Genomic DNA, 70,860 nt, shown 5'->3' on the forward strand with positions numbered 1-70,860 from the left:
TGCTCTTGGTTGCTGCATAGGGTTCAGGTAATCTTGTTATATCTCTAATATTGGAATGGTTGGTTTTTTGGGGGGTATGTTGCTATATTTGCTATTGTTTTCCTATGTTATTATGAACTGGCTTTTGTAGCGTTTGTTTGAAATGCACCCCTGTTTCTTTGCTGTAAGCCACTTTGAGCTTGGTTTTGTGTGTGTGGAAAAGCAGCATACAAATGAAATGAGTGAAATGAAATGATCAGTCGGGAATCAAACACAATCCATAATTGCTGCTCCAATGCAAACAACGCCTGCTGAGGATGTCTCCAAGTACACAGCACAACAGCAGGAAGGAGTGTGTTCTACACGTCAGTGTGAGCGATGCATTGAGCATCTCATCCACTAGGAATGTAGCCTTCAAACATCAGGTGAACTTGTTTCCTGACGCAGCTCGTAAAAGCCAAGCCCTAAGTTGTCCTTTCAATGTAAGGACTTTCAGCTGATGGAACATAGATGGAAGCTGCGGCTCCAAGACTTTGGCCACCTCATGAGAAGAGAAGACTCCCTGGAAAAGACCCTGATGTTGGGAAAGATGGAGGGCGCAAGGAGAAGGGGGGCGACAGAGGATGAGATGGTGGGACAGTGTTCTCGAAGCTACCAGCATGAGTTTGACCCAACTGCGGGAGGCAGTGGAAGACAGGAGGGCCTGGCGTGCTCTGGTCCAGGGGGTCACGAAGAGGCGGACACGACTAAATGACTAAACAACAACACAACAACGAAAGTGAAAGAGAGTCTACCACCTGAGGCTGTCAGTTCCACGGCTGAACAGCTCCTCAGAAAGTTCTTCCTAATGTTTAGTCAGAATCTCCTTCCTTGCCATTTGAATCCGTTGCTCCGAGTCCTCCCCTCCAGAGCAGCAGAAAGCAAGCTCACCCCATCTTCAGATATCTGAAGACGGCTATCTTGTGCTCTCTCAATCTTTTCTTCTACAGGCTAAGCATCCCAAACTCCCTCAAATGTTCCTCCTAAGGCTTAGTTTCCAGAACCTTGATCCTCTTTGTCAGCACCATTTCAGGCTTGCCAGCACCCTTCTTAAAGTGGGGGGCCCCAGAACTGGACACGGCAGGACGCTGCTTGCTGTTTTCTGCACCTTTCCCTTTTTGAGCTGAGCACAGCTCAGGGTGTGGCAAGAACAAAGGCTCAGAGCATAGCAGGCGGCCACGTGCAGGGAAATTGCTTGGATGCAATGGGGCAAATTCGGCCAATATTTGATAAAAGACCCAGTAGGGTGGGGTTATTAATAACAAAGGAGGAGAGAGAGGGGAAGGCTTCTGCCCCGACCAATCACAGGAAGCTTGGGATCCCTTTTTGGACACCATGGCAGGAAGCATTTGGAGTGAGGAGCAGGAAGAGGACACTGGGTCCCTGAAGGGCTCCTCCTGTGAAGTGATTTAGTCATGTGGGTGGCCAGCGTAGACTTGGCAGTGGGCCTCAGGCCTCACAGGGCAGGGTGCCAGCCAGGACTCCTGGGTTCTCAAGGAATCTGGTGGGGCTGGGTGGCTTACAGAGAGGGAGGGCCAGGCCAGCAGTCGGTCCTTCCCTGGGCAGGGAGAGGCACTGAAGTGAGTGGCGTCAGCACCTTGGCTTCCTAACGGTGCGGCTGAGTCATCCTGTGACCTCCGGATCGGGCCCTTTCCCTCTGAGCACCTAGCAACTGGCACACACAGAGGGCAGCGGTGTCGCAGAACCCCTTCACATGGCTGGCAAAAAGAAGATGGGGAGCTCAGGACCCCTCAGGAGACTGGATAACCCCCACTTGGGTTTGGCATGCAGATAGTTTGTGGCCCCCACCCTTTCCCTGCCCAGCTGTGGCACCCAACCCTCCTTTATTTATTCAGCGCAATTGCTTATTGTTTATGGTCCCGCAACCTCAAGGATGGGAAGCAATAAATGCCAGCCTTCTCCTCTGGCTGGGAAGGATCCTCTGCAGTGCTTGGCAGGCTGCCTGTCCCACAAAATGCAAGGGCCTTGTTGGGTCATGAGCCATGGTGAGTCTGGAAGCCTTCAGGTCAAATCCCACTCCCACCAGAAACTTAGTAGGGGTCCTGAGACACCCCACGCCCCCTCCCAACCTCAGTCGCCCTGTCTGCAGAGTGGGGATAATTCCACCAGCCTACCATATGGGATTGTTGTAAACATTAACTCTCTTTCTAAATTCCGATGCTAAACTCTTGTCAGTGATAATAACAAGGACAGGAGGCACAGCTGAGTTTTCCTCTGGGGGAAAAGTGGCTCCAGCAGAAGAGTGCGAGCATGGCAGGGCGAGGTGTCTCTGCTCATGCGCAGAGGGAGGTGGAGGTGGGGAGGAGGGTCTTTCCCGTCTCCCTGTAATCTCAGATATTCTGGCATTCCTACCTGGCAGAAAAGGTCCTTGGATTGGAGTGGTGCAAAGCCATTTCAGGCCTCCAGTGCGCCGCCCCCCCAGCTGGTGTTTCCATGGTCGGGCCTTGCAAAGAGCCCCCCCCCACCATACTCCATGCAACTGACCATAACTGCTCAAGATAGCCTTAAATAAACAATTTGGAGTCCAGTAAAACCTGTTCATAGTCTTATCTTGGGGGAGGAAGGAACTGCGCAATAGTGCTGCGTTCAGATTTCCAGCTGCCCTCTGCATCCTCTTAAGCGGCAGTGATAGTAAAAAAGGGATCTCAACCTTTCTATGTATTTGGTGGAGAAATAAACAAGCAAACACCAATCATCCGTCTGCAGCCTTCTTTGACTCAATCTTCAGAGAGAGACTGTGTGGCATGAACTTGAGGCCTCAATGGTGAATCGAAGTTTAAGGGGTAAGCTCCACAGAAGCACCAGCCCATAAACCAGGAGTAACCCGCTGGATCTTCTCTTCGACTCAGTGCGCTGGGTGTTCGGATGTGACACTAAGCCAAACTGTGTCTTAACTCCCAGTTGCACAGCAAGAGCTGGGGCAGAGCAAAATCGCCTTGAGTCCCGTAAGGGGAAAAGGCAGGATATAAACTGATTAATCAATTGATAATAAAGCAGCCACATATTTCTCACTGTGCCCCCAAGCACACGTGCTCATTCTCGCTAATTCATAGTTTGCCTGAGCATTACATGCAAATGAGACCAGTGTGTGGAGGATGGCCGGGAAGATCACTAGGGATCACTAGGGAAGGGAAACTGTCAATATTGTAAGGCCTTTATGCAAATCTATTGTGTAACCGCACTTGAAATACTGTGTACAGTTCTGGTTGCCAGGCCTCCGAAAGGAGTGTTTTAGGGACAGGTTGAGAAAAGGCATCCGGAAGGACGAAGGGGCTTGAGGAACACTCCTAAGAAGACAGGATACACCACTGGGGGCTTTCTTTTGCTTTGTGGGGAAAAGATGAGTAAGGGGAGATGTGACAGAGGTATGCAGAATTATGCAAGGCATCGAGAAAGGGGAGGGAGAGAAGCTTTCCTCTCTCTCAACGCAAGAACCCACCTGGGATCATCTTATGAAGCTGAATGGCAAAGGAGACTCAGGGCAGACTTTTCGTTGTAAGTTACAATAACGATTACAAAAATCGCAAGTGACACAAAGATGCCTTCGTGAAATCACAATGCTACTGCAGTATTCTACAGGATCCATTGCACTTGAAGAGGAAGGAGGTCCTTGTCCCCCAAATGCCACCACACTCCTAGGGAGCGGGGACAGCAGAAGCCCCCAAGTCCTGGCATCCTGCCAGCACCACTGATCTGACCTCCACCTTTCAGTTTCTGTACTTTCAAGACTACAGCTTTGGAGCCCCCCCCCCCCCACGAACTCCAAGTTGGGCAAAGGTTGTGGAGCTGCTCTGATGGAGGAGGAGAGGGGGGCCTAGGTGCAGTCTTGGCCAGGAGGTGTCTATTTGGGGCATTACTAAGAGGCAATCCAGTGACAAGGCAGAAACCCAAGGGGTGCTATTTATAGCCCTTGTTCTGTGGCTGCTCCTATTAGATAAACAGCTTCTTGGGTATGGTTGGTGCTCAGAGCCCTTTCACCTGGGCAGGTAGCACGCCCCACTTCAAGGCAGGCAAATGAGCCCAAATGGGCACTGCCTGACGTCAATCTGGATTTATCAGAAAGCGATACAGCGGAGATAAACACATGCTTGCTCCTGGCGCAAAGGCAAGCCGACACCCGGGGTCGTGCCCCAGAGCTTTGTACCCCACACAAGTCTTGTTTTCCCTCCATTGTTAACAGGGCACATATTTGCAACAACGACGTCTGGACTCACACACAGCCTTCTTTCGTTCTCTTTTCCCAGGACTACAGAAATGTAATCAGATAGGATTGTGACGCTGCCGAGATGCAGGCAACGGGCACCATTATTTTCATGCTTCACCCAACTACATTCACACCATTGAACAACCTCAGGAGGGGAGAGAGAGGGAGAGAGAAATAAGCCCATGGAACCACGTTTTACCCACCCACCCACAGCATTCTCACAGAACATGTACAGAGATAGGCAGTCTCTCTGTCTCTCTCTCATGCAGAAACACACACTTCAAGGGCCAAGTGGCGGGTTCTGGGGCTCAGATTGTTCTCCTCCAGCTTTCCATGGGGCAACTTTCCTAGGGAGACTTTCCTAGGCGCCTTGGAGGATGACAAACCGCAGTAACATTGGATCTGCACTCAGCAGCAAGGTCTCTCATTGGAACTGGCTCATGCTCACAAGTCCAGTTGTGTGCAGATACTGAAGAATCACTTGCACGGTGATTGTGGAAGGCGAACACGGAGGCCACAGGAGGTCTTGCAGACCAGAGGAGCATCAGAGCTGCAGCGAGGACCAGACTAGTCTGAGATGGAAGGCCAGATGTCCTCAACCTCCTGAAGCTAGGGAGGCCAAAGTGGGTCACCCAAAATTCATTGCTGGATTTCTCTGTCCATTGCATCAGCACAACTCAGGACTGCCTTTGTCATTTTCATTTAGCTTCTAGAATATGTCCTTTACACTTACACACACACACACACACACACACACACACACACACACCTTTTGCTGTAATATTTGCCACCTTGGACAGTTTGAATTTTAAACCCTTAGCAGCCCTTTTGCAAATTGTTCGATATTTCTTGCAAAGTAAACTTGCAGGGGGTGGAGTGGGGAGCAGTGTGTTACAAAATAATGATGATGATGATTTTTATTGTTTTATAAGTAAAATTTACAGTTGTTAGGATTATCATAAAATCTAAATGTCATCTCAAAACTCCCCCACCAAACTACCCCTCCCCCTTTGGCCCTGGTACAGCATTAGTACGTTAAAGGATGTTTAAAAATTCTCAAAATTCATCAGACTTGTTAAAAAGATTATCAAGGTTATCAGTGCTTTTTTTCTGGAAAAATGGGTGCTGGTACTCAGCGTGAAGTTGCTCCAGTAAGTGCCACACTTTTTAACAACAAGAAGAAGAGGGGGTGCCAGCGCTGCGTACCCTTGAGGACCCCCTGAAAAAAAGCACGGAGAGTTGTCAAAATTGATCAAAAGTATAAAAAAATACTGGGGAGGTATTATGAAGTATTTCGTGCATTCCACATTGCACCATATTGGGGTGTGGGGTGGTAATACCACCCTGGATGTTTAACTGTGATTCTTGCATCGCAGGGGGGGGGGGTTGCCTAGATGACTCCCTTGGGATTCCTTCCAGTCTATGATTCCATGCTGTTGGACAGCGGAACGGACTCCCCTGGAATATGGTGGACTCTCCTTCACTGGAGGTTTTTAAGCAGAGGTTGGCTGGCCATTCACCAGGGATGCTTCAGCTGAGATTTGTGGGTTGCACTAGATGACCCTTGGGGCCCCTTCCAAATCAGCTCCCCCCTCTCTCCCCCTTTTTCTCCTCCGCAGTCTCGCCATTGCCCTTTTTGCCTTTCCCTCATTCAATCCCTTCCTTACCTGCTCCAGGGAGGGGCCGGCCTGGCTCACAGCTTCCCCCCTGCAAATATTTGCCCAAGGTCCTTTGTCACAGTCGCTATTTACACTGGGCGGGCTGAGCACCACACTTGGAACATACCTGCCAAGAAGGACTGCCCTCCCTCCTTACCAGTGCCCTTTCCTTGCCAGCGGGTCAAATCCCCCCCATGCCCAACTGACCCACCACTTCCCAGGGTGTTTCCTCCATGAGACACCTCCTGCTGGACGCCTCTCCCTGAAGGTGACACATCCCTGCCCTTATCAGAAGAATTTTGAGGGATGGTGTGGCCAGCCACCTCCTCCGCCTCTTCCTCCTCCTCCTCCCCTCCCCGCTAGAAATCTCTCTCTGGAGCTTTGAGCTTCAATCCAGCTTTGGTGCTGATCCGAGGAAGGTGCGCTCCTTGACCTCTGCCTGGGAAACCCTCTGGCACCTGCCCTCCCCTTTGCCAGCGGCCCCTGGTGCCTCAACCCATGAGACCCAATGACTGGAGAATGGGGGTGAGCCTCTTCGCTCTCTGCCTCTGGACGGGGCTGATCATGGCCTCCTCCACAGAGGGTAAGTATTTGGGAGTGCAGGAGCCTTCGGGATGCGGTGGGTGTGGCGGGGTGGGAACTCTGCCGCTTGGGCAACCAGCTGTGTGGTGGGTGCATCTGGGGAAGGGGTGGAGTCACAGGAGAGTCGCCAGCCCCCTTGCCAGGGCTCAACGCATGCCAAGGCTCATGGCAGCCCAAGCCCAGAAGCTATTGCTCATCCACAAAATACCTAAATTAATTTTTTAAAAAGAGACTTCCCTGGAGCATGTGCAGAGTCCCATTCCCTCCTCACAGAGAAACTCAGTCAGACAAGTAACATCAGGGGAGCCAGATTGCTCTTGGATCAGACCAAAGTTCTCTCTAGTCCAGCATCCCATTCACCACAGTGGCTGACTAGATAGCCCAGTGAGAAGCCCACAAGCCAAGGCGGCCGCCCTCTCCTGCTGATTTTCTCCCCACTGATGATGAGCGTCCTGCGGCAGACCGCCTCTGATTCTCATACATGACCATTATGACTACTAGCTATGGAAAGCCATGATTTGTCCAACCCTCTTCCAAAGCCACCCACCTTCGTGGCTGTCACTACATCTTGTGGGAAGGAGTCCCATGGTTTAACCATGTGCTGTGTGAAGAAGGACTTTCTTTTCTTTCTCTCGCTCCTCAGCTTCACTTGATGGCCCCGGTTGGGTCCCAGGCAGCTTTCTGCCGATGGGTTTATGGAGCATTTCCCCTGATTTGTTTGCAGGGAGATTAGAAGGTTTTGGCTTTCTAACGATTATAAAACAAGCGTTATCACCCCAGACTTTCCAGGCCATTTCCCTGCCACTTTCTTTTTCTAAAAAAATAAATAATTGTTTATTTAGTTTTCAAAAGTTTACCATCAACAATATGTTTAATTTATCAGTTGACGCCCCATCCCCCCTCCATGATGTTCAATGTTCATCCTTTAATGCTGCATATTTTAACTTATAACCACTCCATTTTTACATCCCAAATTATTAGCCTTAATGTATTTCCGCTGTTGCTCATATTTCAAATCCTGCCCATGTTTCCATGCAATTTATTATAGTTCTTTAGATATTCTACAAAAGGTTTCCAATCCTCAAAAAAAGGTTTGGTCACATTTGTTCCCTGTCACTTTCCTTCTTGCAAACATTCCCATCTGCTGGGGAAGAGGGTTTTCTGCGCAGGAGCTATCAATGAACTGTAAAGATGCAAACTTGACTTGCTGGTGGACAGCTGAGGGATCGTCCGCACTTCCGCTTTTCCCACCACTTCCACCCCCCCCACCCCCTGGGGAAAAACTTGCTCTTTACTGCTCAGTTGGAACAAACATCCATCGGGTTTTCCTCAGATTGAAGTTTGTGCCGATTCAGCAGTAAGGAGAAGGAAATGGAAAACTGCTCAGACTCATTCCTAGAAAACATGAAAGAAGCAGAAAACCTCTCGGACCCGTGCTTTGTAGGCATGGGGCAGGTGTGGGCAAGCCCTGAGTTCTGCCTGAATGTGTGTGTGTGGGGGGGGAGGTCCCTGTGGGCCAAATGTGGGGGGGGGGTGGTGGCTGACAGTGCTGTGAGAGTGGGTGGGTGGAAACTAAGGTTCTCCCTCCCTGAGTCCATCCAGCCACAGCCACTGTCCTTCTGTTCTCTAAATGCCAATTTCCACCTGGTGGGCCTTCAAGTCCTGGAGTAACCACAGGAAAGAGCAAGAACTTCATTTGTTTATTTAAAGGTGGTTTCAGGTGATAAAAGACACGACGGGCGGCAGGGGACTCACGTTGCAGCGTCCATGCCCCCCTCCCCCCGCCTTTATAGGCAACGGGCAGGACCCAGACTGGGTGTTGTCACAAGTCACACCTTGTTTTATCCTCCACATATCTGACATGGAGGCAGAAAGAACGGCTGCAGGAGGCTGAAGGCTCAGGACCTCTCAGCCGGTGGCGGCGGAGGCGGCCAGGAAGCCGGGCTAGGGCCTGGGAGAGACCAGGATTCGAATCCCCACTCAGCCTTGTAGCCCACTGGGCGATCTTGGGCCAGCCAAGTTCCCTCACAGCCTAACCTGCGTCAGAGTGTGCCTGTAAGGCCAAAAGGAGAGGAGGGAGGTGTGGGGTCATCACCTTGAGCTCCTTAGAGAAAAGACAGGGTGTAAAGGCAATAACAACATGAAAATTTGCTGCTGCCCACCCCACTCTCCCTCCTCCCTGTCCCCCTTGTACCTTCGTCTGGGGCCTCCTCCTTCTCCTCCTCTGTCTTGGAAGAATCTGTGCCCGCCTGCACAGCCTCTTCCACCAGCGCCACAAATATGCCCCGAGTGGAGACGTGCAGGTCAAGGAAGTTTTCCTTCTGTTTTTTGGTCCCGTTCTCTGGTGTGGCCAGAGCACAGGAGCCAAAACAAGACACCCAGGATTGGAATTGGAAGCCAGTGAGGCTCCTGTCAGCCTGGGATGCCCTGCTTAACACGGGACAGTTGCATGGTATGAATTCGGGTTTTTCATGGATTGCTGTCTGTTCCGATTTAGAGCTAAAGAGTGGGTTTTCTCTGGGAAAGGAGCGGGGCCTGTGCTTGTTCTTAACGAGGTCTTTAATTATTGGATTTGTATCTGGCACTTCCTCTGGAAAGAGGCCAGGGTGGCAAGAGACAAGAGATCAAGCAGAATGAGAGCTCCAGGAGCCGCTTGGGTCTGGAGGCACATTCTCAGAAACAGGCAGGCAAGGCCATCGATTTCCACATTTGGTCTCCACGGGATATGTGACCAGAGTGTTCAGTTTCCCCCTGACAGACTTTAAACAGTAGCTGTAAAATGTCCATAGCTTCTTTTAGCTTGGCAATTCGAATAACAGAATTTTAGGATTGGAAGAGGTCATCTAGTGAAACCCTACAGTGGGAGACCTGCCATTCATGAGTCCTGCAGCAGTTGCTTTTTCCCTGACAAGGGGGCAGCCCCTTCTTTGCTTGATATCCCTCCAGTGACTGGGAGCCCACCATCACCACCTGAGGCACTCGATATTCCCCTGCCAAGCAGCTCATGTCATTGGGAAGCTCCTGCTCTTGCTCAGCCAGAATCTGCCATTTCCCTGCCAATTCCACCCACTGGTACTAGTCCTGCCCTTCTGGAATGGCAGAAAACACGAGTCTGCGCCATCTTTTCCATGGCACCCCTGTAAGCATTACGAGACTGCTGTCACCATGAGTCCCTTTCCCCTTCCCTTTGCCAGGGGCCAACCTAACCAGTTATTTCAGTCAATCCCTGTAGAATCATAAATGCATAGGCTTGGAAGGGATCCTGAGAGCCATCCAGTGCACCCCCTGCGATGCAGGAATCTTTTGCCCAACGTGGGGCTCAAACCCATAACCCTGAAATGAAGTCTCATGCACTACCGACTGAGCCATGGTCTTTGTTTCCATCCTGGTCACCTTCAACTTTGTCCTTCTTAAAAGGTGGCACCCAGAACCAGACACAGCCTGACAAGCATAGAATAGAGTGGATCTATTGCTTCTTGCGGTCTGGACTTGTTATGATATTGTGTGCGCCTGTTTATGTCGCCTTTGATTGTGTTAACTTTTTACGCAGCGGCTTCACGTTGCTGGCTTAGAGTTGGCTTGTGAGAAGCCAATGAGACACCTAGATCAGTGTTTCCCAACCGGTGTTCCGCGGCACACTAGTGTGCCGTGAGACCTTGCCTGGTGTGCCGTGGGAGGGAGGCGGGAGAGGCGGGGCGGCGGCGGCATCTCCTGCTGGATGCAAATCCAAACATGGCGGGCGCCTCCCTCGCTCCTTTGTAGGCGGACCATCGAGAGAGAAAGAAAAGGAGGCGAAAGAGCGAGAGAAGGCGCCTGCGCGGAAAGAGGAGCGAGCAGTGCGCCTGCGCGCCGCGGCGCCCAAGATCGCTTCTCCCCACCGCCCCTTGCTTCAAAAGAGGTCCGGGGACAGCGGGAAGCGCTTCGCGCTGTCCCCGGACCTCTTTTGAAGCAAGGGTTTGCGGGGAGATCGCTTCTCCCGCTGCTCCGAAGCGGGGCGGTGGGGCGGGAACCTCGCACCCCGCCGCCGGGCATCGGAACGAGGTCCTGGACCTCTTCTGAAGGCAGGCGGGGGCAAAAGTCTTTGCTCCCCCCGCCTGCCTTCCCGGGACAGCGGAGACTTCTCCGCTGCCCCGGGCGATCTTAAAATGCTGGCGGGCGGGAGCGAAGCGTTCGCTGCCGACCCCCAGCATTTTAAAATCTCCTCGGGGCAGCGGAGACTTCGCTCCTGCCCGCCAGCATTTTAAAATCGCCCCGGGACAGCAGGGGCTTTTAAAATGCTGGCGGTCGGCAGCAAAGCCCTCCTGTCCCCGGAGCTTACGGGGCGGGAGGTGGGAAGAAGGGCTTTTCTTCCCACCGCCAGCCTTCAGAACAGCCTTCTGAAGGCTGGCAGTGGGAAGAAAAGCCCTTGTCCCCCCCCCCCCCCCAGCCTTCAGAAGAGGTCGGGGGACAGACTGTCCCCGGACCTGGTCTGAAGGCGGTTTCCCTAGGAACGCATTAATTGATTTTCAATGCATTCCTATGGGAAACCGTGCATCGCAAGACAAAAAACTCGCAAGACGAAGAGACTTGCGGAACGAATTAATTTCGTCTTGCGAGGCACCACTGTACTTTTTATATAGTCAATATAGGCACAGAGTTAAATTTTTTAACATTTTCTAATGGTGGTGTGCCTCGAGATTTTTTTCATGAAACAAGTGTGCCTTTGCCCAAAAAAGGTTGGGAAACACTGACCTAGATCCCTTTCACCTGTTCTGCCGCCAGGCCAGGTCTACCCTCCATCCCATACTTGTGTCCTTGATTCAGAAGCGTTACTGCTTCTGTATGTGGAGGCAGAGCCAAGCCATCTTGGCTAGTAGCCATTGATAACCCTCTCCTTCATGAATTTGCCCTGTCCTCTTTGAAAGCCATCCAAGTTGGTGGCCATCCCAGCCTCCTGTGGGAGGGAGTTCCACAGTTTAACTCCGTGCTGTGTAAATAAATAAATAAAAAATTATCTGTCCTAAATCTTCCAACATTCAGCTTCTTTGGATGTCCCCAGGTTCAAGCATTAAGAGAGGTGGAGAAAAACTTCCCTCTGTCCAATTTCTCCATGCCACGCATGATTCGTACAAACTTCTATCATGTTGCCTCTTACTCAACTTTTCTAAACTAAAAACTCCCTTTCTTCATAGGGACTTTTCACTCCATCCCTTTGATTGTTTCAGTCGCCTTTGTCTGAACCTTTTCCAAATCTACCATATTACATTTGAGGTGATAAGAACTGTCCACAGTAGTCCAAAAGGGGTCAAATAATAAAAGAATTGGAGACTTGGATGGGACCTCGGGACTCGTTTAGTCCAACCGTCTGCAAGGCAGGAATCTCAGCTAAAGCATCCATGACAGATGGCCATCCAGCCTCTGCTTAAAAGCCTCTGAAGAAGGGGAGTCCACACCTCCCAATGGAGCCCGTTCCACAGCTGATGAGCTCTTACCAACAGATAGTTCTTCCTAATGTTTGATTGGAATCTCGTTTTTTGTAACTTTAATCCATTGATTTGGGTCCTCCCCTCTGCAGCAGAAAACAAGCTTTAGGTATTTGAAGATGGCTATCATATCTGCTTTCCAGACTAAACATACACAACTCGTCTTCTCCTTCTGTAGTGAGTAGCAGGAATCATTCTATGGGCTGTGCCTTCCAAAGGCTGTTTGGAGTGTCTTGGGGTCTGCTTCTGTTCTTCTCAAGTCTTCCCCTCTTGTTTATTGGAGCTTATTTTGAAATTGCTGGGATAAGTTACAAAGGCCGGAAACTTATGGTTTGAGTACTTCCTACTCCTTCTTCCCAGCTTGTCATCTCTAGGCTGCAATTCCCTTTCTCTACTGTCGTCTCCACGGAAGGTAGCAAGGGCATTAGCACAGTGTTTCCCAACCTTTTTTGGGCAAAGGCACACTTGTTTCATGAAAAAAATCTCGAGGCACACCACCATTAGAAAATGTTAAAAAATTTAACTCTGTGCCTATATTGACTATATAAAAAGTACAGTGGTGCCTCGCAAGACGAAATTAATTCGTTCCGCAAGTCTCTTCGTCTTGCGAGTTTTTCGTCTTGCGATGCACGGTTTCCCATAGGAATGCATTGAAAATCAATTAATGCGTTCCTAGGGAAACCGCCTTCAGACCAGGTCCGGGGACAGTCTGTCCCCCGACCTCTTCTGAAGGCTGGGGGGGGGGGAACAAGGGCTTTTCTTCCCACTGCCAGCCTTCAGAAGGCTGTTCTGAAGGCTGGCGGTGGGAAGAAAAGCCCTTCTTCCCACCTCCCGCCCCGCAAGCTCCGGGGACAGGAGGGCTTTGCTGCCGCCCGCCAGCATTTTAAAAGCCCCTGCTGTCCCGGGGCGATTTTAAAATGCTGGCGGGCAGGAGCGAAGTCTCCGCTGCCCCGAGGAGATTTTAAAATGCTGGGGGTCGGCAGCGAACGCTTCGCTCCCGCCCGCCAGCATTTTAAGATCGCCCGGGGCAGCGGAGAAGTCTCCGCTGTCCCGGGAAGGCAGGCGGGGGGAGCAAAGACTTTTGCCCCCGCCTGCCTTCAGAAGAGGTCCAGGACCTCGTTCCGATGCCCGGCGGCGGGGTGCGAGGTTCCCGCCCCACCGCCCCGCTTCGGAGCAGCGCTCCGAAGCGGGGCGGCTGGGGCAGGTGTTCCCGCCCCCCGCCCCGCTTCGGAGCAGCGTTCCGAAGCGGGGCGGCTGGGGCAGGTGTTCCCGCCCCCCCCGCCCCGCTCCGGAGCAGCGCTCCGAAGCGGGGCGGCGGGGGCAGGTGTTCCCGCCCCCCCGCCCCGCTTCGGAGCACCGGGAGAAGCGATCTCCCCGCAGCCCCTTGCTTCAAAAGAGGTCCGGGGGCAGCGCGAAGCGCTTCCCGCTGTCCCCGGACCTCTTTTGAAGCAAGGGGCGGTGGGGAGAAGCGATCTCGGGCGCCGCGGCGCGCAGGCGCACTGCTCGCTCCTCTTTCCGCGCAGGCGCCTTCTCTCGCTCTTTCGCCTCCTTTTCTTTCTCTCTCGATGGTCCGCCTACAAAGGAGCGAGGGAGGCGCCCGCCATGTTTGGATTTGCATCCAGCAGGAGATGCCGCCGCCGCCCCGCCTCTCCCGCCTCCCTCCCACGGCACACCAGGCAAGGTCTCACGGCACACTAGTGTGCCGCGGAACACCGGTTGGGAAACACTGCATTAGCATACTCATCCACGGTCAGTAGCCTTGGATCTGATGGGGTTAGATTAAGAATGGAAAAAGACTCCTACAAATCCATCTCCTCCTGTCTCTTTCTCCTCTGGTGGATGACAATAATCATTCTGTGCGCTGTAGCTTTCACGGCCACCTTCGTGTCTTCTGAGGTTGGCAACTGCTGTCCTAGCTCCTCTGGCCCAGAATCAGTGTCCAAGGTGAGAGCATAGAGGCGATTTTGCAACTCTAAGACCAAGAGTGGTTTGTGACTGCCCTACTTCTGTGCATCACATTCCTCCAGGGGTTAGACTCTTGCAATGGACAATCTTTTCCCACTTGGGGACACTGCATCTCTCTTGGTGCTCAATCTCAGTCAACTCAGATCTATCAAGTAACTCTGCATGTTGTTCTGTCGCTTGACGTGTGGCTGGGCGGGCCTCAAGTTGCTGCAACTTCTCTTCCAGCAAGACAACCAGCTTGCACTTGCTACAAGTGTACAGTTGCTTGTTCTCTGGCAGAATGACAAACATGGCACAGGTGTAACAGGTCACTGCAGCAGCTCCCTCACCCTCCATATCTCTGGTCCTCTGTACATTAAGAGACAGAACTCTGGGCCTCCCCCTTAACCTCCCCTGCTAAATGCCCTTGCAAACACCCCTGTTTGAGAGGTCTGGTCGCAAGCTCTGGTCCCAAGCTCCTAGGATCTGCACTGGGCTAACTTTGACTGCTGCTGGTCGCTAACTCCTACCTCAGCCTCCCTCCCTTGAGGTATAGTACACAAGAAGAGACCTCAAATGAGCCCACAGAGACATCTGGTTCTTCCACCAGTGAGCAGCCATCCACAAATAAGATGTCTTCTCAGTCAACATTGTCTGTCCCTTCCAGTAAGCTCACTACAGGGACTCCAAACACAACTGTTGAGACGGTGGGAAATTGCAGTTAAATATAACAAGCAAGCCTGGGCTACCTAATATTTAATACGACCACGGAATTGTATCCTTAGACTCATTTGGGTCATGCCCCATTACCTCTGAAGAAGGAGAATATGAAGCTTCTTTCTTCACTCGGTCTACTATGTGAGCTCAGGAACAAATGGAGGTCTGGCCTGGTGCTCCAGGCTCACACTGCGTCCTTATAAACATTTTTCTACATAGTGTAACTCAAGATGTTCTACCTGTGTTTACTTGTTGCTCCTTGGCTGAAGGCGTGAAGATGACCTTTGAAGTATTTCTAGGAAAGCTGTTTTAAAATTACTGTGGTCTGTTTATTAGAAAAGGGGTAGAAATGGCGCAGTGCTATAAGCAAACTAAATGAGATACTGACGTGGTATAGAAGCCTATATTCTGCTGCATGATTCTATGTTTTAAACTATGCTGGGGGCTATCTCTTACTGGGGAGTGTGTTGAGGCCTGCACGTTGGATATACTGATTTAGGCAATTCATGTATTAATTAATTAATTCACAAAGAGAAGTAATTGATAGAACTATTTTTCATCCACAGAGACAACACGTTCTTCATTTACACCCACCCATTCCTCAATTACCAACACACCCACTGACCATTTCTCGCATGCTACACCAAAAGATACTTCAACTGAGTCCCCTTTGATGCCTAGTTCTTCCACCACTGAGCAACCATCCAAAAAGGAGTTCTCACAGTCAAGCATGTCAGTTTCCTCCAGTGACTTGACTACAGAAACTCCAAAAACAACAAATAATACAACAACGGGTTCTTCACCTACGACTCCTTTTCCATCCAGTCATCAGCCTTCTCTAACAACCACACCCACCCTATCCTCAAGTAACAACACACACACTGACAATTTCTCGTATTCTACACCAAATGAGACTTCAGTTGAGCCCACAGTGATATCTGGTTCTTCCACCACTGAACAACCATCCACAAAAGAGCTGTCTTCTCAGAAAACATTCTCTGACTCCTCCAGTGAGGTGACTTCTGAAACTCCATCAACAACTAGTAAGACTACAATGCCTACCCCATCCACGACCCCATTTACATTCAGTCCTGAGACTTCAGAGACAACCGCATCCAGCCTATCCACAAGCACTTTCACACCCACTGAACACCTGAAGCAGACTACACCACAATGGACCTCATCTGACTACACCGTGGTGTCTAATTCGTTCACCACTGAACAACCATCCACAACAGAGGTGTCTTCTCACAAAACCTTCTCTGCCTCCTCCAGTGAAGTGACTTCAGAAACTACAGCAACAGCTAGTGAGACTACAACGCCTACCCCATCGATGAATCGTTCTAACTCAAGCCCTGAGACTTCAGAGACAACTGCACCCAGCCTATCATCAAGCAAAAACACACCCACTGAGCACCTGAAGCAGAGTACACAACATGGGACGTCATCTGAGCACACACTGGTGTCTAGTTCGATCACCACTGAACAAGCATCCTCAATAGAGGTGTCTTCTCACAAAACCTTCTCTGCCTCCTCCAGTGAGCATAGTATTGAAACTCCAGCAACAACTAGTGAAACTACAACACCTACTCCATCCACAACCCCTTTTACATCCAGTCCTGAGCCTTCAAAGACAATTGCACCCAGTCTATCCACAAGAACAAACACACCCACTGAACACCTGAAGCAGACTACACCACAGGGGACCTCCTCTGAGTACACAGTGGTGTCTAATTCTTCCACCACTGAACAACCATCCACAACAGAGGTGTCTTCTCACAAAACCTTCTCTGCCTCCTCCAGTGAAGTGACTTCTGAAACTACAGCAACAACTAATGAGACTACAACACCTACTCCATCCACGACCCCTTCTAAATCCAGTCCTGAGCTTTCAAAGACAACTGCACCCAGTCTATCCACAAGAACAGACACACCCACTGAACACATGAAGCAGACTACACCACACGGGATCTCCTCTGAGTCCACAGTGGTGTCTAATTCTTCCACCACTGAACAACCATCCACAACAGAGGTGTCTTCTCACAAAACCTTCTCTGCCTCCTCCAGTGAGCATAGTACTGAATCTCCAGCAACAACTAGTGAGACTACAATACCTACTCCATCCACGACCCCTTCTACATCCAGTCCTGAGCCTTCTGAGACAACTGCACCCAGTCTATCCACAAGAACAAACACACCCACTGAACACCTGAAGCAGACTACACCACATGGGACCTCCTCTGAGTACACAGTGGTGTCTCATTCTTCCACCACTGAAAAAGCATCCACAACAGAGTTGTCTTCTCACAAAACCTTCTCTGCCTCCTCCAGTGAAGTGACTTCTGAAACTACAGCAACAACTAATGAGACTACAACACCTACTCCATCCACGACCCCTTTTACATCCAGTCCTGAGCCTTCAGAGACAACTGCACCCAGTCTATCCACAAGAACAAACACACCCACTGAACACCTGAGGCAGACTACACCACATGGGACCTCCTCTGAGTCCACAGTGGTGTCTAATTCTTCCACCACTGAACAACCATCCACAACAGAAGTGTCTTCTCTCAAAACCTTCTCTGCCTCCTCCAGTGAAGTGACTTCTGAAACTACAGCAACAACTAATGAGACTACAACACCTACTCCATCCACGACCCCTTCTACATCCAGTCCTGAGCCTTCAGAGACAACTGCACCCAGTCTATCCACAAGAACAAACACACCCACTGAACACCTGAGGCAGACTACACCACATGGGACCTCCTCTGAGTCCACAGTGGTGTCTAATTCTTCCACCACTGAACAACCATCCACAACAGAAGTGTCTTCTCTCAAAACCTTCTCTGCCTCCTCCAGTGAAGTGACTTCTGAAACTACAGCAACAACTAATGAGACTACAACACCTACTCCATCCACGACCCCTTCTACATCCAGTCCTGAGCCTTCTGAGACAACTGCACCCAGCCTATCCACAAGAACAAACACACCCACTGAACACCTGAAGCAGACTACACCACATGGGACCTCCCCTGAGTACACAGTGGTGTCTCATTCTTCCACCACTGAACAAGCATCCACAACAGAGGTGTCTTCTCACAAAACCTTCTCTGCCTCCTCCAGTGAAGTGACTTCTGAAACTCCATCAACAACTAATGAGACTACAACACCTACTCCATCCACGACCCCTTTTACATCCAGTCCTTCAAAGACAACTGCACCCAGTCTATCCACAAGAACAAACACACCCACTGAACACCAGAGGCAGACTACACCACATGGGACCTCCTCTGAGTACACAGTGGTGTCTAATTCTTCCACCACTGAACAACCATCCACAACAGAGGTGTCTTCTCACAAAACATTCTCTGCCTCCTCCAGTGAGCATAGTACTGAAACCCCAGTAACAACTAGTGAGACTACAACACCTACTCCATCCACGACCCCTTTTACATCCAGTCCTTCAAAGACAACTGCACCCAGTCTATCCACAAGAACATACACACCCACTGAACACCTGAAGCTGACTACACCACATGGGACCTCCTCTGAGTACACAGTGGTGTCTAATTCTTCCACCACTGAACAACCATCCACAACAGAGGTGTCTTCTCACAAAACCTTCTCTGCCTCCTCCAGTGAAGTGACTTCTGAAACTCCAGCCACAGCTAGTGAGACCACAACACCTACTCCATCCAAGACCTCTTCTATATCCAGTCCTGAGCATTCAGAGATGACTGCACCCAGCCTGTCTTCAAGCACTAACACACCCACTGAGCATGTGAAGCAGACTACACCACAGGGGACCTCCTCTGAGTACACAGTGGTGTCTCATTCTTCCACCACTGAACAAGCATCCACAACAGAGGTGTCGTCTCACAAAACATTCTCTGCCTCCTCCAGTGAGCATAGTATTGAAACTCCAGCAACAACTAGTGAGACTACAACACCTACTCCATCCACGACCCCTTCTACATCCAGTCCTGAGCCTTTAAAGACAACTGCACCCAGCTTTTCCACAAGAACAAACACACCCACTGAGCACATGAAGCAGACTACACCACACGGGACCTCCTCTGAGTACACAGTGGTGTCTAATTCTTCCACCACTGAACAACCATCCACAACAGAAGTGTCTTCTCACAAAACCTTCTCTGCCTCCTCCAGTGAAGTGACTTCTGAAACTCCATCAACAACTAGTGAGACTACAACACCTACTCCATCCATGACCCCTTCTACATCCAGTCCTGAGCCTTCTGAGACAACTGCACCCAGCCTATCCACAAGAACAAACACACCCACTGAACACCTGAGGCAGACTACACCACACGGGACCTCCTCTGAGTACACAGTGGTGTCCAATTCTTCCACCACTGAACAACCATCCACAACAGAGGTGTCTTCTCACAAAACCTTCTCTGCATCCTCTATTGAGGTGACTTCTGAAACTCCAGCCACAGCTAGTGAGACCACAACACCTACTCCATCCAAGACCTCTTCTATATCCAGTCCTGAGCATTCAGAGATGACTGCACCCAGCCTGTCTTCAAGCACTAACACACCCACTGAGCATGTGAAGCAGACTACACCACAGGGGACCTCCTCTGAGTACACAGTGTTGTCTCATTCTTCCACCACTGAACAAGCATCCACAACAGAGGTGTCGTCTCACAAAACATTCTCTGCCTCCTCCAGTGAGCATAGTATTGAAACTCCAGCAACAACTAGTGAGACTACAACACCTACTCCATCCACGACCCCTTCTACATCCAGTCCTGAGCCTTTAAAGACAACTGCACCCAGCTTTTCCACAAGAACAAACACACCCACTGAGCACATGAAGCAGACTACACCACACGGGACCTCCTCTGAGTACACAGTGGTGTCTAATTCTTCCACCACTGAACAACCATCCACAACAGAGGTGTCTTCTCACAAAACATTCTCTGCCTCCTCCAGTGAACATAGTATTGAAACTCCAGCAACAACTAGTGAGACTACAACACCTACTCCATCCACGACCCCTTCTACATCCAGTCATGAGCCTTCAAAGACAACTGCACCCAGCCTATTCACAAGAACAAACACACCCACTGAACACCTGAAGCTGACTACACCACACGGGACCTCCTCTGAGTACACAGTGAGGTCTAATTCTTCCACCACTGAACAACCATCCACAACAGAAGTGTCTTCTCACAAAACCTTCTCTGCCTCCTCCAGTGAAGTGACTTCTGAAACTCCATCAACAACTAGTGAGACTACAACACCTACTCCATCCACGACCCCTTCTACATCCAGTTCTGAGCCTTCAGAGACAACTGCAACCAGCCTATCTTCAAGCCCAAACACACCCACTGAGCACATGAAGCAGAGTACACCACAGGGGACCTCACCTGAGTACACAGTGAGGTCTAGTTCTTCCACCATTGAACAACCATCCACAATAGAGATGTCTTCTCAAATGACATTCTCTGCATCCTCTATTGAGGTGACTTCTGAAACTCCAGCCACAGCTAGTGAGACCACAACACCTACTCCATCCAAGACCTCTTCTATATCCAGTCCTGAGCATTCAGAGATGACTGCACCCAGCCTGTCTTCAAGCACTAACACACCCACTGAGCATGTGAAGCAGACTACACCACAGGGGACCTCCTCTGAGTACACAGTGGTGTCTCATTCTTCCACCACTGAACAAGCATCCACAACAGAGGTGTCTTCTCACAAAACATTCTCTGCCTCCTACAGTGAACATAGTATTGAAACTCCAGCAACAACTAGTGAGACTACAACACCTACTCCATCCACAACCCCTTCTACATCCAGTCCTGAGCCTTCAAAGACAACTGCACCCATCCTATTCACAAGAACAAACACACCCACTGAACACCTGAGGCAGACTACACCACACAGGACCTCCTCTGAGTCCACAGTGGTGTCTAATTCTTCTACCACGGAACAAGCATCCACAACAGAGGTGTCTTCTCACAAAACATTCTCTGCCTCCTCCAGTGAACATAGTATTGAAACTACAGCAACAACTAATGAGACTACAACACCTACTCCATCCACAACACCTTCTACATCCAGTCCTGAGCCTTCAAAGACAACTGCACCCAACCTATTCACAAGAACAAACACACCCACTGAGCACATGAAGCAGAGTACACCACAGGGGACCTCACCTGAGTACACAGTGAGGTCTAGTTCTTCCACCACTGAACAACCATCCACAATAGAGATGTCTTCTCAAATGACATTCTCTGCATCCTCTATTGAGGTGACTTCTGAAACTCCAGCCACAGCTAGTGAGACCACAACACCTACTCCATCCAAGACCTCTTCTATATCCCGTCCTGAGCATTCAGAGATGACTGCACCCAGCCTGTCTTCAAGCACTAACACACCCACTGAGCATGTGAAGCAGACTACACCACAGGGGACCTCCTTTGAGTCCACAGTGGTGTCTCATTCTTCCACCACTGAACAAGCATCCACAACAGAGGTGTCGTCTCACAAAACATTCTCTGCCTCCTCCAGTGAGCATAGTATTGAAACTCCAGCAACAACTAGTGAGACTACAACACCTACTCCATCCACGACCCCTTCTACATCCAGTCCTGAGCCTTTAAAGACAACTGCACCCAGCCTATTCACAAGAACAAACACACCCACTGAACACCTGAAGCTGACTACATCACACGGGACCTCCTCTGAGTACACAGTGGTGTCTAATTCTTCCACCACTGAACAACCATCCACAACAGAAGTGTCTTCTCACAAAACCTTCTCTGCCTCCTCCAGTGAAGTGACTTCTGAAACTCCATCAACAACTAGTGAGACTACAACACCTGCTCCATCCACGACCCCTTCTACATCCAGTCCTGAGCCTTCAGAGATAACTGCACCCAGTCTATCCACAAGAACAAACACAGCCACTGAACACCTGAGGCAGACTACACCACATGGGACCTCCTCTGAGTACACAGTGGTGTCTAATTCTTCCACCACTGAACAACCATCCACAACAGAAGTGTCTTCTCACAAAACCTTCTCTGCCTCCTCCAGTGAAGTGACTTCTGAAACTACAGCAACAACTAATGAGACTACAACACCTACTCCATCCACGACCCCTTTTACATCCAGTCCTTCAAAGACAACTGCACCCAGTCTATCCACAAGAACAAACACACCCACTGAACACCTGAAGCAGACTACACCACATGGGACCTCCTCTGAGTACACAGTGGTGTCTAATTCTTCCACCACTGAACAACCATCCACAACAGAAGTGTCTTCTCACAAAACCTTCTCTGCCTCCTCCAGTGAAGTGACTTCTGAAACTACAGCAACAACTAATGAGACTACAACAACTACTCCATCCACAACCCCTTCTACATCCAGTCCTGAGCCTTCAAAGACAACTACACCCAGTCTATCCACAAGAACAAACACACCCACTGAACATCTGAGGCAGACTACACCACACAGGACCTCGTCTGAGTACACAGTGGTGTCTAATTCCAGCACCACTGAACCACCATCCACAAGAGAAGTGTCTTCTCACAAAACATTCTCTGCCTCCTCCAGTGAACATAGTATTGAAACTCCAGCAACAACTAGTGAGACTACAATACCTACTCCATCCACGACCCCTTCTACATCCAGTCCTGAGCCTTCAAAGACAACTGCACCCAGCCTATTCACAAGAACAAACACACCCACTGAGCACATGAAGCTGAGTACACCACAGGGGACCTCACCTGAGTACACAGTGAGGTCTAGTTCTTCCACCACTGAACAACCATCCACAATAGAGATGTCTTCTCAAATGACATTGTCTGCATCCTCTATTGAGGTGACTTCTGAAACTCCAGCCACAGCTAGTGAGACCACAACACCTACTCCATCCAAGACCTCTTCTATATCCCGTCCTGAGCATTCAGAGATGACTGCACCCAGCCTGTCTTCAAGCACTAACACACCCACTGAGCATGTGAAGCAGACTACACCACAGGGGACCTCCTCTGAGTACACAGTGGTGTCTCATTCTTCCACCACTGAACAAGGATCCACAACAGAGGTGTCGTCTCACAAAACATTCTCTGCCTCCTCCAGTGAGCATAGTATTGAAACTCCAGCAACAACTAGTGAGACTACAACACCTACTCCATCCACGACCCCTTCTACATCCAGTCCTGAGCCTTCAAAGACAACTGCACCCAGCCTATTCACAAGAACAAACACACCCACTGAACACCTGAAGCTTACTACACCACATGGGACCTCCCCTGAGTACACAGTGGTGTCTAATTCTTCCACCACTGAACAACCATCCACAACAGAGGTGTCTTCTCACAAAACCTTCTCTGCCTTCTCCAGTGAAATGACTTCTGAAACTCCATCAACAACTAATGAGACTACAACACCTACTCCATCCACAACCCCTTCTACATCCAGTCCTGAGCCTTCAAAGACAACTACACCCAGTCTATCCACAAGAACAAACACACCCACTGAACACCTGAAGCAGACTACCTCAGAAGGGACCTCCTCTGAGTACACAGTGGTGTCTCATTCTTCCACCACTGAACAAGCATCCACAACAGAGGTGTCGTCTCACAAAACATTCTCTGCCTCCTCCAGTGAGCATAGTATTGAAACTCCAGCAACAACTAGTGAGACTACAACACCTACTCCATCCACGACCCCTTCTACATCCAGTCCTGAGCCTTTAAAGACAACTGCACCCAGCTTTTCCACAAGAACAAACACACCCACTGAGCACATGAAGCAGACTACACCACAAGGGACCTCACCTGAGTACACAGTGGTGTCTAGTTCTTCCACCACTGAAGAACCATTCACAACAGAGGTGTCTTCTCAGATAACATTGTCAGTGATGTCTAGTTCTTCCACCACTGAACAACCATCCACAACAGAGGTGTCTTCTCACAAAACATTCTCTGCCTCCTCCCGTGAAGTGACTTCTGAAACTCCATCAACAACTAGTGAGACTACAACACCTACTCCATCCACGACCCCTTCTACATCCAGTCCTGAGCCTTCAGAGACAACTGCACCCAGTCTATCCACAAGAACAAACACACCCACTGAACACCTGAGGCAGACTACACCACATGGGACCTCCTCTGAGTCCACAGTGGTGTCTAATTCTTCCACCACTGAACAACCATCCACAACAGAAGTGTCTTCTCACAAAACCTTCTCTGCCTCCTCTAGTGAAGTGACTTCTGAAACTACAGCAACAACTAATGAGACTACAACACCCACTCCATCCACGACCCCTTTTACATCCAGTCCTTCAAAGACAAATGCACCCAGTCTATCCACAAGAACAAACACACCCACTGAACACCTGAAGCAGACTACACCACACGGGATCTCCTCTGAGTCCACAGTGGTGTCTAATTCTTCCACCACTGAACAACCATCCACAACAGAGGTGTCTTCTCACAAAACCTTCTCTGCCTCCTCCAGTGAAGTGACTTCTGAAACTCCATCAACAACTAATGAGACTACAACACCTACTCCATCCACAACCCCTTCTACATCCAGTCCTGAGCCTTCAAAGACAACTACACCCAGTCTATCCACAAGAACAAACACACCCACTGAACACCAGAGGCAGACTACACCACACAGGACCTTGTCTGAGTACACAGTGGTGTCTAATTCTACCACCACTGAACCACCATCCACAAGAGAAGTGTCTTCTCACAAAACATTCTCTGCCTCCTCCCGTGAACATAGTATTGAAACTCCAGCAACAACTAGTGAGACTACAATACCTACTCCATCCACGACCCCTTCTACATCCAGTCCTGAGCCTTCAAAGACAACTGCACCCAGCCTATCTTCAAGCCCAAACACACCCACTGAGCACATGAAGCTGAGTACACCACAGGGGACCTCCCCTGAGTACACAGTGAGGTCTAGTTCTTCCACCACTGAACAACCATCCACAATAGAGATGTCTTCTCAAATGACATTCTCTGCATCCTCTATTGAGGTGACTTCTGAAACTCCAGCCACAGCTAGTGAGACCACAACACCTACTCCATCCAAGACCTCTTCTATATCCAGTCCTGAGCATTCAGAGATGACTGCACCCAGCCTGTCTTCAAGCACTAACACACCCACTGAGCATGTGAAGCAGACTACACCACAGGAGACCTCCTCTGAGTACACAGTGTTGTCTCATTCTTCCACCACTAAACAACCATCCACAACAGAGGTATCTTCTCACAAAACCTTCTCTGCCTCCTCCAGTGAAGTGACTTCTGAAACTCCATCAACAACTAGTGAGACTACAACACCTACTCCATCCACGACCCCTTCTACATCCAGTCCTGAGCCTTCAGAGACAACTGCACCCAGTCTATCCACAAGAACAAACACACCCACTGAACACCTGAGGCAGACTACACCACATGGGACCTCCTCTGAGTCCACAGTGGTGTCTAATTCTTCCACCACTGAACAACGATCCACAACAGAAGTGTCTTCTCACAAAACCTTCTCTGCCTCCTCCAGTGAAGTGACTTCTGAAACTACAGCAACAACTAATGAGACTACAACACCCACTCCATCCACGACCCCTTTTACATCCAGTCCTTCAAAGACAAATGCACCCAGTCTATCCACAAGAACAAACACACCCACTGAACACCTGAAGCAGACTACACCACACGGGATCTCCTCTGAGTCCACAGTGGTGTCTAATTCTTCCACCACTGAACAACCATCCACAACAGAGGTGTCTTCTCACAAAACCTTCTCTGCCTCCTCCAGTGAAGTGACTTCTGAAACTCCATCAACAACTAATGAGACTACAACACCTACTCCATCCACAACCCCTTCTACATCCAGTCCTGAGCCTTCAAAGACAACTACACCCAGTCTATCCACAAGAACAAACACACCCACTGAACACCTGAGGCAGACTACACCACACAGGACCTCGTCTGAGTACACAGTGGTGTCTAATTCTACCACCACTGAACCACCATCCACAAGAGAAGTGTCTTCTCACAAAACATTCTCTGCCTCCTCCCGTGAACATAGTATTGAAACTCCAGCAACAACTAGTGAGACTACAATACCTACTCCATCCACGACCCCTTCTACATCCAGTCCTGAGCCTTCAAAGACAACTGCAACCAGCCTATTCACAAGAACAAACACACCCACTGAACACCTGAAGCTTACTACACCACATGGGACCTCCCCTGAGTACACAGTGAGGTCTAGTTCTTCCACCACTGAACAACCATCCACAATAGAGATGTCTTCTCAAATGACATTCTCTGCATCCTCTATTGAGGTGACTTCTGAAACTCCAGCCACAGCTAGTGAGACCACAACACCTACTCCATCCAAGACCTCTTCTATATCCAGTCCTGAGCATTCAGAGATGACTGCACCCAGCCTGTCTTCAAGCACTAACACACCCACTGAGCATGTGAAGCAGACTACACCACAGGGGACCTCCTCTGAGTACACAGTGGTGTCTCATTCTTCCACCACTGAACAAGCATCCACAACAGAGGTGTCGTCTCACAAAACATTCTCTGCCTCCTCCAGTGAGCATAGTATTGAAACTCCAGCAACAACTAGTGAGACTACAACACCTACTCCATCCACGACCCCTTCTACATCCAGTCCTGAGCCTTCAAAGACAACTGCACCCAGCCTATTCACAAGAACAAACACACCCACTGAACACCTGAAGCAGACTACCTCAGAAGGGACCTCCCCTGAGTACACAGTGGTGTCTAATTCTTCCACCACTGAACAACCATCCACAACAGAGGTATCTTCTCACAAAACCTTCTCTGCCTCCTCCAGTGAAGTGACTTCTGAAACTCCATCAACAACTAATGAGACTACAACACCTACTCCATCCACAACCCCTTCTACATCCAGTCCTGAGCCTTCAAAGACAACTACACCCAGTCTATCCACAAGAACAAACACACCCACTGAACACCTGAAGCAGACTACCTCAGAAGGGACCTCCTCTGAGTACACAGTGGTGTCTAATTCTTCCACCACTGAACAAGCATCCACAACAGAGGTGTCGTCTCACAAAACATTCTCTGCCTCCTCCAGTGAGCATAGTATTGAAACTCCAGCAACAACTAGTGAGACTACAACACCTACTCCATCCACGACCCCTTCTACATCCAGTCCTGAGCCTTTAAAGACAACTGCACCCAGCTTTTCCACAAGAACAAACACACCCACTGAGCACATGAAGCAGACTACACCACAAGGGACCTCACCTGAGTACACAGTGATGTCTAGTTCTTCCACCACTGAAGAACCATTCACAACAGAGGTGTCTTCTCAGATAACATTGTCAGTGATGTCTAGTTCTTCCACCACTGAACAACCATCCACAACAGAGGTGTCTTCTCACAAAACATTCTCTGCCTCCTCCCGTGAAGTGACTTCTGAAACTCCATCAACAACTAGTGAGACTACAACACCTACTCCATCCACGACCCCTTCTACATCCAGTCCTGAGCCTTCAGAGACAACTGCACCCAGTCTATCCACAAGAACAAACACACCCACTGAACACCTGAGGCAGACTACACCACATGGGACCTCCTCTGAGTCCACAGTGGTGTCTAATTCTTCCACCACTGAACAACCATCCACAACAGAAGTGTCTTCTCACAAAACCTTCTCTGCCTCCTCCAGTGAAGTGACTTCTGAAACTACAGCAACAACTAATGAGACTACAACACCCACTCCATCCACGACCCCTTTTACATCCAGTCCTTCAAAGACAAATGCACCAAGTCTATCCACAAGAACAAACACACCCAGTGAACACCTGAAGCAGACTACACCACACGGGATCTCCTCTGAGTCCACAGTGGTGTCTAATTCTTCCACCACTGAACAAGCATCCACAACAGAGGTGTCTTCTCACAAAACCTTCTCTGCCTCCTCCAGTGAAGTGACTTCTGAAACTCCATCAACAACTAATGAGACTACAACACCTACTCCATCCACAACCCCTTCTACATCCAGTCCTGAGCCTTCAAAGACAACTGCACCCAGCTTTTCCACAAGAACAAACACACCCACTGAGCACATGAAGCAGACTACACCACAAGGGACCTCACCTGAGTACACAGTGATGTCTAGTTCTTCCACCACTGAAGAACCATTCACAACAGAGGTGTCTTCTCAGATATCATTGTCAGTGATGTCTAGTTCTTCCACCACTGAACAACCATCCACAACAGAGGTGTCTTCTCACAAAACATTCTCTGCCTCCTCCCGTGAAGTGACTTCTGAAACTCCAGCAACAACTAGTGAGACTATAACACCTACTCCATCCACGACCCCTTCTACATCCAGTCCTGAGCCTTCAAAGACAACTGCACCCAGCTTTTCCACAAGAACTAACACACCCACTGAACCCCTGAAGCACACTACACCACACGGGACCTCCTCTGAGTACACAGTGGTGTCCAGTTCTTCCACCACTGAACAACCATCCACAAAACACCTGTTTTCTCAGTCTACACTTTCATTCTCCACCAGCAAGGCATCTTCTGTTTCCACCACTACTCATGGACGCACATCGACTAATTCACAGCTTACAACTTCATCTGGTAAGTATCTGTGTAATCATATGGAAATGATGTTTATCTCCCAGTACAGTATTCCAGTGCTTAAGAGTTTACACATGCTGCCCATACTGGGCCAACTACAACGTTATTGTATTGCTTTACAAGGCCTTTAACAACTTGAGTCTAGGATATCTTCAATACGGTTTGATGCGTTATATCCCTGTTAGATCACTCCCGACTTTGTGGGAGTGGCTCTTCGTGGTTCCCCATGACTCAGGGACACAGGTCACCCCCCCCCCCCATGAGCTGTGTGTTCAGAATTGTGGCCCAATTCTGTGGAACTCCCTTTTGGCTGAGACCTCTTCTTGACTGAACTTCAGGCACCCGTGAAAGCTTTGTTGTTTTCAGTAAGAAATTTAGGCAACACTTTTTGATTTTCTGATGAAATCTAATTGATTCTATCAATTGTATTTCTCTTGAACCTTCACTGGACACTTCTTAGAAATAATCGCTTTAAGCAGTATAGTATATTTATTGTTGGTTTCTGATATGAGGGCTCTTTTGTGGGCTTATTCTTGAATATTGTTAATGTTCTGTTCTCTTCCTCTTGCTCAGCTTCTTCCACCACAGTTGTGCCTCTCAGGTGTCTTAATGGAGGAGTGCTTGATGAAGGTCATTGTCACTGCCCGTCTCCCTATACTGGGCAGCGATGTGAAGAGGCAAAGAATGAAATCCAAGTGGGTAAGTCTGAGTATTATTAGTACACGGCTCCTGCCCTCTGGTTCTTCCTTTGAAAACAAAAGCTCAAGAATGTCTGGATATGTCTAGCAATTTTCTAGGTGGGCAACATTTGTGGCCCTGCTGATTCAAAGTGTGTGTTTCACATTGCTGGGAGTAATCTTGCTTCTTTGATGACCTGCGTGTTTCTCCGTTGAAGTCTTGAGACACGAGTGCCCAAGCCAGCCTTCCCTAACATTGTGCTCTCCAGACATGGCTGTCCTCCCATCTGCCTCAGTTAGAGTGGCCAATGGGCAGGGAGGATTTGAAGTTGTGGCCCGATCAAGACCTGAAGGGCACCAAGTTGGGGGACCCCTCTGACCTCAACTTGCTTGCACTGTCACTCTTGTGAAGGGTAGTTGGCCCATGAAGAGACTGAAAGTGTCTCTGAATACTGAGAAAGAAGTGAAAAATTCCAGCCACCCATCGACATGGCTTGATATAGAACGTTACCTTTTCTGGATGCAGATGACTTCGATACCAACCTTGTATAAAACTGGTTGTATCTTTAGGAGGCGTATATACAATCTACTCAGGCTTGTCCGCATGCCTAGGAAGCCTGGGTCTGTGTGGTTTTCCGCTTGTCCTGTGCTTAGTAGACATGGGTCTGAGCAGTTTTGCCTTTGCTACACTGTTTTCCCCTGGGAAACCTGCTCTTTGTGGAAAAACCAATTGCCATTTGTTCCTATTCAGCAAAAAACTGCTTTCCCCAGGAAAGTGCAGAGGCAAATGGAAGTGTGGATGAACCCTCAACTGGTTCTCAAGGAAAGATGGCCAACTTTCTTGCTTCAAAGTGGTGTGTTAGTTCTGTGGCATCACCCTGACACCTGCGGTTTAAAAAGCTTCTGACACCAGCAGGAGCAACAGCAGCTGGACAAGAATATCACCTGCCTCAGGGCCTGGAGAGTTCGTGTCAGAAAGAGTAGACTACACTGAGCTGATACGCGCACATTCCCATGTATTTCACACCCTGTACCAGCGCCCTTTCTCTGCACACTTTGGTGTGGATCCATAGGTGATTCATGTTGTTTCCATGATCTCTGCAATTCTCCTGTGACTCAATGGACACCTGAAGTGCTTATCCTCACATCTGAAACTGTGGCTGTACCTTCATGTTTAATGACTCCTGTGCTTTCTGATCACAGTGACTGTTGTGGCCACAATCAATGTCTCTGTAACAGTGAAGAATCAGACGTTCAGCCCAGAAATGGCGAATTCCAGCTCTTCTGTCTTCAAGACATTCGTGAAGATCTTTGAGGAACAGGTGAGGGGTGGCTGGGAGTGCACAGAGAGATGACACCCCCCAAAATACCCACACCCAAACCCGAACCCTTTGGCAACTTCTGAGTCCAGGCCCCATTCATACTCCATTCCTCAGTGGTGAAGTTCATTCACAGCAAGTCTGGAAACACAGTCAGGTTTCCCTCATTTGACATACCTGGATATCCAGCTTCAGAAATGGAGCCATCAGATGAGTATAGAAAGCTGTTTCTGTAATTTGTAGCTCAGAACTGATGGTTCAAACCCTAATACACACATCAGGAACCGTCTTCCTAATTGTCACTTTTGAAAGACCAATGTTAAAGTGGCAAAGGTAATCTTCCAGCCTCTATAATCATCCCATCCCTTTGGCCAGGCTGCCTGCTGGGAACTGGAGTCCAAGAACAGCTGGGGGAGGGCCCCCGACTAGCCATGCCCAGCACAGGAGATACCCCAAAGGTGTGTTGGAAGGGTGGAGGAGTTAAAGGAGCACAGCAGGATAGAGAGGCCCTACACAGCACACAGGAGGGACCCAGAATCGGCTGGGATGGGGGATTTAGTATTTCTCAGATCAACAAACTAGTATCTTGTACATGTAGAGTTTTTTGTTGCTGCTTCTGCCGTGGAAATTCCTGCATTGCAGGATTTGGACCCAATAATCCTCAGGTCCCTTCCAACTCCACAATTCTATGATTCTAGGACTGCTCACACACACCTCAAAGCCACGCTCTGTCTGAGTAGATACACAGGGCTGGTGATGCTTGCAGACAGCAGCTGCTCTGCTGCCAATGTGCAGAACCTGCTGGGGGTTGGTGCTTCCGACTGTTGCTGTCCATGCAGCTGAGATGAGACCTCTCTCTCCTTGCAGATGGACATCCTCTATGCGGACATTCCTGGGTACACAGGTGTAAAGGTGATTCGGCTGAGGTGAGTCGCAGAAGTGATACAGCTGGGGGCCAAGTATGGGAGGGAGGGTGCTGCTTGGTGCCATGCAATTTCCTGGGCCCCCTGCTGTGAGTGACCACGCCCCTTAAAGCGACAGCCCCCACTACCATCATTGACCTCACATCAGGCTGGCTGAGGGCACCTTTGGGGTTGTGGCTAAGTGATTTCTCTCTCTTCTTTCCTGCTGCCTCTTCTCAGCAATGGTAGTGTTATCGTGGACCACGAGGTGCTCCTGCAGCTTCACTTCTCAGACTTCAATGCTTCCTACGATGAATCCGTGAAGGACCTCACACAGACCTTGCAAAAGAATTGCACTTCCAATGACAAAGGTGGGGATGCGCCTGCCACTTCTCATGGGAAGGTCTGGCTGGCATGAGAAAGCAGAAGTCCTCCAATGGTTGTGATTCTGTCCCTCCTTATTTGGGAGTAAATTGCACCAGCATCACAAGTGCATGTACTCCTGAGTCAACATGCATAGGATGGGGTTACCAAGGTGGTAGCCAGGAGTTAAGCCTGGGGTTACCAGCCACACTGGGAGCCCAAAGGGAGGCTGTGAGGCGGCCGGTGAGCCACCTCTCTGCAGAATCTGAGCAGCTCCACTGTCCAAGAACACCCCAACTCCCTTGGTCCAAACAATGACGTTGTTTCACTAGGAACAGAGGTATCCCTTTGAGATTGAGCAAGACGAAACTGTACGAAAGCTTATTGTCCAAAATGGAATGAAAACAAGGTCTTCCCAGCCTGCCAATTTCACTCCAGAGAAAAACAGGAATCAAGAATAGAATGAGCTTCAGTAATGAGGCCACCTAGTGTTATCTATCCATGCTGAGGAGTGAGGGTGCAAACCCTTCTCTGTTATCCCAGCAGCAGTGCTGTAACATCAACTGACCCCAGCTGATTTTCCCATGCCGACATGGAGATGAATATCAGGTTGCTTCCTGTCAGAAGAGGTGTGCTTCCTTCAACCTTGGTGGCAGGGAGTCATGACAAGTGGGGGCGGGAGTTGAAGAAGAGGTCCCTCCCCATGGATGTCCCTCCCTGTGATTTCTTCCTTTCAGAAGCCTCACCTTTTCTTCCCCCCTCTGCTTTAGATAAGCTGTGCTTTACTGAAGGAGCATCTCATGTGACCGCAGTGCCCCTGAGTCCTAAAGGTGAGGATTGGTGTGTGAGAGGGGATTAGTGTGTGGGATATAAATATATATATATATATGATGATGATGAGATGCGGGTGGCGCTGTGGGTTAAACCACAGAGCCTAGGACTTGCTGATCAGAAGGTTGGCGGTTTGAATCCCTGCAACAGGGTGAGCTGCTGTTGTTCGGTCCCAGCTCCTGCCAACATAGCAGTCCGAAAGCAGTCAACGTGCAAGTAGATAAATAGGTACCACTCTGGTGGGAAGGTAAAGGGCGTTTCCGTGCGCTGCTCTGGTTCTCCAGAAGTGGCTTAGTCCTGCTGGCCACATGACCCGGAAGCTGTACGCCGGCTCCCTCAGCCAGTAAAGCGAGATGAGCTCCGCAACCCCAGAGTCGGCCACGACTGGATCTAATGGTCAGGGGTCCCTTTACCTTTACCTTTTGATGATGATGATGATGATGATCCAGCAGCCAAGATCCTCTTTTGTTCTCCTAGTCCCATGCATGTGGTGTTGTGAGACATTTGCATTTTTCCTTTGCTGACCCTACTCTCTCCTTTTCCATTCCTAGATCTGTCGGATGAATGCAAGAATGCCTCAGTGGTGGCGCACAACCTCCAGCCATATTATGTGGCACGGATCATCAACAACACACTTCATTGTGTCTCTAATTGCAGTGCTTGGAACCCCCACCCATTCCACTGTGTGAATGGAAAGTGCCACATCACCTCTGAGGGGCCCAAATGCCGGTGAGTAGCATGCCGGGGATGAAGGAGGGAGAGGAGACATGCGGTCAACTCTTCCCCGTAGGCGGGTCCAATAAGAACTATCTGTGGTGAATAGTTATATGCATTTTTATAAAATAGTCCAATACAATTTGTTTCCTTTGCGTTCTAGGGAGATGCCAAGCACAACAAGTGAAACATCCATTTCTACAAATTTGAAAACAACACCATCTACTTATGCAACTACAACACCTTCTGCTTATACTACTACGAAAATATCCACCACTTCTGAAACTACAACCACAAGGAGTGAGACTACAACACCTACTCCATCCAGAACCACATCTGAGACAACTGCACCCAGCCTATCCACAAGAACAAACACACCCACTGAGCATGAGAAGCAGAGTACACCACAAGGGACCTCATCTGAATACACAGGGAAGTCTATTTCCTCCGCCACTGAGCAACCACCCACAACACAGCTGCTTTCTCAGTCAACATTCTCTACCTCCTCTGTTGAGGTGACCTCTGAAACTCCAACCACAACTAATGAGACTACAACACCTACTCCATCCAGAACCACTTATATATCCAGTGTGGAGCCTTCTGAGACAACTGCACCCAGCCTATCTTCAAGACCAAACACACCCACTGAGCACATGAAGCAGACTACACCACAAGGGACCTCATCTGAGTACACAGTGATGTCTAGTTCTTCCACCACTGAACAACCATCCACAACAGAGATGTCTTCTCAGTTAACATTCTCTGCCTCCCCCAGTGAGGTGACTACTGCAACTACTACTACAAGAAGTGAGACTACAACACCTACTCCATCCAGAACCACTTCTATATCCAGTCTAGAGCCTTCTGAGACAACTGGACCCAGCCTATCCACAAGCACAAACACACCCACTGAGCATGTGAAGCAGACTACCTCAGAAGGGACCTCATCCGAGTACACAGTGATCTCTAGTTCTTCCACCACTGAACAACCATCCACAACAGAGGTGTCTTCTCAGATAACATTGTCAGTCCCCTCTGGTGAGTTGACTTCCGAAACTACAACCACAACGAGTGAGAGTACAGCACCTATTCCATCTAAGACCCCTTCTACATCCAGTCCTGAGCCTTCTGAGACAACTGCAGCTACTTTGTCTTCAAGCACAAACACACCCACTGAGCATGTGGAGCAGACTACACCACAAGAAACCTCATCTGAGTACACAGTGATGCCTAGTTCTTCCACCACTGAGGAACCACCCACAACACAGCTGTTTTCTCAGTCAACATTCGCTACCTCCTCCATTGAGGTGACCTCTGAAACTCCAACCACAACTAGTGAGACCACAACACCTACTCCCTCCAAGACCCCTTTCACCTCCAGTCCTGAGCCTTCTGAGACAACTGCACCCAGCCTATTGTCAAGCTCAAACACACCCACTGAGCACATGAAGCAGACTACCTCAGAAGGGACCTCATCTGAGTACACAGTGATGTCTAGTTCTTCCACCACTGAGGAACCACCCACAACACAGCTGTTTTCACAGTCAACATTCCCTACCTCCTCCATTGAGGTGGCCTCTGAAACTCCAACCACAACTAGTGAGACCACAACATCTACTCCCTCCAGAACTACTTCTATATCCAGTCTAGAGCCTTCTGAGACAACTGCACCTACCCTGTCTTCAAGCACTAACACACCCATTGAGCATGTGAAGCAGAGTACACCACAAGAAACCTCATCTGAGTACACAGTGATCTCTAGTTCTTCCACCACTGAACAACCATCCACAAAACAGCTGTTTTCTCACTCCACATTCACTACCACCTCCAGTGAGCATAGTACTGAAACTACAGTTACAAGTGGTGAGACTACAACACCTACTCCATCCAGAACCACTTCTATATCCAGCATGGAGCCTTCTGAGACAACTGCACCCAGCCTATCTTCAAGCCCAAACACACCCACTGAGCACATGAAGCAGACTACACCACAAGGGACCTCATCTGAGTACACAGTGATGTCTAGTTCTTCCACCACTGAACAACCATCCACAACAGAGATGTCTTCTCAGTTAACATTCTCTGCCTCCCCCAGTGAGGTGACTACTGCAACTACTACTACAAGAAGTGAGACTACAACACCTACTCCATCCAGAACCACTTCTATATCCAGTCTAGAGCCTTCTGAGACAACTGGACCCAGCCTATCTTCAAGCACTAACACACCCACTGAGCATGTGAAGCAGAGTACACCACAAGAAACCTCATCTGAGTACACAGTGATGCCTAGTTCTTCTACCACTGAGGAACCACCCACAACACAGCTGTTTTCTCAGTCAACATTCGCTACCTCCTCCATTGAGGTGACCTCTGAAACTCCAACCACAACTAGTGAGACCACAACATCTACTCCCTCCAGAACTACTTCTATATCCAGTCTAGAGCCTTCTGAGACAACTGCACCCAGCCTATCTTCAAGCACTAACACACCCACTGAGCATGTGAAGCAGACTACCTCAGAAGGGACCTCATCTGAGTACACAGTGATCTCTAGTTCTTCCACCACTGAACAACCATCCACAAAACAGCTTTTTTCTCACTCCATATTCACTACCACCTCCAGTGAGCATAGTGCTGAAACTACAGTTACAAGTGGTGAGACTACAACACCTACTCCATCCAGAACCACTTCTATATCCAGCATGGAGCCTTCTGAGACAACTGCACCCAGCCTATCTTCAAGCACTAACACACCCACTGAGCATGTGAAGCAGACTACCTCAGAAGGGACCTCATCTGAGTACACAGTGAAGTCTAGTTCTTCCCCCACTGAACAACCATCCACAACAGAGGTGTCTTCTCAGATAACATTGTCAGTCCCCTCTGGTGAGTTGACTTCCGAAACTACAACCACAATGAGTGAGATTACAACACCTACTCCATCCACGACCCCTTCTACATCCATTCCTGAGCCTTCTGAGACAACTGCAGCTACTTTGTCTTCAAGCACAAACACACCCACTGAGCATGTGGAGCAGACTACACCACAAGAAACCTCATCTGAGTACACAGTGATGCCTAGTTCTTCCACCACTGAGGAACCACCCACAACACCGCTGTTTTCTCAGTCAACATTCACTACCTCCTCCATTGAGGTGACCTCTGAAACTCCAACCACAACTAGTGAGACCACAACATCTACTCCATCCAGAAGTACTTCTATATCCAGTCTAGAGCCTTCTGAGACAACTGCACCCAGCCTATCTTCAAGCACAAACACACCCACTGAGCATGTGGAGCAGACTACACCACAAGAAACCTCATCTGAGTACACAGTGATGCCTAGTTCTTCCACCACTGAACAACCATCCACAAAACAGCTTTTTTCTCACTCCACATTCACTACCACCTCCAGTGAGCATAGTACTGAAACTACAGTTACAAGTGGTGAGACTACAACACCTACTCCATCCAGAACCACTTCTATATCCAGCATGGAGCCTTCTGAGACAACTGCACCCAGCCTATCTTCAAGCACTAACACACCCACTGAGCATGTGAAGCAGACTACCTCAGAAGGGACCTCATCTGAGTACACAGTGATGTCTAGTTCTTCCACCACTGAACAACCATCCATAACAGATATGTTTTCTCAGTTAACATTCTCTGCCTCCACCAGTGAGGTGACTACTGCAACTACTACTACAAGAAGTGAGACTACAACACCTACTCCATCCCGAACCACTTCTATATCCAGTCTAGAGCCTTCTGAGAGAACTGCACCCAGCCTATCCACAAGCACAAACACACCCACTGAGCATGTGAAGCAGACTACCTCAGAAGGGACCTCATCTGAGTACACAGTGAAGTCTAGTTCTTCCCCCACTGAACAACCATCCACAACAGAGGTGTCTTCTCAGATAACATTGTCAGTCCCCTCTGGTGAGTTGACTTCCGAAACTACAACCACAATGAGTGAGATTACAACACCTACTCCATCCACGACCCCTTCTACATCCATTCCTGAGCCTTCTGAGACAACTGCAGCTACTTTGTCTTCAAGCACAAACACACCCACTGAGCATGTGGAGCAGACTACACCACAAGAAACCTCATCTGAGTACACAGTGATGCCTAGTTCTTCCACCACTGAGGAACCACCCACAACACCGCTGTTTTCTCAGTCAACATTCACTACCTCCTCCATTGAGGTGGCCTCTGAAACTCCAACCACAACTAGTGAGACCACAACATCTACTCCCTCCAAGACCCCTTTCACCTCCAGTCCTGAGCCTTCTGAGACAACTGCACCCAGCCTATCATCAAGCTCAAACACACCCACTGAGCACATGAAGCAGACTACCTCAGAAGGGACCTCATCTGAGTACACAGTGATGTCTAGTTCTTCCACCACTGAACAACCATCCACACTAGAGATGTCTTCTCAGATAACATTCTCTGCCTCCTCCATGGAGGTGACTTCTGAAACTCCAACCACAACTAGTGAGACTACAACACCTATTCCATCCACAACCCCTTCTACATCCAGTCCTGAGGCTTCTGAGACAACTGCACCTTTCCTGTCTTCAAGCACAAACACACCCACTGAGCACGTGGAGCAGACAACACCACAAGGAACCTCATCTGAGTACACAGTGATGTCTAGTTCTTCCACAACACAGCTGTTTTCTCAGTCAACATTGTCTGTCTCCTCCAGTGAGTTTACCTCTGAAATTACAAGCACTACAAGTGAGAGTACAACACCTACTCCATCCATGACAACTTTTATTTCTCATTCTGAGGCTTCCGAGACAACTGCACCTACCCTGTCTTCAAGCACAAACACACCCACTGAGCACTTGAAGGAGACTACACCACAAGGAACCTCATCTGAGTACACAGTGATGTCTAGTTCTTCCACCACTGAGCAACCATCCACAAAACAGCTTTCCTCCCAGTCAACATTGTCAGTCCCCTCTGGTGAGGTCACTTCTGAAACTACAACCACAACTAGTGAGACTGCAACACCTACTCCTTCCATGACACCTTTTACATCCAGTCCTGAGCCTTCTGAAACAACTTCACCCTTCTTATCTTCAAACACCCACCCACCTACTGAGCACTTGAAGGAGACTACACCCCAAGGAACCTCATCTGAGTACACAGTGATGTCTAGTTCTTCCACCACTGAGCAACCACCCACAACACAGCTGTTTTCTCAGTCAACATTGTCTGTCTCCTCCAGTGAGTTGACCTCTGAAATTACAAGCACTACAAGTGAGAGTACAACACCTACTCCATCCATGACAACTTTTATTTCTCGTTCTGAGGCTTCCGAGACAACTGCACCTACCCTGTCTTCAAGCACAAACACACCCACTGAGCACTTGAAGGAGACTACACCACAAGGAACCTCATCTGAGTACACAGTGATGTCTAGTTCTTCCACCACTGAGCAACCATCCACAAAACAGCTTTCCTCCCAGTCAACATTGTCAGTCCCCTCTGGTGAGGTCACTTCTGAAACTACAACCACAACTAGTGAGACTGCAACACCTACTCCTTCCATGACACCTTTTACATCCAGTCCTGAGCCTTCTGAAACAACTTCACCCTTCTTATCTTCAAACACCCACCCACCTACTGAGCACATGAAGCAGACTACACCACAAGGGACCTCATCTGAGCACACAGTGAAGTCTAGTTCTTCCGCCACTGAACAACCATCCACAACAGAGATGTCTTCTCAGTTAACATTCTCTGCCTCCCCCAGTGAGGTGACTACTGCAACTACTACTACAAGAAGTGAGACTACAACACCTACTCCATCCAGAACCACTTTCATATCCAGTCTAGAGCCTTCTGAGACAACTGGACCCAGCCTATCCACAAGCACAAACACACCCACTGAGCATGTGAAGCAGACTACCTCAGAAGGGACCTCATCTGAGTACACAGTGATGTCTAGTTCTTCCACCACTGAACAACCATCCACAACAGAGGTGTCTTCTCAGATAACATTGTCTGTCCCCTCTGGTGAGTTGACTTCCAAAACTACAACCACAACCAGTGAGACTACAGCACCTATTCCATCTAAGACCCCTTCTACATCCAGTCCTGAGCATTCGGAGACAACTGCAACCACCCTATCTTCAAGCACAAACACACAAACTGAGCATGTGAAACAGACTACACCGCAAGGCACCTCATCTGAGTACACAGTGATGTCTAGTTCTTCCACCACTGAACAACCATATACAACAGAGGTGTCTTCTCAGATAACATTCTCTGCCTCCTCCAGTGAGGTGACTTCTGAAACTCCAACCACAACTAGTGAGACTACAACACCTACTCCATCCAAGACCCCTTCTATATCTAGTCCTGAGCCTTCAGAGACAACTGCACACAGCCTATCATCAAGCACTACTGTAGCTCAAAGCACTTCCAATACGTTATCATCTGCATCCATCGCTGAGTCCATAACCACACACTCTACTACTAGCATATCAGAAATGACCCCAACACTGTTGCCCACTACATCAACGCCTTTTGCTTATACTACTATGAAAATATCGACCTCCGAGGCATCTTCACCTTCCACCACTACTCATGGACGCACATCGACTAATTCACAGCTTACAAGTTCATCTGGTAAGTATCTGTGTAATCATATGGAAATGATGTTTATCTCCCAGTACAGTATTCTAGTGCTTAACAGTTTACACATGCCGCCCATACTGGGCCAACTACAACGTTATTGTATTGCTTTACAAGGCCTTTAACAACTTGAGTCTAGGATATCTTCAATACTGTTTGATGCGTTATATCCCTGTTAGATCACTCCCGTCTTTGTGGGAGTGGCTCTAACTGGTTCCCCATGACTCAGGGACACAGGTCACCCCCCCCCCATGAGCTGTGTGTTCACAATTGTGGCCCAGTTCTGTGGAACTCCCTTTTGGCTGAGACCTCTTCTTGACTGAACTTCAGGCACCCACAGAGGCTTTGTTGTTTTCAGCAAGCAGTTTAGGCAACACTTTTTGGTTTTCTGATGAAATCTAATTGATTCTATCAATTGTATTTCTCTTCAACCCTCACTGGACACTTCTTAGAAATCATCGCTTTAAGCGGTACAGTATATATATTGTTGGATTCTGATATGAGGACTCTTTTGTCGGCTTGTTCTTGAATATTGTTAATGTTCTGTTCTCTTCCTCTTCCTCAGCTCCTTCCACCACAGTTGTCCCTCTCGGATGCCTTAATGGAGGAGTGCTTGATGAAGGTCTTTGTCACTGCCCATCTCCCTATACTGGGCAGCGATGTGAAGAGGCAAAGAATGAAATCCAAGTGGGTAAGTCTGAGCATTATTAGTACACGCCTCCCGCCCTCTGGCTCTTCCTTTGAAAACAAAAGCTCAGGAATGTCCGGGTATGTGTAGTAATTTTCTAGGTGGGCAATATTTGTGGTCCTGCGCTTCAAACTTTGAGTTACGCATTGTTGGGAGTGATCTTGCTTCTTCTTCTTCTTTTTTAAAGATATTTATTAAAGTTTCAACGTTTTACATAAAAAAGAAAAAAAAAAAAGAAAAAAGAAAATACAAAGTAAAAACAGTTAAAAACAGATCAATTTTTCCAAATCTTATCTTTCATTTGCTTGTTTCCCTGACCTCCTCAAACCTCCCTTTTTTGTATTCCAGTTCAATTAGTAAATTCAGCAAATCCTTTCCCTCTTTGATTTTATCTTAATCTTTTATCTTAATATATTATAGCTTTATATTATCACCTGTTAACAAACCATTTTACATATTCCTTTATAACATTGCTACTAAAAACCGCTTAACTTCAATCCAACATCATTCTAACATTCATTGATTTTGCAGTGTTTCTGTAAATAGCCTTTAAATTTCTTCCAATCTTCTTCTTCTTCTGGTCTCGGATTCTGCCGGTCATTTCCGGGGAGTGATCTTGCTTCTTTGATGACCTGAGTGTTTCTCTGTTGAAGTCTTGAGACACGAGTGCCCAAGCCAGCCTTCCATAATATTGTGCTCTCCAGACATGGCTGTCCTCCCATCTGACTCAGTGAGCGTGGCCAATGGCCAGGGAAGATTTGTAATTGCAGCCCAATGACACCTGAAGGGCACCAATCTGGGGGACCACTCTGGCCTCAAGAATGTCACCTGCCTCAGGGCCTGGAGAGTTCCTGTCAGCAAGAGTAGACTACACTGAGCTGATACGCGCACATTACCATGTATTTCACACCCTGTACCAGTGCCCTTTCTCTGCACACTTGGTGTGGATCCATAGGTGATTCATGTTGTTTCCATGATCTCTGCAATTCTCCTGTGACTCAATGGACACCTGAAGTGCTTATCCTCACATCTGAAACTGTGGCTGTACCTTCATGTTTAATGTCTCCTGTGCTTTCTGATCACAGTGACTGTTGTGGCCACAATCAATGTCTCTGTAACAGTGAAGAATCGGAAGTTCAGCCCAGAAATGGCGAATTCCAGCTCTTCTGTCTTCAAGACATTCGTGAAGATCTTTGAGGAACAGGTGAGGGGTGGCTGGGAGTGCACAGAGAGATGACACCCCCCAAAATACCCACACCCAAACCCGAACCCTTTGGCAACTTCTGAGTCCAGGCCCCATTCATACTCCATTCCTCAGTGGTGAAGCTCATTCACAGCAAGTTTGGAAACACAGTCAGGTTTCCCTCATTTGAAATACCTGGATATCCAGCTTCAGAAATGGAGCCATCAGATGAGTATAGAAAGCTGTTTCTGTAATTTGTAGCTCAGAACTGATGGTTCAAACCCTAATACACACATCAGGAACCGTCTTCCTAATTGTCACTTTTGAAAGACCAATGTTAAAGTGGCAAAGGTCATCTTCCAGCCTTTATAATCATCCCATCCCTTTGGCCAGGCTGCCTGCTGGGAACTGGAGTCCAAGAACAGCTGGGGGAGGGCCACCGACTAGCCATGCCCAGCACAGGAGATACCCCAAAGTAGTGTTGGAAGGGTGGAGGAGGTAAAGGAGCACAGCAGGATAGAGAGGCCCTACTCAGGACACAGGAGGGACCCAGAATCGGCTTGGGTGGGGGGTTTAGTATTTCTCAGATCAACAAACTAGTTTACATGTGGAGTTTTTTGTTGTTTCTGCTGCCGTGGAAATTCCTGCAGTGCAGGGACTGGACCCAATAACCCTCAGGTCCCTTCCAACTCCACAATTCTATGATTCTAGGACTACTCACACACATCTCAAAGCCACACTCTGTCTGAGTAGATACACAGGGCTGGTGATGCTTGCAGACAGCAGCTGCTCTGCTGCCTCTGTGCAGACCCTGCTGGGGGTTGGTGCTTCCGACTGTTGCTGTCCATGCAGCTGAGATGAGACCTCTCTCTCCTTGCAGATGAACATCCTCTATGCGGACATTCCTGGGTACACAGGTGTAAAGGTCATTCGGCTGAGGTGAGTCACAGAAGTGATACAGCTGGGGACCAAGTATGGGAGGGAGGGTGCTGCTTGGTGCCATGCCTGGCCCCCCTGCTGTGAGTGGCCACGCCCTTTAAGCAACAGTCCCCACTACCATCATTGACCTCATATCAGGCTGGCTGAGGGCACCTTTGGGGTTGTGGCTAAGTGATTTCTCCCTCTTCCTTCCTGCTGCCTCTTCTCAGCAATGGTAGTGTTATTGTGGACCACGAGGTGCTCCTGCAGCTTCACTTCTCAGACTTCAATGCTTCCTACGATGAATCCGTGAAGGACCTCAAACAGACCTTGCAACATAATTGCACTTCCAATGACAAAGGTGAGGGGGCGCCTGCCACTTCTCATGGGAAGGTCTGGCTGGCATGAGAAAGCAGAAGTCCTCCAATGGTTGTGATTCTGTCCCTCCTTATTTGGGAGTAAATTGCACCAGCATCACAAGTGCATGTACTCCTGAGTCAACATGCATAGGATGGGGTTACCAAGGTGGTAGCCAGGAGTTAAGCCTGGGGTTACCAGCCACACTGGGAGCCCAAAGGGAGGCTGTGAGGCGGCCGGTGAGCCACCTCTCTGCAGAATCTGAGCAGCTCCACTGTCCAAGGACACCCCAACTCCCTTGGTCCAAACAATGACGTTGTTTCACTAGGAACAGAGGTATCCCTTTGAGATTGAGCAAGACGAAACTGTACGAAAGCTTATTGTCCAAAATGGAATGAAATCAAGGTCTTCCCAGCCTGCCAATTTCACTCCAGAGAAAAACAGGAATCAAGAATAGAATGAGCTTCAGTAATGAGGCCACCTAGTGTTATCTATCCATGCTGAGGAGTGAGGGTGAAAACCCTTCTCTGATACCCCAGTAGCTCTCCTGCAACATCTAACGACCCCAGCTGATTTTCCCATGCCCACATGGAGATGAATATCAGGTTGCTTCCTGTCAGAAGAGGTGTGCTTCCTTCAACCTTGGTGGCAGGGAGTCATGACAAGTGGGGGCGGGAGTTGAAGAAGAGGTCCCTCCCCATGGATGTCCCTCCCTGTGATTTCTTCCTTTCAGAAGCCTCACCTTTTCTTCCCCCCTCTGCTTTAGATAAGCTGTGCTTTACTGAAGGAGCATCTCGTGTGACCGCAGTGCCCCTGAGTCCTAAAGGTGAGGATTGGTGTGTGAGAGGGGATTAGTGTGTGGGATATATATATATATATATATATATATATATATATATATATATACACACACACACACACACACATACCAGGGACGCGGGTGGCGCTGTGGGTTAAAGCCTCAGCGCCTAGGACTTGCCGATCGAAAGGTCGGCGGTTCGAATCCCCACGGCGGGGTGCGCTCCCGTCGTTCGGTCCCAGCGCCTGCCAACCTAGCAGTTCGAAAGCACCTTCGGGTGCAAGTAGTAAATAGGGACCGCTTACCAGCGGGAAGGTAAACGGCGTTCCGTGTGCTGTGCTGGCTCGCCAGATGCAGCTTGTCACGCTGGCCACGTGACCCGGAAGTGTCTCCGGACAGCACTGGCTCCCGGCCTATAGAGTGAGATGAGCACACAACCCTAGAGTCTGGCAAGACTGGCCCATATAGGCAGGGGTACCTTTACCTATATATACATACATATATATATATATATGATGATAGGACGCAGGTGGCGCTGTGGGTTAAACCACAGAGCCTAGGACTTGCTAATCAGAAGGTCAGCGGTTTGAATCCCTGCGACGGGGTGAGCTCCCGTTGCTTGGCCACTGCTCCTGCCAACATAGCAGTTTGAAAGCACGTCAAAGTGCAAGTAGATAAATAGGTACCGCTCCGGCGGGAAGGTAAACGGCGTTTCCGTGCGCTGCTCTGGTTTGCCAGAAGTGGCTTAGTCATGCTGCCACATGACCCAGAAGCTGTACACTGGCTCCCTTGGACAATAAAGCGAGATGTGCGTCGCAACCCCAGAGTCGGTCACGACTGGACCTAATGGTCAGGGGTCCCTTTACCTTTTGATGATGATGATGATGATCCAGCAGCCAAGTTCCTCTTTTGTTCTCCTAGTCCCATGTATGTGGTGTTGTGAGACATTTGCATTCTTCCATTGCTGACCCTACTCTCTCCTTTTCCATTCCTAGATCTGTCGGATGAATGCAAGAATGCCTCAGTGGTGGCGCACAACCTCCAGCCATATTATGTGGCGCGGGTCATCAACAACACACTTCATTGTGTCTCTAATTGCAGTGCTTGGAACCCCCACCCATTCCACTGTGTGAATGGAAAGTGCCACATCACCTCTGAGGGGCCCAAATGCCAGTGAGTAGCATGCCAGGGGGTGAAGGAGGGAGTGGAGACGTGGGGTCAACACTTCCCCATAGGCGGGTCCAATAAGCACTACCAGTGGTGAATAGTTATATGCATTTTTATAAAATAGTCCAATACAATTTGTTTCCTATCCGTTCTAGGGAGATGCCAAGCACAACAAGTGAAACATCCATTTCTACAAATTTGAAAACAACACCATCTACTTATGCAACTTCAACACCTTCTGCTTATGCAACTTCAACACCTTCTGCTAATGCAACTACAACACCTTCTGCTAATGCAACTACAACACCTTCTGCTAATGCAACTACAACACCTTCTGCTAATGCAACTACAACACCTTCTGCTAATGCAACTACAACACCTTCTGCTAATGCAACTACAACACCTTCTGCTAATGCAACTACAACACCTTCTGCTAATGCAACTACAACACCTTCTGCTAATGCAACTTCAACACCTTCTGCTAATGCAACTACAACACCTTCTGCTAATGCAACTACAACACCTTCTGCTAATGCAACTACAACACCTTCTGCTAATGCAATTTCAACACCTTCTGCTAATGCAACTACAACACCTTCTGCTAATGCAACTACAACACCTTCTGCTAATGCAACTTCAACACCTTCTGCTAATGCAACTACAACACCTTCTGCTAATGCAACTACAACACCTTCTGCTAATGCAACTTCAACACCTTCTGCTAATGCAACTTCAACACCTTCTGCTAATGCAACTTCAACACCTTCTGCTAATGCAACTACAACACCTTCTGCTAATGCAACTACAACACCTTCTGCTAATGCAACTACAACACCTTCTGCTTATACTAGTACGAAAATAACCACCACAAAGACATCTTCCCCTTCCACCAGTACTCGTGGACACACATCGACTCATTCACAGATTACAAGCTCCTCTGGTAGGTATCTATATATTCATATGGAAATGATGTTTCTCTTCCAGCACAGTATTCCAGGGCTAAACAGTTTACATGTGCTGTGCATACGTTTCGGTGCCTTAACGCGAGTCCAGGATTTCTTCAATACCGCTTGATGCGTTGTTAGATCACTCCCATCTTTGTAGGAGTGGCTCTAAGTGGTCCCCCATGACTCAGGCACACAGCTCACCCTTCTCCCAGGAGCTGCGTGTTCAGAATTGTGGCCCAATTCTGTGGAACTCCATCTTGGCTGACACCTCTTCTTTAGTGAACTTCAGGCACCCGTGAAGGCTTTGTTGTTTTCAGCAAGCAGTTTAAGCAACCCTTTTTGATTTTCTGATGAAATCTAATTGATCATTTGTATCGCTCTTGAACCCTCACTGGACACTTCTTAGAAATAACACCATTAAGCGATACAGCATATAAATGGTTGGATCATCAACATCATCGTCATATATGAGGGCTCCTTTTAAACTTGTTCTTAAATTTTGGTTATGCTCTGTTGTCTTCCTCTTGCTCAGCTCCTTCCACCACAGTTGTCCCTCTTAAGTGCCTTAATGGAGGAGTGCTTGTTGGGGGTCGTTGTCACTGCCCATCTCCCTATACTGGGCGACGTTGCGAAGAGGCAGAGAATGAAGTCCAAGTGGGTAAGTCTGAGCATTATTAGTACAAAACTTCCTGCTCACAAGTTTTCCCTTTGAAAAGAGTGGGCAGTATCTATGGCTCTGAGGCTCTAGACTTTGTTTTGTGTTGTTGGACGACTCAGTATCATGCAGTGAAATTTTTCATAGGGGAACAGTTAGGGCCAGAGGCCCTAGCTTGTGAGGGGTGGGCCTGGGGGGGGGTCTATGTAACGCATGTGACCTCCTGACACTGCAGACGTGAGCATCACGCCTCCCTCCCTAAGCCAGGTAGAATCTTCCTAAGGAGGTGCCAGGGCTCTGACAGGACGCTGGAGCCACCTGCCTCCTTCCAAAAGCCAGATGGGCTTTGGGAAGATGACAGGACAGATCTTGGACCCATCAGAGCCTTGCACCTACCTCCCTAAGCTGGGCAGACGCTTCCCAGGCTTTGCAAAGGAGGCTCGAGGGGACCATTTAGGGGACTAGGCTAGCCCCCTTAGTCCAATGACCACCTGCCACTCTTGGGAGTGATCTTGCTTCACTGTCATGCTGACCATTTTTCCATGGAAGCCTAGGGCCAGGACAGCCTTCTGTAGCCTGGTGCCCTCCAGATGTTGTTCTCTTGGGCTTCCAGCTCCCCCAGCAAACATGGCCAATGGCAGGGGAGGATGAGTAGTTGTGGCCCAACATCTGGAGGACCTTGCCTGCACTCTCACTTTGCAAAGGGAATTCTGTCCATGGTGAGATTTAAAGTTTCTTTCAACACTGAGAAAGAAGGGAAAGGTTTGCAGCCCCCATGGATGTGGGAAGAGATAGAATGGCAGCTTTTCTGGATGCTGCTGTCTTGTGGGAGATCTTTGGAAGAAGAAAAGGCTGAGGAGTAAACCGTACGCAAACCCAGAGCGGAGTCCTTAAGAGGGTTGGATGGTGCCTCTTACGCCTCCTCCTGGCAACTCCTGCAGCCAAGCTATTGCCAAGCATATTGCTCTGCTTTCCTTTGGACTACATCAGTGAGGCTGAGGGAGGCGGGGCATCTTGTCGTCTGGCCAACCCAGAGCCTCCATACATACTGCCCAGGCTTGCTTTGGTGCTGCTAATGCACAGTTAGACTTCACCCCAGAGGCACTTGCCATTGTCTCTGGAGACAAACAGAGGCCAACAAGCAGCAGCCAATAAGCAAGAGCCTCGTTTGCCTCAGGCCCTGGAGAGTAATTGCCACTCAGAGTAGACTACACTGAGTTGAGGTGCGCAGGTTCCAGTGCATTTCACACCTGTGTTAGCACCCTTTCTCTGAACTCTTTGATGTGGATCCAAAGGCAATCCATGTTGTTCCCATTATCACTGCAAATTATTCTGCAACTGCACAGACATCTGACAGGTTCATCCTCACAAGGTGTCTTTTCACCCCAAAGAGACAATGGGAAGACACTTCCCAAGTGCTACCTGAGGTGGCAAACCTGTGCAAACTTAACTGGGAGAAGCATCCAGCTTGCAGGACTGGGGAGAAGAAAAAAATACCCTTGTGGATGGGTTTCTTGATGGGCTACCTAAGTGCTGCAACCCCTTTTGACAAGATCATGATGGGGGGCAGGAGACAGATAAAGGGCATGGCAGCATTGTGCTCCCTTCACCATGCAACTGGGCTGTTGTGTAGTCGTGATTGTGAAAAATGCCTGATTTGAAAATTCCAGCCCCCCATGGACATGGTTTGATATAGAATGTTACCTTTTCTGGATGCAGATGACTTCCATACCAACCGTGTATAAAACTGGTTGTATCTTTAGGAGGTGTATATACAATCTACTCAGGCTTGTCCACATGCCTAGGAAGCCTGGGTCTGTGTGGTTTTCCGCTTGTCCTGTGCTTAGTAGACATGGGTCTGAGCAGTTTTGCCTTTGCTACACTGTTTTCCCCTGGGAAACCTGCTCTTTGTGGAAAAACCAATTGCCATTTGTTCCTATTCAGCACAAAACTGCTTTCCAAAGGAAAGTGCAGAGGCAAATGGAAGTGTGGATGAACCCTCAACTGGTTCTCAAGGAAAGATGGCCAACTTGCTTGCTTCAAAATGGTGTGTTGCTTCTGTGGCATCACCCTGACACCTGCAGTTTAAAAAGCATCTGACAGCAGCAGCAGCTGGACAAGAATGTCACCTGCCTCAGGGCCTGGAGAGTTCCAGTCAGCAAGAGTAGACTAACTACACTGAGCTGATACACGCACATTCCCATGTATTTCATAACCTGTACCAATGCCCTTTCTCTGTACACTTGGTGTGGATCCATAGGTGATTCATGTTGTTTCCATGATCACTGCGACTCAATGGACACCTGAAGTGCTTATCCTCACATCTGAAACTGTGGCTGTACCTTCATGTTTAATGACTCCTGTGCTTTCTGATCACAGTGACTGTTGTGGCCACAATCAATGTCTCTGTAACAGTGAAGAATCGGAAGTTCAGCCCAGAGATGGCGATTTACGGCTCGCGTGACTTCAATTCATTCGTGAAGATCTTTGTGGAACAGGTGAGGGGTGGTTGGGAGTGCATAGAGGATGCCCACTCAGGAAAATGATTACTTCCAGGCAGACCTATTGTTACTTTTGAGTCTGGGTCCCGTTAACGTGCCATTCCTTTGTGGTAAACTTCATTAACAGAGATTTGTCTGCTTAGCACATCTGGAAACAGTCAGATTTCCTTCCTTTGGAACACCTAAATATCCAGATGTGGAAATGTAGCTATCAGATGAGTATATGCAATATGTAGCTTAGATCTGATGGTTCATACCCTACACAGAATTTCTTCTTGTTTCTGCTGCTGTGGAAATGCGTCTATGACAGGGATTGGACCAAATGACCTTCAGGTCCCTTCCAACTCCACAATTCTATGATTCTAGGACTGCTCACACACATCTCAAAGCCACACCCTGTCTGAGTAGATACACAGGGCTGGTGATGCTTGCAGACAGCAGCTGCTCTGCTGCCTCTGTGCAGACCCTGCTGTGGGTTGGTGCTTCCGACTGTTGCTGTCCATGCAGCTGAGATGAGACCTCTCTCTCCTTGCAGATGAACATATTCTATGCGGACATTCCTGGGTACACGGGTGTAAAGGTGATTCGGCTGAGGTGAGTCACAGAAGTGATACAGCTGGGGACCAAATATGGGTGGGAGGGTGCTGCTTGGTGCCATGCAATTTCCTGGGCCCCAGCTGTGAGTGGCCACGCCCCTTAAAGCGACAGCCCCCACTACCATCATTGACTGCACATCAGGCTGGCTGAGGGCACCTTTGGGGTTGTGGCTAAGTGATTTCTCTCTCTTCTTTCCTGCTGCCTCTTCTCAGCAATGGTAGTGTTATCGTGGACCACGAGGTGCTCCTGCAGCTTCACTTCTCAGACTTCAATGCTTCCTACGATGAATCCATGAAGGACCTCAAACAGACTCTGAAAAAGAATTCCACTTCCAATGGCAACGGTGAGGAGGCACCTGCCACTTCTTGTGGGAAGGTCTGGCTGGCAGCTGAAGGAGCCAAAAGATGGCATGAATGTTGCAGACTTTAACGCTACATTCCCATTCATCTAATGGAGTAGGAGGAAAGGCTTCTTATTAAATGTCTTCAGATCGGCTGTCATGAGGAAGCAGAAGTCATCCAAGGGTTGTGATCCTGTCCCTCCTTAGTTGGGAGTAAATTGCACCAGCATCACAAGTGCATGTACCTCTGAGTCAACATGTATCAGATGGGGCTCCCAATGCGGTAACCCAAAAACAGGCTGTGAGATGGCTGGTGTACCAGCTCTCTGCATAAGTTGAGCGGCTCCACTGAGTCCAAGCCCACCCCCACTCTCCTGAACCAAACAATTACCGTACACTGTTTTACTAGGGACAGAGCTACCCCTTTGAAATCACCCAGAGAAAAGCAGGCATCAAGAATAGAATGTACTTCATCTACGCCATATCTGAGGCCACCTACTGGGTTTGTCCTGTATGGTGAGGAACAGAGGAACATTTTCCAAAAGGGTGCCAATCAATGTCTCCCTAGTCTTCCCATTTCACTGCCATATGGAACAGATCAAGTTTCGCCTATTTATGCCTGATCAGAGGCAACCTGGTGTTATCCATCCGTGCTGTGGGGTGAGGGTTCAGACCCATCTCTCTGTTACCAGCAGCTGCCCCTGTAACACCAACCAGCCCCAACTGCTTCACGCTTGCCCACACTGAGATGAGTGTCAGGTTGCTGGTTGGACATAGGAGGGGTGGCAGAGGAAGTGTGTTTCCTTCAACTCTGGTGGCAGGGAGACATGGCTGGTGGGTGGGGGAACAGGTCCCTCCCCTTGGATGCTCCCCCTCCCATGATTTCTCCCTTACATAAGCCTCACCATTACTTTCCCCCTCTCCTTCAGATTCGCTTTTGTTTACTGAAGGAGCATCTCGTGTGACTCCAGTGCCCCTGAGCCCTGAAGGTGAGGACTGGGGTGTGAGAGGGGGTCGGTGTGTGCTTAACACACTCCTAATGTTGAAGAGTTGCAGTGGGCTGTCTGGATGGAGGTGGTGGCGCCGTATGAGGAAGAAAACATGACCACCACATGCAAACAAATGCTATGAACCCCCGTACACCTTGTGGCAGCGCTGGATGGTACAGATGTTGCCAGGATTCTGCATGTGCAGTCACATATGAGATGCACAGAGGCTAATCCTAGGGCCATCAGTCGCCATCATAGTTGGTGGGGAAGAAAGTAGGATAAGGAAGAACAAGGGAGGTATTCAGGGCCCCCAATGAGTCCTTCCTTTCCCTTTCCAGATCTGTCAGCTGAATGCAAGAACACCTCCGTGGTGGCAAAAAACATCCAGCAATTTTACGTGGCACGAAACATCAGTGGCAACCTTCAGTGTGTCTCTAACTGCAGCGTTTGGCACCCCAACCCCTTCAGCTGTGTGAACGGAAACTGCTATGTCACCCCTGAGGGGCCCAGTTGCTAGTGAGTAGCATGCCAGGGGGTGAAGTGGGTGGTGGGAAAGGATCTGGGCCTGTGGCACAGGGGGGCAAAATCATGCCCATAGGCTGTTCCTACCAGCTGTGCTAGTAGGAACCATTTAAATGTCGTTTTTAAGAAAACAGTGTCATTCATGTGCATGTTGTCTTTTGCTGCAATTCCCCGTGGGCACCAGTCACCACTGCTCCTGCCTTGGATTAGGGCCCTGGATGCCACTCAGCCCCCCCCCCCCCGAATTGCAGCATCAGAAACACCCCCAGCTCCCCACCCCGTAAAGAACCCAGGCATCCTGGGCCCCATTTCCTGCCTCCTTGCCGGTTTCTGACGCTGCCTTTCCTCCCACAGCTGTGAGCAGTCGGGTTCCTACTGGTTCGTGGGCCGGCGCTGTGAGCAGGGCATCAGCAAGGTGGGGGTGGCCGTGGGGGTGGCCCTGGGCCTGGCGGTGCTGCTGCTGATCATCCTGGTCTTGGTCGTGCTTCTCTGCTGGAGGCGCTGTTGCCCGAGGGAGAAAGGACACAGGTAGGAGGAGGGCTGGGCACTCAAACTCTTGTCAGCTCGGTCAGCTCCGCCTCCCGGTCAGTCTCTGCTGTTTTAACTGGCGCTGACTCTGGAAGCTGTCCTTGAAATGGGCTGAGGGAGAGGCCTTTGCCCTGATGGCCTCTGTTGGTCTCCCACTTCCAGGCTGACGCACTTGCCTCCCGATGAAGAGAGGTGGTACGAAAATGAGCCCGAGTGGGTGGCCCACCCTGAAGGCCTCGATCCAAGTGCCCCAGCAATGGAAAGCAGCAGCGCTGCAGCAGGTGGTATGTGGCAGAAGGCCTAGGTCGGGAAGGGGAGGTCTTGGTGGTGGTGTTAAGCCCCAGTGTCCATGGCAGCTGCCAGACTCCATCCCATAGGATGCTCCTCACCTTGCCCTGGAAGGAAGCACCACGTTAATTGGATTACAGGTGGTCTGGGGTTGCAGAAGGGGTTCAAGTTGCACAGAAACATTCCACCCCACATGCAGAAATAAGGAAATAAGAAAGGGAAGAGCAAGAGGGGAGGTCAAACACAGCCACGTCCCCAAACTGCAATCAGGCGGAAGGGCTTTCCATGCCCTGCCACCCCACCCTGCCCTGATCCAGGAGAAGGAGGGGGGAAATAGAAATAAATAAATGAGATGTGGGGGTTCTTATGTACTCTGTGCTCTGAGAGGGAGCGCTAGGCACCTGAGGGGGAGGATGAGCATCAGCCCTGATTATGGGCTGCATTATCACACCAGGGAAGACCACTTTGTTTGCCAGAGCTTAGAAGATGCATTTTGTAAAAATAAAGCAGGTTCTAGCTGGCTCTGTGGATCCCTCCCTTCTTGGAAGACATCTGGGTGGGCAAGTGGAGAGGCTGGACGGGGGCAAGAGGAAGCCCTTTTGAAAGAGGGCACCAAATCTTTAAAAATGCCTGACATGCTCCCTCCCCCTCCTTCGCCCTTTGCACAGAAGACCCTTACAGCAGCATGAGCAGCGAGCAAGACAGCTCCACCGCAGACCAGGGCTCCTTCCAGCCCCGCCTGGACAAAGTGGACACCTCCCTGCCGGTACAAGGAAAGAGGGTGTTTGGGGTGGGGTGCAAGAAAGCTAGGCCAGAACAACCTGGCCGCTGCAAGGCCTGTTCCAAGCAAGGACGCATAACAAGATTGTGTGCCTTTCAGATTAGGGGGAGAAGCAACAGGCAGGGGGTTCCGGCAGGCACAGGATAGGTTTCTAGGTGGCGTGGGGAAATGGAGTGCGAGAGGTATGCATCTCGAGGGTCATTCCACAAAACGAAAAGGCGGGAGGTTCAGAATAGAAGACAGGAAGTCTGCCTTCACAGTGGTGGCAAAATCAGTGTATGGAACTCCCTGCCACAAGAGGTGGTGGAGGCCGCTGGCTTAGAGGCACAGGTGGGTTAGCCAAATTCCTGGCACTGCAAATATCTCTCACTACTTTGGGTAGTGAAATGTGGCCTCCAGGGTCAGAAGCAGTCTACCGTTGGATGCCAGCTGCTCAGGGCTTTTCCTCTGGGCATCTGGCTGGAATCCGGATGCTGCTGCAGGTGGACTTAGCTCTGATCCAGAGCAGGGCTGTTCCCAAAAAGTCCTTGTCGTTTGCACTGACCCTGCCTCACTCTTCTGCTTTCTCCTTCTCTCCCTGCGTACTGCGGCTGCAGAGACGGATCGCTCGGCCCCAGTTGAAGCGGCCATGAAGAAGCCTGGAAACAGGGCCACAGGAAGGACGCTGGGTCTGGCCGCACGCTGGATTTGCACAAGATGTGTCCCCAGGGGCCCAGATCCAGGAAGAGGCAGTGGAGCTGCAGTGACTTGCAGGGGGGCTGCAGTGCTGCCTTCTTCTTGCTTACTCTTGCACTTTAGGACTGGGGTGCTGCCGCCCCCTTGAACACCAGCGCCTCCCCTTGGTGATGCTGGAAGGAGGACGTGGAGGAGGAACAGGGCCCAATGGGGGTATTTGGGCTCTTACCCCCGAGGACTCGCGTTGCCCATAGAGGCTGAAATTGCAGGAGCACATCCCTCAGCGAGGAGCCTTTGACCACTGCCTGGATGCCAAGGCCATCTGGTGCAAGAGGAGGCTGCCTTGCAAGGGTCTCACGTCGTCTCTGCAGGTCGGGGACCACGGCTAGCACTTTTGGAGAAATCGCTTTCTCCCTTTCCGCACCAGCCCACAATCTAATCTCCAGCTCAGTCGGTAGAGCATGAGACTCTTAATCTCGGGGCCCCACGTTGGGCGAAAGATTCCTGCATTGCAGAGGGTTCGACTAGATGACCCTCGTTGTCCCATCCAACTCTGTGGTTCTGTTTGCCCCTCTCTACAGACTGGCTGTGCTCCCCCCTTCCAGGTCAGTCCCAGGTACACCTGTAGCAACACTGATTCCCCACAATGCCGTGCATCTGAACCCACAGCAATGCACCCTGGGGCAAGCAACAGGAAACTGCCCCCCGTTTTTCCTTCCCCTGGGTTGCTCTGGCCCCACAGCCATGGTCTGCCCACGGGGAACTCTTTGGTCACTCGCATCCCCCTCCTCCCATCCAGCCTTTTACTTGATCAGATTTTCAGTGCAATATGGAAGGAAGCACAGCAACCGGTCAGTTGCCAGAGAAATGATATAGGAAGATGATGATGATGGATGACGCAGTGGTCAACATGGTGAACAATTCGTTGGGGTGGGAGAGAGAAAATAAAGCAACTGAGGAAAGCGCCCTTCTCCTTCTTTTGTGGTGTCAATCAATGGGGCTTGGGGGGAAAAGGATAGCGGGGGGAAGAGTTGTTCCCCCTGGACAATGGTCTCCCTCCACCCCACATAAGAAGGGCCTGCTGGATCAACTCCCTTCTCTTGTGGGGGCCCAATTAGTGCCATTGCATTCCGTTAAGAGTTTGGGTGTAATCCTTGACGCCTCCCTTTCCATGCAGGTGCAGGTTACAGCAACAGCCAAGGCAACATTTTTCCACCTTCGCCGCATCAAGCAGTTGGCTCCTTCCCTTTCCCGCCCCAACCTGGTCACAGTGTTCCATGCGATGGTCATCTCCAGGCTTGACTACTGTAATTCGCTCTACGCAGGGCTGCCCTTGAAGCTGTCCCAGAAACTCCAGCGGGTGCAGAATGTTGCAGCGAGGCTCCTCACGGGGTCTCTGCAATGGGAGCATATTCACCCAGTGCTTTTCAAGCTGCACTGGCTCCCGGTGGAGTACAGGGTCAGGTTCAAGGTGCTGGTTTTGACCTTTAAAGCCCTTCACGGCCTAGGACCCTCGTACCTACGGGACCGCCTCTCCTGATCTGCCCCACGGAGAGCCTCAAGGTCCATAAATAGCAACACCCTAGTGGTCCCGGGCCCTAAGGAAGTTAGATTGGCTTCAACCAGAGCCAGGGCCTTTTCAACACTGGCTCCGGCCTGGTGGAACGCTCTGCCTCATGAGACCAGGGCCCTGCAGGATCTGATTTCTTTCCGCAGGGCCTGGAAGACAGAGTTGTTCCGCCTGGCCTTTGGCTTGGAATCAACTTGATTCCCTCCCGCCCCCCTTTCTTTTTTCCTTTCTCCTCCTGTGATGAGGCTGCATTTTAATGTTTTAATGTTGTATTTTAATCTTGTTTTTAAAGTTGTATTTCAATCAATTTGTTTTATTATTGGTTGTTAGCTGCCCTGAGCCCGGTCTTGGCTGGGGAGGGCGGGGTATAAATAAAATGTATTTATTATGATTGGATTGGGGCAAAGGGGGGCCCATCCAGCCCAGCCTCCTGCCCCCAAAGTGGCCAAATACCCCAAATAACTGAGCAATCTAGATAGACTGCCCCTGGACCTGGAGGTTCCATCAGAACACAAGAAGGACCAAAGGGGGCCCATCTAGGCCAGCAACCTCTTCTCACAGTGGCCGACAGGATGCCTCTCTTGGGAAACCCTCAGGCAGGATCCGAGCAAAATATTTCGTAATATTTTACGAAATGAAATATATTAGAGTGGACTACCAGAAAGCTCACAGGTGGGGGTGGGGGGCTGCCGTTCCTCTCAGTTGGGCAAGGCGTCCTCCATCCTATTAAAAATGGGAGGAACGCCCTCCCATTAGATGTCAAAGAGATAAATAATTACCTGATATTCAGAAGACATCTTAAGGCAGCCTTGTTCAGGGAAGTTTTTAATATGTAACGCTGTACTGTTTTTAACACTGATTGGGAGCCGCCCAGAGTGGCTGGGGAAACTCAGCCAGATGGGCGGGGTATAAATAATAAATTATTATTATTATTATTATTATTATTATTATTATTATTATTATTATTATTATCTTCAGAACTTTCCAGGGGAGCTCTCTGCCAAAGAACAAAATGAATAAACTTTTATTATACTGTACATTTAAAGCTACATCTATTTAACAGCAAACTGCCAAGATGTAGGCAGGAAAAAGCAGGTCGCCTCTCCCCACGCCTACAAGCCACAGCCCAGTAACACATCTGGATGGCCACCTGTCATGGCTGCTTTATCTGAGATTCCTGCCTTGCAAGGGGTTGGGCTGGATGACCCTGGGGGGTCCCTTCCAACTCTGGTTACATGAGATTGTACAGAAAATTAAACTCTACTGAGCATATTTCAGGGGTTCCTTGGGCCAAGGAACTGGGAAACTGAGGGAACAGAGAGGCAAATGGGATGTTTTCCAAGCTGAGGGAAACCAGAAAAAGCTCCTGATCTTTCTGTCTGAGTCCGGAGGGGAACCCCAAGGCATCCTCTGGCCAGGGACCCCCTAAAACTCCTCATGGGCGCCTGAGGGAATTAGTGTACTTTTCTGTGTATAAGACTAGGTTTTTTTTACTTTAAAATAAGGTTACAAATCTGGGGGCGTCTTATACATGGATAGTGCATATGCCCATTTTCTAAATTTGGGGTCCCCCAAAGTAGGGGGCGTCTTATACACGGAAAAATCCAGTACATGAATTAACGGGTTTCAAACTGTGGCTGTTTAGGAGGCCTCCGGATATGAGGGCCTGGCCTTCTTTTCCCCAAACTGCCACACACACACACACACACACCTCACAATCAAGAGCATATAAATGTCATGAAGTAAATAAGTTGCCCCTGAGGAGAAGAAAGAACCTTTTGAATCCCCATTACGGAAAGAACATCCTCCTGAGGGAGCAAGGGATGGTCCCCTCCATTGCCTGAGGAGAGAGGGGGAGGGGCGGCTCTCCTGGCACTTTCTGAGGGGAAGAAAAAGGCGGGAAAAGGCCTCAGGCGGAGGGAGGAGGGAGGAGGGAGGAGGGAGGCCGGCTGCTCCTTGGCCTCTGCTCCGTCTTCTGAGGAGAAGAAGGGTCCCCTTTCGGAGGAAAGAGTCTCATTTCTGGGGAGGAAAAGCATCTCCTCAGGAACAACCCCTTCATTTTATTCATTTATAACTATACGCTGCTTGACTGCAAAAAAAACCCCAAGATCCTTCAAAGCAGTTTACCAAGGAGAACACAAGTGTTCTTCGGAACATACAAAAGTTGAAATGGTGAAATAGATTAAGATTTCCTCAGCTTCCGGTCATGGCGCTCCTTAGGTTTACTCTTACTCAATTGTTTTGAGGACGGGGTATAATAATGTACAAAAGTCATAGCATAAATTGGTAATTGTACGCGGAGAAAGGATGAGTGGATTTCGAAACCAAAGTTGGAAAAGTTACAGATGGGTAGCCGTGTTGGTCTGCCATAGTCAAAACAAAAAAAATTCCTTCCAGTAGCACCTTAAAGACCAACTAAGTTAGTTCTTGGTATGAGCTTTCGTGTGCATGCACACTTCTTCAGATAAGAAGAAGTATCTGAAGAAGTGTGCATGCACACGAAAGCTCATACCAAGAACTAACTTAGTTGGTCTTTAAGGTGCTACTGGAAGGAATTTTTTTTGGTTTGAAAGTTGGAAAAGTTATTGTACTGAGAGCAGCAAAGAAGGAAGGAAAATAGAGGGAACGTCTGAGGGGTGGGAAGTCAGCTATTAAATCAGTAAATAATAATAATAATAATAATAATAATAATAATAATAATAATAATAATAATAATAATTTGTACCCCACCCACCTGACTGGGTTGCCCCAACCACTCCAGCATATATAAAAGCATAGTAAAACACTGAACCTTAAAAAGCTTCCCTATACAGGGCTGCCTTCAGACGTTTCCTAAATGTTATATAATTGCTCATCTCCTTAACATCTGATGGAAGGGAAGGGCGCCACTACCGAGAAGGCCCTCTGCCAATCCATTTGTATTCATTTGGTGAAAAATGGTTACAAATAATGGGAAATCAATTTTTAAAAATTGGCCAAAAAGAACTTAAGGGGAGGGGAATGGTAATTTTTAAAAAACCAGTTAAACATTGTGTGGCTTTCTAGGGAGAGCAAAGAACCACCAGGTGATGCCATTGAGCAACTTACTTGCCTAGTTAGGGCTTTGTGTGATTATGTCTTCCTGTCTTTCTCTCTCAGCCTACCTTTATCCAGTTGGCCTTGAAAAGTGATCTGTGGGGAGCAGGGCTTTATTTACCATTTATTTTACTTTCCCCATACATAGCCTACCTACCTACCCCAGGAGCTCAAGGTGGCCCACATATAATAGTTGGTTGGCATCTGTCTGCCTTGTGAGGAGGAAAGCACCCCTGGGAGTCGGCTCCTCTGCCTTCAAGGGGGGAAGTCAAACTGCCGGAAGGTGGCAGCACCTATATCTGTGGCTAGAGAGACAGATGCGGGAGACATGTTTTATTGCAGCTGGGGAAGAGGAAGGTGTCCAGTTGATGTAGGAGTGCAAATATCCAGAGCATGGGGTCAGGTGGGATTGCTATGAGGAATTATAAAATATGCATCAAGCCGTTGTGTCTGCGATGAAAGCATGGCGTTGACTGGATTTGATTCATTGTCAATAGTTTCTGATCAAATCCCACAAGCCTCTGCATCTCTGGCCATTTCCTCTACTGGCCATTTCTCTCTGCTTGACAAGTCACGTACACAGCCCAGCTGCCAGTTGCTTCATCAGGCATCCGGAGCCATAAAAGATCGTAGGTAGCTTCTTTGGTGTACCGTATTTTTTGCTCTATAAGACTCACCTTTTCCCTCCTAAAAAGTAAGGGGAAATGTGTGTGCGTCTTATGGAGTGAATGCAGGCTGCGCAGCTATCCCAGAAGCCAGAACAGCAAGAGGGATCGCTGCTTTCACTGCGCAGAGATCCCTCTTGCTGTTCTGGCTTCTGAGTTTCAGAATTATTTTTTCTTGTTTTCCTCCTCCAAAAACTAGGTGCTTCTTGTGGTCTGGTGCGTCTTATAGAGCGAAAAATACGGTAGTTTGTTAATCCTTAGATAGATCATAAGGGCCAGGAAGTGTGTTCACAAAGAGATGGTAAATACATCCTATCCTTCATTCCTTTACTGCTGTTTATGACCTCCGGAGTTTCATTTTATTTACTCTGAATTACATATGCATGCTCAAGTAGGAAATTAGCTCTTTGTAGTTTGAATCTTTAACTTTGTCCCACGTGGGGGTTTTGAAATGCTCAGAAGAAATCTGACTGGTTCTTACAAACACTGTGTAAAAAGCTCTTTTGTGAATAAAACGACCTGGACCGAGGGGTGGACAGGAATTATTATTATACGCACCCCGCCCAGAGTCTTCCTGGTCAAGCCTTTGTGTATATTCTATTAAGGTAAAGGTAAAGGGACCCCTGACCATTAGGTCCAGTCGCGGACGACTCTGGGGTTGCGGCGCTCATCTCGCTTTACTGGCCGAGGGAGCCGGCGTACAGCTTCCGGGTCATGTGGCCAGCAGGACTAAGCCGCTTCTGGTGAACCAGAGCAGCGCACGGAAGCGCTGTTTACCTTCCTGCTGGAGCGGTACCTGTTTATCTACTTGCACTTTGACGTGCTTTCGAACTGCTAGGTTGGCAGGAGCTGGGACCGAGCAACGGGAGCTCACCCCATCATGGGGATTCGAACCACCAACCTTCTGATGGGCAAGCCCTAGGCTCACTGGTTTAACTCACAGCGCCACCCGCATCCCTTATACAGTGGTGCCTCGCAAGACGAAATTAATCCGTTCCGCGAGTCTCTTCATCTTGTGGTCTTTTCGTCTTGCGAAGTACGGCTATTAGCGGCTTAGCGGCTATTAACGGCTTAGCGGCTTTAAGAAAAAGGAAACAAACTTGCAAGAACTCGCAAGACATTTCATCTTGCGAAGCAAGCCCATAGGGAAATTCGTCTTGCGGAACGACTCAAAAAACGGAAAACCCTTTCGTCTAGCGAGTTTTTCGTCTTGCGAGGCATTCGTCTTGCGGGGCACCACTGTATTCTATTAGTCAGAGTCTAATCCTTCCTTTGCTTTGGGAGCGCCACAGTTGAGCTGCTGCAGATGCACCATGCCATTTCTTCTCTCTGCGCTCCTCCCGGTGGTCATTTCTTCTCTATTCGTTGCTATGGACTTGGCTGCCCGTCTCCAGGCACTGCGATCTTCTGAAAAGGATTCCCACACGGCGGGGTTGATGTTGCCAGTCTTCGTGTCACGTTTGCAGACATCTTTGTAATGCAGAGTTGGCCTTCCAGTGATGCCTGATGCTGGGACCCAGCTCACCATGGAGCACATCCTGGGAGATCCTGCCATCTTCCATTCTGTGGACCAAGCCAGCATGGATGTTGCTGAGACAGGAGTGCAAACTAATAAGACAATGCATGGTTCTCCCCCCTCTCCTCAATTAACCCCCGCAAGGACCCTGTGAGGGTAGGCTGAGAGGCAGCAATCAGCCCCCAAGGTCACCCAGTGAGTTTATTGTATCAGGAGGGAATTAGCTTACTAAAGGTAGTGCAGTGGTACCTTGGTTCTCAAACTTAATCCATTCCGGAAGTCCGTTCGAAAGCTGAAGTGTTAAAAAACCAAGGCGCGCTTTCCCATAGAAAGTAATGCACTATGGATTAATCCGTTCCAGACTTTTAAAAACAAGCCCTAAAACAGAAATTTAACATTAATTTTCCTATCTAACGAGACCATTTATCCATAAAATGAAAGCAGTAAACAATGTATTGCAGTCACACAATCCATCAGTATCTGAAATGGGTTCCACATAGTCATAAAAACAAAACAAAAAAGAGCCACAAAAACACAAAATAAATAGCAAAAAAACAGACAGACCTCAGCATAACACTCAAAACGGAGCCATGGCACTCAAAATGGAGCTTGTTCGGCTTCCGGAAAAAGTTCACAAACCAGAACACTTACTTCCGGGTTTGCAATGTTTGGATTCCAAGTTGTTTGAGTACCAAGGCATTTGAGAACCAAGGGACCACTGTAAATAGAATTAATAAGAGAGTTTAAACAGGGAGAAGAGTGAAAAGCTGTGGCTGAGCCCCAGCACCTGCACTCAGCTATGTGGAGCTTGCGGCCGTGTGGTGAAGAACGATGCACCTCTGAGCCCACACAGCACACCAGGAATATGCTCTCCTCCAGGCCGTGCTTCAGCTCCAGAGTTCAGCCTTAGGGCAGGTGATGCAGCAGCAGAGAATGCCTCTGAGCATACCTAGAATGCCTTTCCCTCTGCCTTGCCCAGTGTGGCATGCTTGGTGTGCTTTGAGGCTTGCAGGTTCCTTCTCTGGGTTTCACTTCCGCCTTCGAAGGTGACAGCTCTCTTGCAAGGCAGGAGTGGTGCTCTGAATGTTTGGGTGTGGACATTTCCAGCTCTGCCGGCCTGGCTGTATGCACTGCCTGGGCGTGCGGCAAGGGAGGGGAGGCCTGTGGGTGCTCCCTGCATTTTCAAGTGGGGATGGAGGGTCCCAATCCCAAAGGGTGAAGGAGCCTCTCTTGTCACTGCTGCATTATCTCACACATGATGAAGTGGCCCCTGGGCCACGAAACCTCCTCCTGCAAAAACAAACATGTTAAGTGGCCACCGCGACACTCCCGTCTCTTTCTCCTGGAGCAGGATAACCCGGAAGTTGCTCCTCCATCATTCTACCTGGACACTGAGGTCCAGCACCGAGGGCCTTCTGACGGTTCCCTCACTGCGAGAAGCCAAGTTACAGGGAACCAGGCAGAGGGCCTTCTCGGTAGTGGCGCCCGCCCTGTGGAACGCCCTCCCACCAGATGTCAAAGAGAAGAACAACTACCAGACTTTTAGAAGACATCTGAAGGCAGCCCTGTTTCGGGAAGCTTTTAATGTTTGATGTATTATAGTATTTTAATATTCTTTTGGAAGCCGCCCAGAGTGGCTGGGGAAGCCCAGCCAGATGGGCGGGGTATAAATAATAAATTATTATTATTATTATTATTACTCCTGAAATTATTAAACAAGTGGAACTGGCTGCAGGCAAGATATATCCGCTGCTGGATATTGCTCAAGGCAGCCTTCCCAGTTTGCAAAACGCTCCATGCCATCTAATCCGCTATTGTCCCTGCAGGCCATTGTTTTACGGATATGTGGAAATTTCAGCTCAAAGAACATAGAACTGCTACACAGGGGGAACGAACTAATCAGCTGAGAGTCCTTAGGGGCCAAAACTCCAAAGGGGATGATTTAATACCTGTTTGGTCTCTCCCCCCCCCCATTTGTAAGCAAGAAGGAACACAGTCGAGGACCCCCCCCCTTCAACCTATGAACAAATCAGGCTTTGGGCATTTGGATACTTTTACCGTGGTACCTTGGGTTAAGAACTTAATTTGTTCTAGAGGTCTGTTCTTAACCTGAAACTGTTCTTAACCTGAAGCACCACTTTAGCTAATGGGGTCTCCCACTGCCGCTGCTCCGCCGCTGCACGATTTCTGTTCTTATCCTGAAGCAAATTTCTTAACCTGGGATAGCAGAGTTTGTAACCTGAAGCGTATGTAACCCAAGGTACCACTGTATCGCCATTCCCTTGGTATAACAGGCTACCTTGCCTTGTAACCATGTCTTGTTTAATCATTCTGTCTATGCTATACATAGTTCCAGTCGCTACTTTCCACAGAATCACACACCTGTGGTTTATCTCTCCCCCCCCCCCCCATTTTATTTCATGCCTGCTTTTGCAGATGTGGGAAGCTGATTTTGGGCACCCATCTGTCTCGGGAGACAATGGAGGAGTGTGCCTTCGGGGTTGAAGCCAAACTTTTGGAAGGTTGCAGCATCTCCTGGGGCTGTAGACACTGATACATGAGATGAGTTTTTATGCAGCAGGGGCAGATGAGGGCGTCCAGTTACACTGCTGCAGAGGGACCACCGCATTTCTTCTCTCTGCACTCCCCTTAAGTCATCATTTCCACTCCCCCACCCCCACAATATTGAGGCTAAAATGCCTTTTTATTTAAGCTTTGCGCATATATTTAAAAAAGCAGAGACATCACCTTGCCAACAAAGGTCCGTATAGTTCAAGCTATGGTTTTTCCAGTAGCGATGTATGGAAGTGAGAGCTGGACCATAAAGAAGGCTGATCGCCGAAGAATGGATGCTTTTGAATTCTGGTGCTGGAGGAGACTCTGGAGAGTCCCATGGACTGCAAGAAGATCCAACCTCTCCATTCTGAAGGAAATCAGCCCTGAGTGCTCACTGGAAGGACGGATCCTGAAGCTGAGGCTCCAAGACTTTGGCCACCTCCTGAGAAGAGAAGACTCCCTGGAAAAGACCCTGAAGTTGGGAAAGATGGAGGGCGCAAGGAGAAGGAGACGACAGAGGACGAGATGGTGGGAAAGTGTTCTTGAAGCGACCAGCATGAGTTTGCCCAAACTGCGGAAAGCAGTGGAAGACAGGAGGGCCTGGCATGATCTGGTAGGAGTATAGCATCTAGATCAAGGGAAGTAATAGTGCGACTGTATTCTGCTCTGGTCAGACCTCACCTGGAGTACTGTGTCCAGTTCTGGGCACCACAGTTCAAGAAGGACACTGACAAACTGGAACGTGTCCAGAGGAGGGCAACCAAAATGGTCAAAGGCCTGGAAACGATGCCTTATGAGGAACGGCTAAGGGAGCTGGGCATGTTTAGCCTGGAGAAGAGGAGGTTAAGGGGTGATATGATAGCCATGTTCAAATATATAAAAGGAGGTCACATAGAGGAGGGAGAAAGGTTGTTTTCTGCTGCTCCAGAGAAGCGGACACGGAGCAATGGATCCAAACTACAAGAAAGAAGATTCCACCTAAACATTAGGAAGAACTTCCTGACAGTAAGAGCTGTTCGACAGTGGAATTTGCTGCCAAGGAGTGTGGTGGAGTCTCCTTCTTTGGAGGTCTTTAAGCAGAGGCTTGACAACCATATGTCAGGAGTGCTCTGATGGTGCTTCCTGTTTGGCAGGGGGTTGGACTCGATGGCCCTTGTGGTCTCTTCCAACTCTATGATTCTATGATTCTATGGTCCAGGGGGTCACGAAGAGGCGGACATGACTAAACGACATATATATATTTATATACTTGCAGGGGCAAATAAGACTGTTGGTGCACTTTTTTTTTTTAAAGGTAACTGCCTCCCCATACGGCAAGCCGCCTTGAGCATTGTTTTAACTGTGGAAAGGCGCATGCAAATAAAATGATGATGCTAAAATGCTGCCCACCAGAAAAATGTGCTGCTGTGCCGAAGTAAAGAGCCCAGCCACGTTGCCTGAAACATCCCTGCGTGCAGGTCAGGATTAGGCCTCCAAGGTGGTGCTCTAGCTTGGCACATGGTCACGCACTGGACAAGAACCATAGAATTGTTGTAACCTAAGCAAGACCAGCTACCTCTCACCTTCGTTCGAGCTTCAGCAAGACTAACGCCATCTTGTTGCTGGCCGACACCATGGTCACATGCTATTCTCACAGTAATCGCTCTGAAACGCAGGGTTAAAAGGGGGCAGAGAAAGAGCAAACCACAAAGGGGTGTGTAAAGGGAAGTTTTGTGAGCATGCAAGGGCACAGCATACACAAAGGGGAAGAAAGAGGAAATGCGCAGGTTAGCTGAAGCGTGCAAACATCTACCTTTGCGGTTAAAGCTGGTGGTAGGACTGTATCCCGGGTGGTTAGCTGGTGTGTCTAAACGATACGATGACTATAAAAACGGTGTACAACAAAGATTGGGGTTCAGCCTCCGACTGCTTTCTTGGTCGCTTGCTGTAACCTTTCCTGCTCCAGCAAGAAATAAAACTTTGCGTTTTATTCTTGGGTGATGTTCTTCGGAGCTGGTGAGTAAAGGACTAGGCTGTGCAGGGGACCTTAAGGTAAAGGTAAAGGGACCCCTGACCATGAGGTCCAGTCGTGACCGACTCTGGGGTTGTGGCGCTCATCTCGCTTTACTGGCCAAGGGAGCCGGCGTACAGCTTCCAGGTCATGTGGCCAGCAGGACTAAGCCGCTTCTGGTGAACCAGAGCAGCGCACGGAAACGCCGTTTACCTTCCCGCCGGAGCGGTACCTATTTATCTACTTGCACTTTGACGTGCTTTCAAACTGCTAGGTTGGCAGGAGCAGGGACCGAGCAACGGGAGCTCACCCCGTCATTGCGGGGATTCAAACCGCCGACCTTCTGATTGGCAAGTCCCAGGCTCTGTGGTTTAACCCAAAGCGCCCCCCGCGTCCCTGCAGGGGACCTTAGGGGAGTCAAAAGGGAACCCGGGGGTCATCTAGTCCAACCCCTGCGATGCATGAATCACAGCTGGACGGGGTCCTCTTTTGGCCTGTCCCAGCTGTTGTCCTCCGTTCTTGCGTCCACGAAGGAAACAGGGAGCTCTCCAACAGGGGGGCGGGAAGTGGGGCGGCCCCAGGACGACGCATGTTGCCAAGACCCGCTTGCGCTAACTCCTCGGGGGGTGGTCCAGCCTGGATGCCCCAAGAGGAGACGGGCTGCGAGGCTCAAAGGGAGCGAGGAGAGCCGAGGGGAGCGGGCGGGCCGGACGCCCCCTCTCCGGCCCTTTGCCTCCCCAGCGGAACCATCCCTGAGCCCCCCCCCGCGACCCCCTGGTCGCAACCTCCCAGTCCCGCGGCGCCTTGCGCAGGGGTGCCCAAACTTTTCTCAAAGAGAGCCAGATTTGATGAAGTGAACATGCGTGAGGGCCGACCAAAGCTTTCTTTACGGTTTTACCCCAATGCTGTTGAACTTTTTTGTTGATTCAAGTTGTTGAGCTTTTAGGCGGGGTTTTACCCCAGTAAATAAACTAGGCGCCTTTGGACTTAAACCTTTGGACTTTGAACATACCTGCCCTTGCGGGAATCCTCCGCCCCCTGGGAGCCGAACCTAGCACCAGTTTCGCTTTCGCTTCCGCGCGGTGAGGCTCCCAGCCCCCACATCTCGGGGGCGACCTCCGGCGGAAGGGCAAGCGGGGAGGACCCCCAGCCCAGCTGCCGCTCCGAGGTAGGGGCTCCTTCGCGGGTGGGCGGACAAGCTGCCAGCCAGTCGGGAGTCGCCCCCCAGATATGGGGTAAAGGGGGGCGGCCTTTGGCGCGGAGACCTTCGGAGGGTTAGGGGCGGCCGGGGTGGGTCGGGGGGCGGTCCTTCTCTCCCTGGATCCCGGGAAGGAGAGGTCACGCTGGTCGCAAGGGCCTCGATGAGAGCTGGGCAAGGGCGCCCCCGCCGGCGCCAGGAGTCTCCTGGGAACCCAGGAGTCCTGCCCCCTAACCCCCACTCCCGTTGGAAAGAGCCGCCCCCCCCCCACTTCTGACTCGCACCCATCGCTTCTGGACGTGTTGTAAAAACCGGGGGTCGCCCATGCAGCTCAACCCCGTCTGTGGGTTCCCCCGTGTTTGTGGCTGTGCGTTTAACGCGCTCCTGTCCGCGCCTTCCTCCCTAGCGCACTTACGGACGTGAGCTTACTGTACAGAGCCTCGGTTTCCTTACATCAGGCGCAAGGGCTCCTTCTCCTGCCTCCTGTGGTCACCCCAATCCGAGGAGCCCCCTCTCACCCCAGCCTCCTAGAGGGAGGAAAGGGGGGAGCCCCAGCAGGGCTCTCCAGATGTTGCTGGACTGCCGCTCCCTCCCTGAGCGCTGGCCTTGCAGGGAGTTCAAATGTCCAGCCATATCTGGTGTTTGCAGTACTTTTGTCCCGAGAGGACTGGACAAAGTCAGGGAGGAGGGAGGGTGTCCTTGGCTCCGAGCCACAATACAGACTCTGCTGGTCCTCTGGATCCTTTTCACAGTGCCCCCCCCCCTCTCTCTTGTCCACCCCCTGGCAGGTTCCCTTCAAGGCAACCTCCCTGCAGCAGCAGGGACCACCCCACCATGGCTGCCAAGGCCCCGTCCCTCTCCGAAGCCCTCACCAGCGGCTTCCTGACCTGCACCATCTGCCTGGAGCGCCTCCGCCGCCCCAAGATCCTGCCCTGCCTGCACAGCTACTGCCAGGAGTGCCTGCGGAAGTTGGCAGGAGGCCGGAAGGAGCTTCAGTGCCCTGAGTGCCGTGAGCGGGTGGCCCTCCCAGAGGGGGGCGTGGGCGCCCTCCGGACCAACTTCTTCATCAACGGCCTGCTGGACCTGGTCCACCCCACAGGGGAGGCAGAGCCCACCTGCAGCCTCTGCCCACTCATCGGCCAGGAGGCTGGCCGGCTGGCCGTCTCCCGCTGCCTGGACTGCGCCGACGACATGTGCCGGGACTGCGCCAGCGGGCACCGCTGCTCCCGCCTCACCCACCTCCACCGCGTGGTGGCCATGAAGGACTACCTCTCTGGCGAGCACGACGAGGAGATCCGGAAGCGCCAGGCGCTGCAGTGCAAGGAGCACGCTGGCGAGGAACTGCGCTTCTTCTGTACGCCTTGTGCCGTCGTCCTCTGCCGGGAGTGCCGGCTGGGGGCCCACCTCCAGCACCCTTGCCTGCCCCTGGCTGAGGCGGCCCAGGCCCGCCGGCCGGTCATCGTGGAGCTCCTGGCCGGGGTGGAGGAGACGGTGCAGGTCATCCGGGCGGGGAGGGCCAGCCTGGAGAGGGAGGCTGCGCAGCTGCAGGTGCGCGAGGCTAGAATCCGGGATGCGGTGGAGCAGGCGTGCTCGCGGGCGGTGCAGCGGCTGCTGGCGCAGCAGGAGGAGGTCCTGGCCCAGCTGGAGGACTACGTGAAGGAGCGGCAGAAGGCCTGCCAGGCCCTCTGCTCCGATCTGGAGTTCCAAGAGCAGGTGGCCTCCAGCACCGTGGCCTTTGCCCAGAAGGTGCTGAGTCTGGGGAGGGAGGTGGAGATCGTCTCCCTGGAGCAGGTCATCTGTGAGCGTCTCAGGCATCTGCAGGGCTTCTCCTGGGAGCCGCTGGCCGCCCGCCTGCCCTGCCTGGAGATCGAGGGCAGTGGCCCCTGCCTGTTCCACCTGGAGTTCCGGGAGGAGAGCCCCACTGGAGTGCCGGACGGCCCCCAGGAGGCGGCCACAAAAGGGGCAAAGAAGAAGACCCACCTGCCAGAGGGCCCCCAGGAGGTGGCCACAAAAGGGGCCAAGAAGAAGACCCACCTGCCAGAGGGCCCCCAGGAGGCCGCCACAAAAGGGGCAAAGAAAGAGACCCGCCTGCCCTGCCTGGAGGTCAACGCTGAGATCCCCACTGGAGTGCTGAAGGGCCACAAGGAGGCAGCCACAAATGGGGCGAAGAAGAAGAGGAGGAAGCAACAGCAGCAAGTGCAGCCTGCCAAGGAGGGATTCCACATGACCACCCTCATCCTCAGGGGCTGCCAGCAAGCCGTAGCCCCTGTGCCTCCTCCCAAGGTCCCAGGAACCCCCCTTCTGACACCCAAGCCTCTCTTCTCATGTAGCTTCTGCGTCAAGATCCCCAGCGACCAAAAGTGCCCCCTGGTCACAGGGCTCTGCCCCTTTGGCTCTGGAGAGTTGCTGGTGGCCGACAATCAAAACAAGAATCTGAAGCGCTTCTCCCTGCAGGGGGAGTTCAAGGGCACTGTCCCCGTCCCCAGTGGTGTGGCCCCGGTCAGCTTGGCCACTGTGGGCAGCAAGGTGGCCTTCACAGCCGGCTCCTGCCTCTACCTCCTGAATGGTGAGGGTGACCTGGTGTGGCAGAAGGCCCTGCGAAGGGGGCAGGCCAGCCATGCCGTGGTGGGGCTGGGGGGAGACCGTATGGCAGTGTGTGTGGCTGGGCAGTTGGAGGTGTACGACCTGGAGGGGCGGCTGCTGGAGAAGATTGTGCCCGAGGGCAGTGTGGAGAGGTGCCTCGTCTTCCTGGCCAACCACAAGGACGGCTTTGTGGGCTCGGACTGGTACCGCCGCAGCGTGGTCCTGTTCACCAGGACGGGGCAGCTGGTGGCCGAGTGCTCTGAGGAGCAGCTGGGCGAGTGCCAGCCGGCGGGCGTCTGTGCTGACGTCATGGGCATAATTTACGTGGTCCTACGGGAGCTGAACAAGGTGGTGGCCTTCTCCCCCAGTGGGGAGGAGTTGGGGGCGTTCCTCACTGCCGAGAACAGCATCGACCGACCGCGGGTGGTCACAGTGGCTAGGGAGGGGCGCTTTGTCGTGGCTCAGAGCAATGGCACCGTCCACATCTTCCGGATCAGGTATCAGGGCAAGTGAGACAGAGGAAGGGGAGGGTGTGTGTGTGTGTGTTAAAAGCTGTATGTCCCAGATTTAATGACCCAAGGCAGACTGGAGTGCCCAAGGTGAGCAATGGTGTGTGTAGGAGAGTAAAAGCATGCTTTTACTTTGTAACTCTGTTGTGATCACCATTCCTTGGTGATAATAAAACAAAATTTAGTAGGGAAATTAGGCGGTCGTGATGGGCTGTAAACCTTGCAGTACCCAGCCAGTGGGGAGACCAGGGAGGGAACCTGCGCTTCAGGTATAGGGAAGATAAGCTTATGCTTTGTCAGTTTTGGGTGTGCCTGCTTTGGACACCCTCTCTCGCAAGGACGTATTGTAATCAATAAACCCTGCTTTTTCACCAATTTTATTCAGATTAAGGGATTAAGGGTTTTAGGAGCCACTTTTCAAAAACTTCTGACAGAGGATTACCCCTCTGACAAGATGGTGGGCATCATAACCTTTCCAAAGTGCCTTTTCTGCTCTCAGGAGGAAACTCAGGGCTTGGCCAGGTGTTCTGCAAAAGGTTGGCAGAATCCATTACGCAGGAGGGCTCTCGGATTTGGCCTGCTGGTGTGGCCAGCTTCCAGCTGCTAAAAGGGGCATAACACAACACAACAGTGTGTGCGTAATCGGAGCGTGAATCTGAGAGTCTGGGGCACGATATTAAGCCTGAACGTTATATTCATTTGCACCCCAAGGAGACCATCACTGAGTGGGGATCCCGTCTGTGCCTTCCGGACCAATCTGACAGAAGAACATGCTTTGTAAACTCTGTTGTGAACACCATCCCTTTCTCTTTTTCTATAAATATCATTCAATAATAAAACACACGTCTATATTTGCATCTTTGCAAGAGAGGACAATTGTATATGAGCTGAAATAAAGAGTCTGGATAAAAACTTCCTGCAGTTCTGAGATTTTTGTCCTGGGATGCTTTCAGATGGGAACTTAATATGTAAAAGGGCCACAGAAACATCCTGTATGAGAAGCATAAACTCCACAGCAAACAGCTGCCTGGGAAACCCCCCCCCCCCATTTCTGAACATGCAGAAACTCCACTGGGAGCAGCCAGAGAGTCTGGGAGCAGGAGCTCAACTGTTCAGAAATGGGGCAGAATCTCACCATGCAGCATATTGGAAACAACAATGAGCAGATATTTGTTTCATTCATTCATTTGGCACCCCAAAGCGATTTACAATATATTACAACAACTAAATGAATTGCAAATATGGAAACTCTTCTTATATATATGAGAACAGCTTCAAACAACAATGCCTAAAATCAGTCAGATTCCAGTGCTGATACTGGCTGGAATTGTTGCAGGAATTTATGTATAGGTTGGGGGGGGGGGGGTTGCCCCTCCAGCAGATATCATGCACTATCAAAATCAGCACAATCACTTTTGTGACTTGTCCCCACAAAACACTTCATCACAGTTTCTTTCTGTCTATTCAAAGGGCCTTTGCTGCATGATACCAAATGTAAGAATTCACTGATCAATGTCTCTATGTACTGGCTCA

At 50.0% G+C, this 70,860-nt stretch overlaps 4 protein-coding genes across 5 annotated transcripts; all 4 read left to right on the plus strand.

Moving 5' to 3' along the window:
* The first annotated feature begins 24,603 nt into the window (after window positions 1-24,603).
* Window positions 24,604-29,168, plus strand: LOC144325212 (uncharacterized). Its single transcript, XM_077917799.1, has 3 exons — window positions 24,604-25,344; window positions 28,841-28,966; window positions 29,163-29,168. Exons 1-3 carry the CDS (start codon window positions 24,604-24,606, stop codon window positions 29,166-29,168), a joined length of 873 nt encoding a protein of 290 aa, XP_077773925.1.
* Window positions 28,850-55,624, plus strand: LOC114583636 (uncharacterized). Its single transcript, XM_077916711.1, has 17 exons — window positions 28,850-28,966; window positions 30,148-30,266; window positions 31,131-31,189; window positions 42,750-42,880; window positions 43,643-43,702; window positions 44,671-44,848; window positions 44,998-45,782; window positions 46,322-46,447; window positions 48,824-48,942; window positions 49,481-49,539; window positions 49,755-49,885; window positions 50,812-50,871; window positions 51,210-51,387; window positions 51,748-51,921; window positions 52,084-52,205; window positions 52,878-52,975; window positions 53,587-55,624. Exons 2-17 carry the CDS (start codon window positions 30,210-30,212, stop codon window positions 53,620-53,622), a joined length of 2,373 nt encoding a protein of 790 aa, XP_077772837.1. The 5' UTR covers window positions 28,850-28,966; window positions 30,148-30,209; the 3' UTR covers window positions 53,623-55,624.
* On the plus strand, window positions 35,253-42,606 carry LOC144325037 (uncharacterized). Of its 2 annotated transcripts, none has more exons than XM_077916709.1 (4): window positions 35,253-39,724; window positions 40,296-40,421; window positions 41,504-41,622; window positions 42,482-42,606. In XM_077916709.1, the coding sequence occupies exons 1-4, from the start codon at window positions 35,356-35,358 to the stop codon at window positions 42,542-42,544; spliced, it is 4,677 nt and encodes a 1,558-aa protein (XP_077772835.1). In that variant the 5' UTR covers window positions 35,253-35,355; the 3' UTR covers window positions 42,545-42,606. The 2 variants fall into 2 exon arrangements, with proteins under 2 accessions (XP_077772835.1, XP_077772836.1); XM_077916710.1 differs by having other exon boundaries at window positions 35,253-39,109.
* A 10,438-nt stretch (window positions 55,625-66,062) lies between the features above and the next one.
* On the plus strand, window positions 66,063-70,243 carry LOC114582572 (E3 ubiquitin-protein ligase TRIM56-like). The gene is made up of 2 exons (XM_077916712.1): window positions 66,063-66,205; window positions 67,024-70,243. The coding sequence occupies exon 2, from the start codon at window positions 67,070-67,072 to the stop codon at window positions 69,329-69,331; it is 2,262 nt and encodes a 753-aa protein (XP_077772838.1). The 5' UTR covers window positions 66,063-66,205; window positions 67,024-67,069; the 3' UTR covers window positions 69,332-70,243.
* Window positions 70,244-70,860: the final 617 nt, after the last annotated feature.

This window comes from Podarcis muralis, chromosome 13 (assembly GCF_964188315.1).
Source record: "Podarcis muralis chromosome 13, rPodMur119.hap1.1, whole genome shotgun sequence".
Lineage (NCBI taxonomy): Eukaryota > Metazoa > Chordata > Lepidosauria > Squamata > Lacertidae > Podarcis > Podarcis muralis.

What these genes read in the sequence shown, in the direction of transcription:
- LOC144325037 (XM_077916709.1), top strand. Translation starts at nt 35,356, where the DNA reads ATGCCTAGTTCTTCTACCACTGAGGAACCACCCACAACACAGCTGTTT. An exon ending in ACAGCTTACAAGTTCATCTG is followed by an intron (nt 39,725 to 40,295) that starts GTAAGTATCTGT and finishes CCTCTTCCTCAG; the next exon opens with CTCCTTCCACCACAGTTGTC. An exon ending in AAAGAATGAAATCCAAGTGG is followed by an intron (nt 40,422 to 41,503) that starts GTAAGTCTGAGC and finishes TTCTGATCACAG; the next exon opens with TGACTGTTGTGGCCACAATC.
- LOC114583636 (XM_077916711.1), top strand. Translation starts at nt 30,210, where the DNA reads ATGGCGAATTCCAGCTCTTCTGTCTTCAAGACATTCGTGAAGATCTTT. An exon ending in AGTGCCCCTGAGTCCTAAAG is followed by an intron (nt 43,703 to 44,670) that starts GTGAGGATTGGT and finishes TTCCATTCCTAG; the next exon opens with ATCTGTCGGATGAATGCAAG. An exon ending in ACAGATTACAAGCTCCTCTG is followed by an intron (nt 45,783 to 46,321) that starts GTAGGTATCTAT and finishes CCTCTTGCTCAG; the next exon opens with CTCCTTCCACCACAGTTGTC.
- LOC144325212 (XM_077917799.1), top strand. Translation starts at nt 24,604, where the DNA reads ATGTCTTCTCAAATGACATTCTCTGCATCCTCTATTGAGGTGACTTCT. An exon ending in GGATCTCCTCTGAGTCCACA is followed by an intron (nt 25,345 to 28,840) that starts GTGGTGTCTAAT and finishes CCTCTTGCTCAG; the next exon opens with CTTCTTCCACCACAGTTGTG.
- LOC114582572 (XM_077916712.1), top strand. Translation starts at nt 67,070, where the DNA reads ATGGCTGCCAAGGCCCCGTCCCTCTCCGAAGCCCTCACCAGCGGCTTC.